At 44.4% G+C, this 72,089-nt stretch overlaps 3 protein-coding genes across 5 annotated transcripts in view; 1 reads left to right on the forward strand and 2 right to left on the reverse strand.

Moving 5' to 3' along the window:
- Positions 1-4,360: 4,360 nt before the first annotated feature.
- On the reverse strand, positions 4,361-45,145 carry TNN (tenascin N). The gene is given in 16 exon segments (XM_032778467.2): positions 4,361-4,550; positions 6,036-6,199; positions 7,267-7,434; positions 8,548-8,644; positions 10,646-10,797; positions 11,808-11,940; positions 12,593-12,723; positions 24,272-24,535; positions 26,017-26,280; positions 28,645-28,908; positions 29,752-30,015; positions 32,478-32,567; positions 33,748-33,930; positions 36,048-36,311; positions 43,329-43,700; positions 44,731-45,145. Coding segments are annotated over 16 exon segments (3,372 nt in total). The 3' UTR covers positions 4,361-4,403.
- Positions 45,146-64,019: 18,874 nt separating this feature from the next.
- Positions 64,020-68,797, forward strand: MRPS14 (mitochondrial ribosomal protein S14). Its single transcript, XM_032778471.2, has 3 exons — positions 64,020-64,104; positions 65,608-65,766; positions 68,242-68,797. The coding sequence occupies exons 1-3, from the start codon at positions 64,042-64,044 to the stop codon at positions 68,422-68,424; spliced, it is 405 nt and encodes a 134-aa protein (XP_032634362.1). The 5' UTR covers positions 64,020-64,041; the 3' UTR covers positions 68,425-68,797.
- Positions 68,798-71,258: 2,461 nt separating this feature from the next.
- CACYBP (calcyclin binding protein) overlaps positions 71,259-72,089 on the reverse strand; it is a 25,642-nt gene continuing 24,811 nt past the window's right edge. For all 3 annotated transcript variants that reach the window (XM_032778474.2, XM_032778475.2, XM_075067934.1), the window contains exon 6: positions 71,259-71,590. In XM_032778474.2, the coding sequence (XP_032634365.1) occupies positions 71,431-71,590 (160 nt within the window). In that variant the 3' untranslated portion in view covers positions 71,259-71,430. The remainder of the gene's footprint in view (positions 71,591-72,089) is intronic.

Here is a 72,089-nt window from a genome sequence, read left to right on the forward strand (position 1 = left end):
GAGAAACACACCTTCCTCTGGCAATTGCCACCTCCCTTCCACAAAAGGTAGATCCACAATAGTCGGCGCTTCTGGGTGAACTGGAGTCCCTGTCTTAGAATGGCATCCAATCATGATTTAAAGACTCTAAGAGAATTTACCACATGCCTTGGGAAGCTGTTCCAATGACCCTCAAATAGGCCCTAAGGGTATGTCTACACCATGATAAAAAACCTGTGGCTGGCCTGGGTCAGCTGACTCAGGCTTGTGGGACTATAAAATTGCAGTGTAGATGTTTTGGGGCTCAGGTTTGAGACTGAGGGAGGACTCAAAGCCTGGGCTCAAGCCAGAAGGTCTACACTGCAATTTTTAGCCCTGTAAGCCTGGGTCAGCTGACCCATGCCCTGAGGGGTTTTGTCACAGTGTGGATATACTCTGATAGTTGTAGAATATCAGGGTTGGAAGGTCATCTAGTCCAACCCCCTGCTCAAAAGAGGACCAATCCCCCGACAGACTTTTACCTTAGTTCCCTAAATGCCCCCCTCAAGGATTGAACTCACAACCCTAGGTTTAGCAGACCAATGCTCAAACCACTGAGCTATCCCTCCCCACTTCTTGGATCATTTCACAGCCTTCAGACATTAAGCCAGTGATTAGCCCACACACATTCCTCATCCCCTTCTAAGAACAGATACCAGAGGCCCAAGCCAACCGCAATGGTTTAAAAATCACGACTCAGACCCCCCAAACACAATTTTGTGTTTATTGTGATTATATTGTGGCTTTGGCATGGCTTTTGATATTTGAAACCCTCCCTCTGCCCATTCCCAGTGTGTGAGACAATTCATGTTGCCCATTCTCCCTGACTCATTAAGGTGAGTTGTCCCCTGCTGCAGGAGCTCTCACTCCCACATCTGTCCCTCCCCAGCCCAGCAACTAATTCTGCCCCCCAGCCCCAAATGAATCCCATCCCCACATTAGTTGTGGTCCCCGTCCCCCAGTGCTGCCCCCCAACCTCACCTTTGTTCCTCCTGTAGACTCTGGGCTTCTTCACCCCCCCACATTCCAAACTGGGCGTGGGGCTACCCCAGGGCCCCCTCACCGCCTTCCCAGGCTGGGTGTTGTGGGGAGGGGCAGAAGAACTATCCTCTCTAGCTTGGCGGGGGGATGGGGGAGGAAAGAAAAGGGGCCCAAAAGTGGGTGTGTGTCAGGGCCCAAGCAAAATAAAGGCACCTTAGGATAAATGAGAATCATATCCCTTGTGGTCTCATTTACACCAGAGCAAAGTAGGTGTGAAAGGCGCCCGGTAGGGCAAGATTTTTGTTTAGAAGTGTCTTTATTGGTCATGTTTAAGGGGTTCTGTGTGGTCTGTGAATGATTCATGAGTCCTAGGCATTCTGTCTATTTAAGAACCACTTCAATTCAGCATTATGAACTAGAAAGAGACACCGATACACAGGATGCTCATGTTCCAGCTGGCACAGCTGATTAACCCTTTGGGGTAGTGATTGAATGTGACTGGCTCCCACCAGTCTTGGGGAACTGGTTCTTACCCCCGTTGGCTGCATCGTGTGCTCCGGGATCTGAGCTTTTCTTCACAAGCAAATGATGTCACCCTTAAGGCTGTGAAGAAAAACTTCACCTTGTGAACTGGTTGTAAACCCATGCAGTGCTGCTTATCTTAATCTGCTGGAAACACCAGGTCAAAGAATCGCGTGAACCTACCCTTGTTCATGTCAATGTGCTAATTCTGGGGCCTAATGATGTCCATTTAAATGTCACCATTGTAATTATTTCAGCGCTGATGAAAAGGATGCAAGGAAAGAGAGGGACAGTCAGGCCAGGTTTACACTACAGACCTATATTGGTATAACTACGAAGCACAAGGGTGTGAAAAATCCACAGCCTTGAGCAGTACAGTTAAACTGACTTAGCGCTGTTCACACGGGAGCTTTTGTCAACAGGAGAGTTTCTCCCATCAACACAGCTACCACCTCTCAGAAAGGAGGATTAACTACACTGACGGGAGACCCCTCCTATCAGCACAAGAGTGTCTTCACTTAAGTGCTACAGCGGCACAGCTGCACTAGTGCTGTGTGTGAAGACAAGCCTCTTACTGTGAAAATTCTTCAGAGTCACCTGTGAGTGACATCTTATTTTGGCATCGTGAGCAGACAGAGCTTAGGATAGTTCAACCACCTTTTTCTGCCCCTCCACCTCTTTACAAAGCCTGCATAGGAGCTTGTGAACATGAATATACTTACTCCCTCCTAGGCATTTGTTTTGGCTGGAAGACACCAGCTTTCCAAAGGTTACAATTAAATTATACCGAAGGATTTTACCATAAAAAGACATGGAGCTGGAATTAGAGGACCCAGGACAACAGAGTTTAAACCAGCATGCTCACGATGCCACAATAAGATGTCACAGACATTGGGTCATAGTTTACTAGCCTTTTCCATACAATTGTCAAATAAATTATTTTCTCTCTTTTCTTCCTATATATTATTTAAGTAATAATGCAATATGCAAAATATCTCTGTAATGCTGTGACTAAAAACTCTGCTGCCCATACAAAAAAACAGTATCTATCTCTCCAGCTTAATCTCAAATTACGTAACAGGCCTGACAATCTGACAACCCAGATTGTCAGGCCCGAAGGGGGGACTATAAAAGTCACTGGTAGCCCCACTTAACAGCTTACAAGCAGCCAGTAAAAAAAAGCAAAAGCTTCACAAACACAGTACCCTAAACTTTTGAACTGTCTCCCCTTATCAGTTTTAAAGCAGTTAAAGCTGGTTCTTAGCTGGTTTTTGCTAAGCAAATTGCAAAAATGCAGGGTTTGTTAACCACCAATCAAATGCTAGCACAACCAAAGTCTGTGTATAAATGTTTATAAAAAATTCTTAATTTTTATATTAAATAAAGTTTTTTTGTACCAAAGTACAAAGCTCTCCTTTTTTCTGCAAAATAAAGCATTTTTCCTTATCCCTGTCAGGCTGTTATTGGCTCTCAGCTAGGCAGACCCAATATTTCAGTAACAACTTTACCAACAGTTTAACAGAAAGCATTTCATGATGCTCAACGCCTGTACTGGTGGGACTGTACCTTTAAGAGTAGAGAACATTCTCCATCCAGCACTGAGAGGTGAAGGAAGAAGAGACAGGTATTGCATAGACCAAGGAGAGAGGGGGATGAGTGAAGAGATTTCTCTCCTGTGAAGAATTAACTGTTGTATTCAAAATAATATTTAGTACTTAATTATCTTCAAAGCACTTTGCCAGCATTAACTAAGTAACATGCAAAACACCCCTCTGAGGTAGGTTGGTGACTATTATTCTTCCCATCTTGCAGATCAGAACACTGAGGCAGAGGGATTAAATGAGTTGTCCGAGGTCACCAAGAGAATCCTATTCAGAGAACTCAGGTGCTCTCAGCTATTCTGATGTTGATGCCATCTGACAACAAATCCCCTATTGGTACATATTCCTCATTCCAGTCCTCAGGAGTGAGCAACAAATAAACCTGAACTCAGGGGCCTCATAACCAGTGGCTTTAAAGTGACACTGTTAGGTTTAATTTAGATGGGAAATGTAGGTTTTTATAAAAAAGCTTATATAAAAACTTAAAACTAAGTGAAATGTTCCCATGTTGTTTTTAAAATTCCAAAAGAAGCAGTGTTTGAAAACCAGATCTTTCCCCACAGCGTAGACAACCCAAGGGCTGTGGCATTGTGCTAGCACATGAGGATCTGAAAGAGAAAGTGACTAGAGGCTGATTATTAATAAAAGTGAAGCGCAATGTTCCCTTTTCATCATCCAAGCTGGCAACCTGGAGAAGAAAAACACAGAGCAAAAACAGAAGCGAGTAAACTAGACTCTTAAAATTATCAACCCACGCGGTTATTTCCAACATAGATGAGGGTGCATTTTGACTTGACAAGATGATGCATTTTAATTTCACAATGCCCCATTGAGGCCTGAGAAGTTACAGTAGTAGCTGGTAGCAATATCTAGTAGTGAAGGGCATTTGCAAGTATGGGGGTCAGCAACTTGGGTTGTGGGAAGCAGCAGCATGAGTTTAAAGCTTGCTTGTAAGGTTCATAATGATCAGGGAAAATAGGTCACCTGTGTGCATTGGACCAGTCAGGTCTTTGTCGAGTTCAGCCAATCAGGATAGCTGTAAATGTTAATATTTGCCATCAGTCCCCTCCCACTCTGTGACTGGTGACTTTTGTCAGTTGCCTCCAAACGCTTAAAGTAGGCTGGGTTGTGAACCCAGAGAGCTCTGAGCAGGGGCTGAAGTAGGCTGGGCATTGGTTACATAAGTATTGGAACAAGCTGTTCAAGTCCTTACACTTCGTTACAAAACAATGGAATTCCATTGTCAGGAATTGACAGGCTCGGCCCTGCTTGGAGGCCATTTTAGGCCCTGGTCGTCTTCCTCTTCCCTGCCTGAGACCCTTTTTTCCTCCCCAGGATTGGTTCATTGCTGGATGATTGAGGACGGATCTTCATTTCAGTGTAAGGGATGGAGAACAAATGGCCTTTCCATGGCGCCCAGTTGACCCCCTGGAAAGAGAACAGGGAATTCCCTTTATTAAGCATGTAAACCCTGGGGAGGGGGTGGACTAGAATACTAGAATACAAAAGTCAGATATTGGGAGGGTTGTTATTTATTTGGATTTCTACCATAATAAGAAGAGGGAGTCACTACCAGCCTTCTGGACTCCCCTAACACAAGTTAATATATATTAAGTTGGGCACCCACCAGGATTGAACCCCCTACATGCATAACACATACAGAGACCTGTGTAAATAGAAGTATTTTGTGTCATGTCTGAAATAGTCCCAGTCTGTTGGTGTCAGGGCAAGTTTCTGAGAGGGAGCCCATTTCTGAGCTGAGGTTCCCCTTGTGGAGCGTGTTATACTGCCAACCACCACCCCCTTTGAAAATTAGGAAGTTCCAATTCAAATGTTCCTGCCCATTGGCAACTGTAGCAGCATGGCATAAGAGAGAGGTGGTTTCTCAAGGTGTATCTACACTGCAGCTGGGAGGTGTGAGTCCCAGGCCCCAGACAGACAGACTCACGCTAGCTCTGCTTGAGCTAGCAAGCTAAAAATAGCAGTGGGGGCGTTGCAGCACCGGTAGATGCTGAGGCTGGCCCCCAGAGTCCAAGCCCGCCTGCTCCCGCCCCTGCCCCCTGTCCAATCTCAGGTGCCTAGTCCAAGCCACTGCCCATGCCACAACACCCACCCTGCTTCAGTGTAGACATACCCTCAAGTAGCAAGGTCCCATGCCATCTGTGGCTTTATAGGTTAAAAGTGCCACTTTGAAGTCAATCCTGAAACCAATGAGCAGCCAGTGCAGAACATGGGGCAGCAGTGACATGTGTTGACACCACCTAATTAGGTGGGCCCCTGGCCTGAGCATCACGTACACAGTGCTTTTCATATGCAACTTGTCTGAGATAATGCCCCAGCCTTTTACCTCTAGAGACAAGGGTTCAAATCCTGGCTTAGAATACGAGAGAGGTTCCACTACTCATGCTGTCCTTGCTCTCTGGATAAACACAGGATTCCAGTCTCCCATGGCTGTCAATCCAGCACCACTAAATTCACTGTTCAGTACTGTGATCAGCAAGCTAGTGTCAGTGTGTCTGCAGCTGTGTTTCAAATGATGGAACTGGAACCACTTAGTGTGCATGTGTCTGTCTGTCTCATAGACCCTATACCGAGTATTATAAATGGACACTCGTTTAGTTCAAGCAGTAGGCTGTGCTGTCTGGGCTAAATTCTGCAAGTTCCATCCCTGCAGTCACTCTGAAGTTACAGGTGGCCATGGTGGGTACGCTAGTAACAACTGTGAGGTTCCTGTGCTGCCATGGGTTGATTACAATACACCTTTTTAAAGGAAAGAAGTATGCCTGGTCTGTAACCATTGGATGAGTCTGGACAGCCCTTCCTGACTGAGGCACCATCTGAGCTGTCCAGCGTCACCCATGTCCCTGAAGCTAGTGAGAAGAAGCACACATGCTGCAGAACCCTGGCACTTGCCTCACTGTGCTTGTTTTCTCCATATTTGCCATTGAGGTTAGCTAAGTGGCAGTTCTTGTACCACCAGGCACCACGGTGCGACCTCGCACAGTTGCTCAGAGCCACATCATTGTCCCTGTCCCAGGTGGTGAATTTCCAGCCATTGTGGTAAGTCAGCGCATCCCCTAAAAGAGGGGAGAAGGAGATGTTAGGCACAGCAATCTGGGGATGCCACTATCAGACTGTTGGGGCAGGAAGGTGCTAGGAAGGTGCAGTTCCACAAAGTTGGAGATCCCCAGAGGGTGAGAGTGAGGGTTGGAAGGGATGAGGCAGGGTAGGTGGTAAATGGGACAGGTGAGAAGATTGGAAGCCAAGGGCACAGGCATCATCATGGCAAGGAATACCTGTAGTACAGATGGCAAAGGCCATTATGTCATCAGGATGGGAAGTAATGCTGGGTGAACTCCCAAACAGTCTGAATTCCAATTCAGTTGAGGATCAGGTTGCCGTTTCTCCCCACATAACCCTCCTTCTTCTCCCCAACTCCCAATGTTGTCTTCTTTGATTGGGAATGCCCAACAGCCCCTCCAATGTCTTCACAGGCTCATCTGCTGGAACCACTCCCTACTCTGGATTCTTCAGCAGGTGGCCTGCTGACAGGGGCAGCTCCAGGCACCAGCACAGCAAGCGTGTGCCTGGGGCAGCAAGCCATGGTGGGCAGTCTGGCAGTCGCTATGAGGGTGGCAGTGAGGCAGTTTTCGGCGGCATATCTGCAGGAGGTCTGCCAGTCCGCGGCTTCAGTGGCAATTCGGCAGCGGGTACGCCGAAGGCACGGGACCAGCAGATCACCCGCAGAAACACCACTGAATCTACCTGATTGCCATGCTTGAGGTGGCAAAACACATAGAGACGCCCCTGCCTGCTGGGCCTGCTCCCCCAATTCAGTCTGAGGACAGTTCTATGGGCCTCCTCCCTCTTCTCTGCCTCTTTATCCAGTGGCAGGTTAGCCATACCTAGTCCCCCCCACTTCTCAGGAGATGGCTTGGCGAGCCCACTCCCGAGGTCCAGCCAGAAATACCAATGTATATTTCTCTCCTCAGAGAAGCACCAGGAAGCAACCTGGCTTATGAGACTTCTAATGCATCCCAGTCTATTCCAACCCACATGCTGATGGGGAAACAAGTGTCCCAGATTCTAGTGCTTGCTTCCATTATGTGAGACCGAAGAAGCAAGGATACAAAGCATTCCTTACCGACAGTGCCTTGGTAATTCCCCACAGAGAGCCTGTACTTATCCTTGCTTGAAGCCACCTGGAAAAAGTCATAGACAGCATAGGCAGAGTCATTGGAGGTTCGCAAATCCACCCGGATCTCATATTGGATGGGAGTACTGCTAGTGAGATTGTGCAGCTTGTCAAGACCTGGGAGAAGAATCCAAGGTAATTATTCTATAGAGCAGAGGTCAGCAACCTTATAGAAGTAGTGTGCCGAGTCTTCATTTATTCACTCTAATTTAAGATGTTGCGTGCCAGTAATACATTTTAATGTTTTTAGAAGGTCTCTTTCTATAAGTCTACAATATATAACTAAACTATTTTGTATGTAAAGTAAATAAGGTTTTTAAAATGTTTAAGAAGCTTCATTTAAAATTAAATTAAAATGCAGAGCCCCCCGGACCGGTGGCCAGGACCCAGGCAGTGTGAGTGCCACTGAAAATCAGGTCATCTGCCACCTTTGACACGTGTGCCATAGGTTGCCTACCCCTGCTATAGAGGAAAAACCAGTATCAAAATTCATTCACTTCCTCTGTTCCAAGGTTTCTTCTTGCCACATTTGTGGTTAAATCAGTGGTTTGCTCCTTCTCATCCCACCTTCTCCCCCTACTTGATCCCGAAGTTACATCATACTGATAAGGATGAGTTTGCACCATTGCACGTGGCTTCATGGCAGCAGAGAGTGACATCAGAAACACAGGAATCTGATGTCACTGCTAGATCAAGGAGAATACTCCAGACACTGAAGGAACATTTACTATCTCTAAACAAATCTAAAGACCCTCAACTACTGTCATATCTAGGTGCTGAATTCACCAATCTAAGCACAGTCAGCTGAAACAGCAAGAAAGGAGACACAGAAAATGACTTGCCAAGTACAGTACTTTTTGTTCCTATTCTTCATGTTTCAGCAAATGCCATGTTCTCCTTTAAATCAGTGCACTAGTATCTTGTGACTCCTCTCCTGGTACAGGATCACAAAACCCCTGAACTGAGCCTTTTCTGAGGTATGGAAAACATTGGTTCACGCTGAGTGAAAGCCCGATGAAGTTCAGTAGGCACTGGATTTGATTAATTTGCCTATGCACTTCCAAGCAAGAGCAGAAGCAGACAAGCCCAGGGCTGTCCCTATAGTATTTCCACCCTGACTGTAGACCTGAGAAGTCTACATATTTCAGATAAACATCAAAATGCCAGCCAGCCTCTACAAAGCCTGTCTTTAACTGTCCACCCTTCATCTGTCACATACAGATACAGTACCAAGCCAAAATTCCCCCAGGGGATCTCCAAAGCCTTCGACGTAATTCCTCCAGCGCTTGTAGAAATCCAGCTGCCCTGTGTTCCGCCTCTGAAACACCTGTAAAACAAGCACTGTGGCATGCGTCATGAGGATAATTTACCCAATTGTTCATTTTCTGAGTGTGGAATATTCACTAGCAGATGGCAATTTCCTCTCATTTATCCATGATTCCAAACTGTCCACAGAGAAGGGGCGTTAATGAGTGTTCAGAATTCAAGCTGTTGGAAAAATGGGATTGGCCAGGTGATTTCACATGCTTTTTTTTTTAATGTTCCCTGATTAGTAAAGCACACAAGCTCTTCCAATGCATACACTTGTGACTGTAAATTTAAATTTTGCTTTTCACAAATGTTTGCCCTATTATAACTCAAATCACATTCATGTTTGTGGATAGTGAGGATAAAAGGAACACAAACCTCCTAAATGTGGTATAAACGCCTACATAAACAGGAACTAGCTATACAGCAGGACCAACAAGAACTTTTTTTTTTACATGTGAATGAATATTCATGGAAAAGTGTTTGCATTATTCAGCCTTCACTAAAACAAAAAAAAGAGAGAGATGAAGATAATCTTACTCTTATGGAGAATAGGGTCACTGCACAGAGACACACTCCCAGAATCAAATAGTTTTATGCTCCTGCCCAGGGCCGGCTCCAGGCACCAGCTTAGCAAGCAGGTCCTTGGGGCGGCCACTCCGGAGAGGGGCGGCACGTCCAGGTATTCAGCAGCAATTCGGCGGAGGGTCTCTCGCTCCTGCTCGGAGCAAAGGATCTCCTGCTGAATTGCCGCAGATCGCAATGGCGGCTTTTTTTTTTTTTTTTTGGCTGTTTGGGGCGGCAAAACCCCTGGGGTCGGCCCTGCTCCTGCCCTTAGGTCATGATTTCTGTTATGTGGCCAGCAGTCCACTAGGAACTGGACTCAAGACTGCTTGTTCATTTTACATGAGCCACCATGCAGTTATCAGGTGGTAAGGAAATTCAGTCATTAACACCTTTGGCCTGACTGGAATAAAGGATCAACCAGTGAAATACTTTGTATCTCAATGAACCTGACCCAGTCCCCAACCACCACACCTGTGATTGGTGTTTGCCCCACATCAGTTCCAAAAAGGTTAAGGAAGCTGAGAAAGGGCCCGATAGTGAGATAGGCCACATGAGGGGATTAGGCTGGAGAAGCAACTCCTGATTGGAAGATGGAGCTCAGCTGAGCAGGTGGGGGGCTGGGCTGGGTTAATACAAAGCCAGGAAGCTGGCAACAGAAATGGCTGCAGTGAGGAAGTCTGCATCTACCTTCTGTGTATTAGAGAGGGAAGGAGGGAAATCAGGGAAAGAGTGGGACCCAGCCCCTTAGGGAAGGGTGTACCCGGGAGAGAAAAGGGTGGAGAAGAAAGCCTACTGGAGGCAGAGTAGGAAGCACTCCAGAGAGAAAGCAACAAGGTTGAACGCTGAGCAGACTTTGGCTGCATGTTGCGGGGGCCCTTGACTGGGACCTGAAGTAGTGGGTGGCCCCGGGTTCCCCTACCTGCCACTGACAGAGCAGGCCTAGTGAGACTTCATACCCCAGAAGGGAAAACCACATAATGATCTGGCCAGACGGCTGAGTCCTGAAGACAAAGCTGCAGTTCCTGAGCAAGAGGTGGGCTGCAGAGTGAGGGAGAGAACAAGGGAGAGAGAGACCACAAAAGGAGGAGCTGGACCTGGAAGAGAGCTAATCCCCAGAACAGCCAGGAGGAGACGCCACCTGCAGTGAGTAGAGCATGCCATGACACCACAACTGGCATCCTCACTGGCAGTCTCAGCAGAGGCCAAGGACTGAACAGGCATACACGCAACTATCCCCTGGCCCCTAAAGATGGTACTTCCCAGGCAAGAGTTGAGAAACACTGATGTGGAGCTGCAGAGTCGGAGGAGGGATACTTCCAGTGTTGCTGCCTATGCTATGCCTGTGCTGGCCATAAACAGAAGATTTCATTCTCCAGGGATGTCAGCACAGTGTTAGAGTCACTTGATTTTTTTAAAAAGTAAACAGATGTGCAAAGACCCCAGCACCACTCACTATCCATCCGCCTCCGTCGGTGGTCATGTCGCAGTACACCTGCATGGGCCTGCCAGCATCACCATTCAGATAGATAGTATACATGCCACTGGTAGCATTCCCATTTTGCTGGGTCTGGCTGCAGTCAGCAGGATATGGGTAGAGGAAGGCAACTGTGGGAACAAGACAGGGAAAAACTCACGTAGCAAGTCTGAAAAGGAAGCTGGAGAGGCGTTCCCAATTGTGTCTCCTAAAAAGAATGTGGTTTGAACAGGGGCACAGGAACAATGACAGCCTTAGACTTATGGGATCATATAGAGTCTTGCACCATATGCACACCCACAGGCACCTGTCCGCTGGAGCACAAACCTGGATGCCCTGGGTCCTGCCATGGCCAGTAAAGACTGCCCTCCACCTAAGCTGCATATTAGCTTTACCTGCTGTCTACCTGGCCCAGGAATAGGGTCACTGGAAGCTGCAGGAGGCAGCCTGGTCCTTGAGAGGGTCTCAGGGAAAGGGATTTTTCTGGAGATGGTGAAGTCATAGATGTGTAGTAAGTACTGGTTCTCAGTGTAGAGGGAGCTCACTAACCTCTCCCCACTTGCACCATTTATCCACAATGGACAATGCCTTTGTGACCTTCCCCAGGAGGACAAACTCCTGTATCACATTGGCATGAAAGGCACCTTAACAGGATACCTTTTTGATGCAAGTTTCCTGGACTCAGTTAGTGAATTTGGGCACCTCTTGAATGCCACAAGCAGTGCTTGCAAGATATGAGTTGCCCCCATGCTACTGGGATGATGCAAGCAGATCCAGAGTTGGTGATCGACTTCCCTACCTCCAATCAGCTTTTCAGAATCAGTCTATCTACTATACTCAACTGATAGGCTCTGCAGCAACACCATCCAGACAGATCTGAATCTCCATATAAGCCATCCCACTGTGTCACCTCATGCTGTTCCCCCACTGCATCTCCAACCCACCATGCAGCCAGGCCCAGGGCACTGGACTGGAAGTCAGGAGATCTGTGTTCTATTCCCAACTCACTGACTTACTGAAAGACCTTTGACAAGTCATTTAATCTTTCTGGACCTCTGTAAAGTGGAACCATCACCACTCACCCTTAACTGCAAAATGCTACAGATGAGATGTTCTAAGTATTATTAGTGCCAAGTCCTACCTGTCAAGAAGGTGTTGGCTGCCTTTCTGCTCCGGCGGTCTCCCTTAAAGGCCACCACGTAGACTGCATACCTCACTCCTTGTCCCAGGCCTTCCAGTATGAACCTTTGCTCATTAGGACCCAGTTGCACTTCCTACCAAAAAAGGAAAAGATAGATTAAAGATCTGCCCAGCCCCATAGTCTGCATCATCTATTCCCAGCCATACTGCTTCCATTCTCTCCATGCTTTTGGAGGTGAGCAGGGCACAGTCAGAAGAATGCTGGTAGCAGGGTGTATCCTGTAAATACAGGGCCATCTGCATATTAGTGGGTAGGTTGAGGATTCCCTGCCCCTGGAATGAGGATTTGGGGGAAAGAGTGAACTTGCACAGACCCTACAGACAACTGGATCCCCAGGGAATAGACTGTATGTACATTTGTGAATGAGATACCTCACATGCAAGGTGCCCTCTGACATGTACAAACACATTGGAAAAGCAAAGTTAAAAACACATCCCAGCCCCCAACATCAAGGCCAGTTACGATGGAACTCTTCTGTTGTGTGAAGGATCTGCCAACCCACAACACCCAGCAGCAGTCACAGTGGTATGTGCCACCCAGTAGGGCACCAGCTCCTCCCAACAAGTGTAATTAAGATGGAATATTCCACTCTCCGAGGCACCTTCCCACTTAAAGGTTGTGCATGTATTCTTGATAATGGGATCTGATTGGCTAAACCCAACATCCCATGTGCACTTTAAACTGGGGCAGTTTGTAACAAGAAGGAATTGAAGAGCTCACAGTACCTTGCTGGTGCCATCTGGAGCCTGGTAGGTCAGAGTGTAGCCACTGATCTGTGCAGCAGGCGGTGTCCAGGTAACTACTCCACTGGACTGTGTCACGTCTGATACACGGAGGTTCTTGGGAGGGTCAATTTCTATTTCAAACAAAAAGCAGAGAACAGAATCAAACTCTCTGATTGTACAAGTACCTCTGAGAAGAAGCAACCCATACAGTGAATCTTCAGCATAGGGCATGGAGGTATAGAGCTTTTAGTTTCCAGTATTATTAACTGGGACTCTGCAACTACAGAAACTATATTTCATGGTTAACAAGGAGGAATGTGTGAAGTACGTTAGCAATGTGTTGAGGCCCAGAACTGAGACAGTAAAAAACTGCTGCAGATCAGGCTTCAGATGCACTGGCACGGGAGCTGAAATGGAAATAGCATGGGGTGTTGCAGGTCAAATATGAGGTGGCACCCTGGACTGAAATAGCATAGGGTAATACCGAGTGAAGACGGGATCGCATTAGCAGAGTTGGGAGGGCATCCAGAGCCGGAAAAGCTGATGATCTGAATTTGTGTTCACTGGCAGAACTACATGGGATAAGCTCACACAATATGTGCCTGCACCTGGAGGCAAAACCAAGCTCATCTTCAGCCAGCGTTACCTGTCCCACATGTTTATCATCACCAAAATACACCCCCCTTTCCTTAAAAACAAGCTAACCAGCCTGAAAGCTAATATGTATTTCTCACTTCTAAAGACTGAGGAGTTAAGGGTCGGTGTAAGGGACTGGGGCGTAGGTGCTCTGGCCTAGCTGTCATGGCTGAGCGGGTGGCCACCAGTCAAAGATGGCCATAAGGCAGAATCAGCAAGCAGGGATCAAAGTAATCACTAGAGCCAAGATTGATAAGGAAGGGTCAGGGTCAGAGTCAACCCAGGGTCAGAGACCCGAGACTGGATGTAGCTATCAGGCTGGAATCAGGTGGCAAGAGTCAGGCTGGGGCTGGAGGCCCGAGCTCAGAGATCATTACAAGACTGAATCAGGAGACCAGAGTAAGGCTCAAAGTCAGGCTGGGGTCAGAGACTGGAGATCAGAAAGCGAGGTGAGGTGTGGAGTCACAGCAGGCCAGAGATCAGTATCATTGTCCAGACAACTTCCTGGGGCATCCTCTAGGATTAAATAGTCAACATGGGCCAATCAGAAGGCCGCAAGGTGAAGGTGCTCGTGCTCTGGATACTTTGGGTGGTACTTCCGGCAGTGCCTAATCTCCACAGTGCCCCTTGAATGTGGCTCTGTGTAGCCACCTCCTGGGGTGATGTGAAAACGGGCTCCACAAACCCAGATTCTAGTCCCACAGATCCTTATAGTCATGGTGCAGACATATGAATTAAGGTGGGCCTTCTCTTTCTCCAGAGGTAAACACTGCAACACACTTGGGGTTCTCCTCCCCAAACCTGGGGGGTTTGCATTAGCAATCTATAACCACATAAGCCATCCATGGCAAAGTGGCATCCTTTGCAGGCACCGGAAACATTTTATTTTAATATGTTTGCTTACTTTAACAATTAACAAGTACAAAATAACCCACATCTCTATGGTTCTGGTCTCTGGTATTTTGTGTGATCCAGTCCGCCTCCACTAACAGCAAAGACTAAGCCATACATTCAAATATCTGTTTGATTGTTTCCTGAGTGTGAAGAGCAGGCTGGCTTTATTTTTAACCAATACCTTTTCACAGCAATCATAAATAGCCTCTGATATTGTTCTATACTGGCCATACAAGCATAAAGGGTATGAGGCATCCTTTATGACCAGGGTGGTTTCTGACACTTGTTCCATAGAATGATCCCCTCCTAGCTCCTGAGAGAATGTTTCAATAAGGCAGCCGCTGAAGAATCTGTCCCAGTTTTCACACAATGCTTGGTGCATTCTGGGATAGGGCTCTTTGGAAACCTGTCATTAACTTCACAAAGACCTTCATCCATTCGGTCCCCTCTGCTTCAATCTGAGAGTGTCAGGTGGGCAGTGCTGGTATTCAGGAAAGAGCACTAACTATTGACATGGGAGCCTATGCACACGCACACACAAACACACACACACACACTTGCTTACGTAAGGCAGAACTATTGACACAGAACCCTATGCACACATGTATACACATACACCCTCAGGTATGGCAGAATTATTGACACAGGAACCTATGCACGCACGCATATGCACACATACACACACACACATGTATGGCAGAGCGTCATGAAGCTTGCAGAAATATTCAGCTCAATTCCCTGCTCCACAACAGGCTTCTTGTGTAACCTGGGGCAAGTCACTTACTCTCTGTGCCTCGGTTCCCCATCCATCAATGGAGCTGCCCTCCCTCACAGGATCTTGTGAGGATAGATAAATCCATTAAAGACTGTGAAGCACTCAGATACTAGAGTAATGGGGGCCATATAAGTACCTAAGTTTGACAGATGGAAAGAGTGGAGTAACAGTGGCTTGAACACAGGATTGGGAGGCAGAAACACCTTCATTCTCTTATGTTTAGAGAGTTTTTGTTTCGTTAAATAGAAACGGAGAGAAGATATCTGCACAGACAAAGATCCCTTATCAGGTGAGAGAGGAGGGAACTAGTACATCAAAGCACACATAAGGAACTATTAACGGTGAATGAAACACTATATATTTAATTAATGGGAATAACAGCTCATTGAAGTAACTATTTACAGAACTCCTGAGGTTAAGAAAAAAATCCATTTTTATTATGCATGGAAGCAGAAATTCTCTCAGATTAGTTCTGTGGAAGCTTGGACACTAGAGGGAAGTATTGGAATCCACTGTCCTATTCCAGTGATACTGCTGTCAGCATTACCTGTGCTCTCCCAATCCACAGTGCTACTGTTACGGGTCTGAGCTGCAGGAGGCTGTTACAACTTGGACACCAACAAAAAAACTGCCTCTTGGCCTAAAAACTTTCCATAAAGGTCTCTGCTACAAGCGTATTATTTTAATCATTGGGAATACACAGCTGTTGTCTTGAGTAAGAGTTTAAAGGTACTAGCAGAGCAGGTCGAAAATTTTCTGGCATTGGAAAAAAATGCCATTTTGTTAAAATTGACATGTTTTGCGAGAATGTATCAATTTTGACGAAATTTTATTTAGGAAAAAATTCAAAATGTTTTGATTTTTCATTTTGAATTTTTTAAAACAAATGTGCAGCACTGGGGGAAAGCTGACACGTGGTATGTCCTAGTAAGGAGAAGAAGATGGAAGATGATAAAATACAGGAAGGATCGGATGAGAAACAGTCAAATGGAAAAAAGTCCCATTCAATTACATCATGTAATGACAGCTAAAAAGTGACAAGTTTTTAAAGTGCTTATATATCAGTGCTAGGATTCTAAATAATAAGATGGGTGAACTAGAGTGCTTCATATTAAATGAAGATATTGATATAATAGGCATCACAGAAATTTGGTGGAATGAGGATAATCAATGGGACACAGTAATACCAGGATACAAAATATATCAGAAGGACAGAACAGGACATGCTGGTGGGGGAGTGGTACTATATGTGAAAGAAAGCGTAGAATCAAATCAAGTAAAGATCTTAAATGAACCAAACTGTACTATAGATATGGATAGTAATTCCATGCTCTAATAATAAGAATATACCAGTAGGGATATATCACCGACCACCTGACCAGGACGGTGATGGTGACTGTGGAATGCCCAGGGAGATTAGATAGGCTATTAAAATAAAAAACTCAGTAATAATGGGGGATTTCTACTATCCCCTGGGTATAGCTCAGGACAGAATTCATAGATAAAGTTTCCTGACACCTTAAATGACTGCTTCTTGGAGTAGCTAGTCTTGGAACCCACAAGAGGAAAGGCAATTCTTGATTTAGTCCTAAGTGGAGCACAAGATCTGGTCCAAGAGGTGAATCTAGTTGGACCGCTTGGTAATAGTGACCATAATATAATTACATTTAACATCCTTGTGGTGGGGAAAACACCACAGCAGCCCAACATTGTAGCATTTAATTTCAGAAAAGGGGACTATACAAAAACGAGGAGGTTAGTTAAACAGAAATTAAAAGGTACAGTGCAAAAAGTGAAATCCCTGCCAGCTGCATGGAAACTTTTTAAAGACACCATAATAAAGGCTCAACTTAAATGTATACCCCAAATTAAAAAACATAGTAAGAAAACAAAAGAAGTGCCACCGTGACTAAACAATAAAGTAAAAGAAGCAGTGAGAGGCAAAAAGGTATCCTTTAAAAAGTGGAAGTTAAATCCTAGTGAGGAAAATAGAAAGGAGCATAAACTCTGGCAAATGAACTGTAAAAATATAATTAAGAAGGCCAAAAAGAATTTAAAGAACAGCTAGCCAGAGACTCAAAAACAGCAAAAAATAATTTAAGTACCTCAGAAGCAGGAAGTCTGCTAAACAACCAGTGGGGCCACTGGATGATTGAGATGCTAAAGGAGCACTCAAGGACGATAAGGCCATTGCTGAAAAACTAAATGAATTCTTTGCATTGGTCTTCATGGCTGAGGATGTGATGGAGATTCCCAAACCTGAGCTATTCTTTTTAGGTGACAAATCTGAGGAAATGTCCCAGATTGAGGTGTCATTAGAGGAGATTTGGAACAAATTGATAAAATTAAACAGTAATAAGTCACCAGGACTAGATGGTATTCACCCAAGAATTCTGAAGGAACTCAAATGTGAAATTGAAGAACTACTAACTGTAGTCTGTAACCTATCATGTAAATCAGCTTCTGTACCAAATGACTGGAGGATAGCTAATGTGATGCCAATTTTTAAAAAGAGCTCTAGAGGTGATCCTGGCAATTACAGGCCAGTAAGCCTGACTTCAGTATTGGGCAAACTGGTGGAAACTAGGCTGGGTGGAGAAGAGATAGCTCAGTGGTTTGAGCATTGGCCTGCTAAACCCAGGGTTGCGATTTCAATCCTTGAGGGGGCCATTTAGGGATCTGGGGCAACAATCTGTCTGGAGATTAATCCTGCTTTGAGCAGGGGGTTGGACTAGATGACCTCCTGAGGCCCCTTCCAACCCTGATATTCTATGATTCTACAGTAAAGAACAAAATTGTCAGACACATAGATGAACATAATTTCCTGGGGAAGAGTCAACATGGTCTTTGTAAAGGGAAATCATTTCTCAATCTACTAGAATTCTTTGAGGGGGTCAACAAGCATGTGGACAAGGGGGATCCAGTGGATATCCTGTACTTAGATTTTCAGAAAGCCTTTGACAAGGTCCCTCACCAAAGGCTCTGAAGCAAAGTAAGCTGTCATGGGATAAAAAGGAAGGTCCTCTCATGGATTGGTAACTGGTTAAAAGATAGGAAACAAAGGGTAGGTGTGATGGGTTGGACACCTCCTCCCCCTATCCAGGATGTCACCTGATGTACTGGGGTTTCACTGAGCCCTCCTGCTCCACTAGCCTGGGTTCCCTCTCCCTGTTTTGCTGAATCAGGCTTTCTGGCCTCTGACAGCACACAAACACAGTTGTAATTGTTACTTAATCAATATTCCTAACTTTAGATACAGACACGATACTTGCATACAAATTGGATAATCAGATTCAGTAAATCATACTCTTTCCAATGATACCTTATAAGAGCTATCTTGCGTAAAATATATATCTTAGTTATGCCATATTTATATTATAAGCATATTTCTATAAAGAATATGGAGCATCACATCACAGTAGGAATTAATGGCCACTTTTCAGAATGATGAGAAGTAAATAGTAGTGTCCCCAGGGGTCTGTACTGGGACCAGTACTATTCAACATATTCATAAATGATCTGGAAAAAGGGGTAAACAGTGAGGTGGCAAAATTTGCAGATGATACAAAATTGCTCAAGATAGTTAAGTCCCAGGCAGACTGTGAAGAGCTACAAAAGGATCTCTCAAAACTGGGTGACTGGGGAACAAAATGGCAGATGAAATCCAATGTTGATAAATGCAAAGTAATGCACATTGGAAAACATAATCCCAACTATACATATAAAATGATGGGGTCTAAATTAGCTGTTACCACTCAAGAAAGAGATCCTGGAGTCATTGTGGATACTTCTCTGAAAACTTCCACTCAATGTGCAGTGGCACTCAAAAAACAAACAGAACGTTGAGTATCATTAAGAAAGAGATAGATAATAAAACAGAAAATATCACATTGCTTCTATATAAATCCATGGTATACCCACATCTTGAATACTGTGTGCAGATGTGGTTGCCCTATCTCAGAAAAGATATATGTGAATTGGAAAAGGTTCAGAAATGGGCAACAAAAATTACTAGGGGTATGGAACAGCTTCCGTATGAGGAGAGATTGATAAGACCAGGACTTTTCACATTTAAAGATGATTTTTTGACCCTTTGGGCTCTGCCTTCTGCGAGCTCTTTTCTCCTCTGCTAAGCTCGGCAGCTTCCTCTCATAACTCCGGAGACCTTTTTTAAGTTTTTGTTTCCAGAGGCTGTGGTCCTGAGTATGACCTTCCCAGTTATCCACATCTATGTCCATTTCTTTGAGGTCAAGCTTGCACGCATCCTTGAAACGCAATATTGGGAGTCCTTTAGGTCTTTTTCCAGATGCCAGTTCGTCATAGAAGATGTCCTTTAGGATGCACCCATCATTCATTCGGCACACATACCCAAGCCAAAGGAGGGATCTGTGTTTGAGGAGTGTTTGCATGCTGAGTATGCTGGCCCACTTGAGCACTCCGTGTTGGTGACTATGTTTGTCCAAGAGATTCCAAAGATTTGATGAAGGCAACACATATGAAAGCTGTTGAGCCTCTTTTCCTGATGAGAGTATAAGGTCCATGTCTCGCTCCCAAACAAAAGTGTGCGATAACACACGCACGATACACACAGATCTTTGTGTGTTCTGTCAGTTTGTTGTTTTGTCATACCGTCCTGTTCAGTCTGGACATTGTTGTGGCAGCTTTTCCAATGCGGATGTTGAGTTCTGTTTCAAGTGAAAGGTTGACTACGATAGTGGACCCCAGGCATGTGAATTTGTTCACCACTTCAAGTTCATAGTTCTTGATCTTGATGGATGGTACTTCCTCAACTCCTTCGCACATTATGTTCATCCTTTTTAGGCTTATGGTAAGCCCGAAGTCTTGGCAGGCTTTGGAAAAACTGTCCATAAAGTTTTGAAGATGAGCTTCTGTGTGAGGTGTCACTGTTGTGTCATCAGCAAAGAGAAGATGTTGTATAAGGGCCTCCCAATTCTTGATTTTAGATCCGAGACTTGCAAGATTGAACAGCTTTCCATAAGATCTTGTGTGCCAGTAGATTCCCTCAGTTGAGGAACCTTTCAGTAGCAAGAAGATTCCAAACAGAGTTAGGGCAAGTACATGGCCTTGCTTAACTCCACTATGAATCTGGAAAGCCTCAGAGACTGAGCCATTGTATTGAACAATCCCATACATGTTTTCATGGAAGGATCGAATCATGTTTAAGAGCTTGGTGCGACATCCAATCTTTTCTAGAAGCACAAATAGTCCGCTTCTACTGACAAGGTCAGAAGCCTTTGGGAGATTGATGAAGGCTATGTAAAGGGGCTTTTTTTGTTCTCTGCATTTCTCTTGTAGTTTTCTCAGCAAGAAGATATCATATTGATAGTAGATCTTTCAGCTCTGAAGCTGCACTGTGACTCAGGATAGATTCTGTCTGCAAGGGTCTGGAGTTTATTCAGGACAACTCGGGCAAAGGCTTTTCCCATAATACTAAGAAGGGAAATGCCATGAGGGTTGTTACAGTCGCTCCTGTCATCTTGGTTTTTATAAAGTGACGATGTTGGCATCTCTCATTTCTTGTGGTACTTCACCTCCTTTCCAGCACAGGCAGAGCAACTCATGAAGATGTTGCAGTAGAATAGGTTTTCCGTATTTTATGACCTCTGATGGTATTGCAGCCTTTTCTGGGAGCCTTTCCATTGGGGAGACCATCTATGGCAAGGCTAAGCTCCTCAGCAGTTGGTTTATCATCGAGTTGGTTCATAACAGGCAGGTTTTCAATGGCATTGATGGCTGCGTCTATAACAATATTTTCACAAGAGTAAAGCTCACAGTAGTGTTCTACCCAGCGATCCAGCTACTTGGTGCAGTCGTTGATTGTTTCCCCTGTTGTTGATTTCAATGGAGCTCTCTTCTTTGAAGTTGGACCCAAGGCTTTCTTGATTCCGTCATTCATGTTTCTGATGTTGCCTGCATCAGCTGCTACTTAGATGCTTTTGCATAGGTGCAGCCAACAGTCATTAGCACAGTGTCAAGGAGTTTGTTGTACCTTGTACTCTCAGTGCTTGAAAGGTTTTTTCATTATGGTCTCTTTTGTAGTTGCTTTGGGCTGTGCATTTGGTCTCTATGACTAGTGTCAACTCATTGGAATATGCGTCAAACCAGTCATTGGTCTTGTTTTCCTTCTTCCCAAAGACTCACAGAGCTGCATTGTAGATTGTGTTCTTCAGTTGCTCCCACTTTAGCTGAGCGCTTGTGGCACAATCACTGGAGTCCAGGGCTTGTTGTAGTATGTTCTTGTACTGCTGTGACTTTTCTTGGTCCATTATGGCACTGATGTTAATACGAGGACATCCCTTTACTTTAGATCTGTGTATTTTCTTTGGTTTAAGCCTGACCTTGCTGCACACCAGACAGTGGTCTGTGTCGCAATCAGCACTTTGATAACTGTGGATAATGAGGAAGATGTTAAGGTTGGTATGCCTTGTGATAAGACCCAGTTGGTGCCAGTGACCAGGTCTGGGATGTTTCCAAGACACTTTGTGATGCAGCTTTGTCTGGAAGAATGAGTTTGTTACACAGAGGTGGTAATAGGAACAAAATTCTAGCAGTCTCTGACCATTTCCATTCATCTTACCAGTTCCATGTTGACCAAAACTGGTGGTCCATGCTTCATGATCAGCTCCCATCCTTGCACATATTCGTATTTCGGAATCCTGCTATTCGTAGTATTGGTCCTTGATGTCAGAAGACAAGGACAGTGTTTGGGCATACACACTCACAAGGTTGACTGGGTCCTCGGATGTGAACAAGCATAGTGTCAAAATTCTCTCTGATCCATTTGTAGGTGGCTCAGTCATTCCCAGAAGTGAGTTCTTGATGGCAAATCCCACTCCATGCTCTCGCGTTTCTTCAGCACTTTTCCCCTGCCAGAAAATGTGTAGTCTTTTTCCCTGAGAGATCTGCTTGATGCTAGTCGTGTTTCTTGGAGGGATGCGATATCCATATTGAGTCGCTTCAGCTCATCATTGATCACGGCAATTTTATGTGCATCACTGATCTATTGAAGGTCCTCAAATAATCTGGTTGTCATAGTGCAAACATTTCAGCACCCTATCTTTAAGGATGTTTTCTTTCTTTTACTTGATTTGCCTGGTGTGTTAGTTTCAGTCCACTTGTCAAGTTATAAAACTCTAAGCTCCATGCACCCACTGAAGCAGGCAGACTGTGGTGGGACAACACCCTATTGTCTGGAGGCTGCCCGGTTTTATGGTGAGTTGGAGTTGTCCAGTGAGATACAATGATCTCTTCCACCGTTAGAGACAGCTCCTGGTGCTCAATTCTATGCCAATCGAGGACGAGCTTAGAATATTCTGCCTCCCTTGTTGTGTCGACGCTTGAGGCAAAGCTGGAGTACCTCTCCACAGTGCAAGCCTGGGCAGATGATATGGAGGCCCTGAGTTGCTCATGCATCAGGACCCCCCTTCTCTTGGCATCACCGGTAAAATCAAGAGGAAAGGAAGAATCAATACATCTGGTCCCCGATCAATTGCAGGAGTTTCCGGAAAGATACTAAGATGTCAAGCTTTGGGACTCCACTCCAGATTTTCTGTCCGAATTTATTCTCTTAGACTTTCATTCGCCTGAATTCACCCACAACGCAGGGGGCTTTTCTGTCAGGGATTGCTCCCTTAGCCTTACTCCCTCCCTGGCTACCCACAAGGCAGTGAGTTTGATGAGCCGCAGGTAGTACCATCTACTGTCATTACGATAGCAGGCATAGCCTGACCTGAGTAACTCTGATAAAATATATGGGTCCTGGTTCTCCATTTCTCTGTGCAGTCATTTATACTGTTGCAAAGAGGGTGTAAAATGCTACAAATTTCAAAGAGTATCAGGATAAGTTAGATGTCATTTGTTACAGAAATTGCAACCATATGCAATATCTTCGGGGACCACATTGTATTAAGTTTATGAATGTTTTATGTAGCATTATGGACCAGGGATTGTATGCAACTCCATTAATATAATATATGGAGATATACCTATCTCATAGAACTGGAAGGGACTCCAAAAGGTCATTGAGTCCAGCCCCCTGCGTTCACTAGCAGGACCAGGTACTGATTTTGCCCCAGATCCCTAAGTGGCCCCCTCAAGTATTGAACTCACAACCCTGGATTTAGAAGGCCAATGCTCAAACCACTGGAGGGAGGGTTACCACAGCTCCTCCAAGAACTAAAAAAGTGGGGGGAGATCACTGCCATCCCTGAGATTGCAAACAGCTCCAGAGAAGTATCACCTCCTGGGGTGATTTGCATATACTCATTCATGGCAGTACCAAAGGAGAGACAAGAGAAAAAGGAAGAACTTGGGATTTTAAAGGCTGAGTTTACACAGACTCAGGGCATGTCTACACTACAGAGACTACGGCGGCAATAGCTACAGCACTGTAGCTATGCTAGCACAGTCCCATAGTATAGGTGCAACCTATACCGATGGCAGGAATTTTTACATCGCTGTGGGAACATCATCTTCCCAAGCAATTGCAGCTAAGATAATGGAAATATTCTTCCATTAGCCCAGCTGTGTCTACACTGGGGCTTAGGTCAGCACAGCTACCATACTCAGGGGTGTGGATTTTTCACACTCCTGAGCAACATAGCTGTGTCAACCTAAATTTTAAGTGTAGACCAAGCCTTAGGGTCTTTCTTTGGATTCAGCAATCAGGTAGGACCTGTGGTTCTAAGGCAGCCACAACCCTCACTGAAGGGTTGGAAGGACGTAGGGCTACCAGGGTCCTATAGGACTGATGGACAATTTCTGTTACATTTAGTGTGGATTTAGAATCTGTTTTGTTTTACCTTTTTTCTGCGATGCTTTTGTCTTTGAATAAATATGTTTACTTTGGATGAGTTGTGTGGTCACTGGTAAAAACCGGGTTGTTGTCCTTGGAAAGAAACTAAAGAGCAGGGGCTTGACATCTGTCAGGCCTGCCTAGGATAATCACAGTAAAGAGCGGGGTTTGCAGCCTAAAACTCCAAGTTGGAAAGGAGTGGGACATGGTGCCCTGCCCAGAGAGAAGTAAAGGCTAGAGACCTCAGACTTCAGGGGCATTGCTGGAGAGGACCACAGAGGAAGTGAGTTAAAAGTGCAGTTACCCTTGAAACTGCAAGCTCTCAGGGTGCATATAGCTCTTGCCTCCTCTAGTTCTGCTCTCTGTGCCATTGCTAACAGCTCATAGTTATACAGTTATCTTCATGATCGTTTGGCCACTGCAGAATTTCAAGTAGCTAATACCTGACTGGCAAAGTTACTTTTATACAGAGTGATACAAAAAGAGAGCATGAAACACCAGATAAGAAAGGGATAGAGATGTCTCCATCTAACTTCCTTTCACTCCTGTCCCCCATTACCTGTCACAGCTTTCGTGTTTGCTCTCTTGCTCTGCTGGCCTCCCTTCTCAGCCCAGATGTAGATGATGTACTCCATGCCTGGCTTCAGATCCGTTAGAGTTGTGATGCTCTTGTCTTTCCTCACGGCTATCTCTCTGGTGTCTCCATCAGCTGAGGTGTAGCTCACCATGTATCTGTCTATGGGTGCCTGGACTCTGTTCCAGGAGATGGTGGTTGTGTCCTCTGTCACTCGGTCGGTTACCAGGTTAATTGGGCTGTCAATGTCTGAGTAAAAGTGTGGATTATTAGAACATTATTAACAGATTCTAAACTGTCTCCTTGAAGCTTGTTTCTTTTGCTCTCTAAACTTTATTTTCATGCCCTTAGAACTTTAGTCAGGTAAAAGATAATATGTACATAGGTTTCAGTATTCATGTCTCAATGGCTAAACATCACTCTTGCTACTGGGATTTTAGGACTGAAATATTGGGACAACTGAAAGTCAGAACTGAGATGCATTGGCAGATGCCCCAGCAGGGGTATTGCAAGTGATGCTGCAAGTAAAATGCAATGGCTGAACTCCCTGAGAAAGTCAGGAGTGGAATTTTTGGCTAGGGGCTGCAGGTCAGGAATGAGGCCCAACAGCAGAGCCTTTGGGAGGAGGGACAGAACTAAATTAGTAGATGTCCTACAGACTACAGTTGGGGTACAGTGCCAGAGGTGTGAGGGAGAAATGCGCATAGCATTTACCCATGCTACATCTCACTTCTGCCAGATCTATTTCCTCTCACAGGAGAACCAGTTTCTGAGAGCTTGGAGATGCCTACAAGCACATAGCTATGTGGCAAAAAGTCATATGTTCTATACTGTGTGTAACAAACTAGGGGGAGTACACATTCACAGCTAATCCAGTGTGAAGCCAGTCTGGTTGTAATATCACCTTGCAGAAATTCCCCTTGTCATAAACAGATAGTTAAGGGTTAATGCCTCTTTTACCTGTAAAGGGTTAAGAAGTTCAGTAAACCTGGCTGACACCTGACCAGAGGACCAATAAGAGGACAAGATACTTTCAAATCTTGGTGGAGGGAAGTCTTTGTTTGTGCTTTTTGTTTTGGGTGTTGTTCACTCTTGGGACTAAGAGGGACCAGACGTCAATCCAGGCTCTCCAAATCTTTCTGAGTCAGTCTCTCATCTTTCAAAATTGTAAGTAACAGCCAGGCAAGGTGGATTAGTTTATTTTGTTTTTCTCAACTTGTAAATGTCCTTTTTGCTGAGAGATTTTACCTCTGTTGCTGTACTTTGAACCTAAGGCTAGAGGGGGGGGGGTTCCTCTGGGCTATATAAATTCCGATCCTGTAAAGTTTTCATCCTGATTTTTTACAGAGATGATTTTTTTTACTTTCCTTCTTTAATTAAAAGCTGTTCTTTAAAACCTGAATTGATTTTCCTTGTTTTAAGATCCAAGGGATGGATCTGGATCACCAGGGATTGGTGGGGGGAAAGGAGGGGGGATGGTTATTTCTCCTTGTTTTAAATCCAAGGGGTTTGGATCTGAGGTTCACCAGGAACTGGGGAAGCATCTCAAGGCTGCCCAGGGAGAGGAAGGTTTGGGAGGGGACAAGGAGTGATCCAGACACTGGAATTTCTGGATGGTGGCAGAGTTACCAGATCTAAGCTAGTAATTAAGCTTAGAAGTGTCCGTGCAGGTCCCCACATTTGTACCCTAAAGTTCAGAGTGGAGAAGGAATCTTGACACCCCTGGTTACCTGTTACAGCTTTAGTGTTTGTCCTTTTGCTCTGGTGGCCTCCCTTCTCAGCCCAGATGTAGATGATGTACTCCAGGCCTGGCGTCAGACCCATCAGAGTGGTGGTGCTCTGGTCTTTCCCCACGTCTATCTCTCTGGTGTCCCCATCAACTGAGGTGTAGCTCACCATATATCTGTCTATGGGAGCCTGGACCCTGTTCCAGGAGATGGTGGCTGTGTCCTAGGTCACTTGATTGGTCACCAGATTTGTTGGGCTGTCAATTTCTGAGAGTAAAAGCCTTGATTATTACAATGTAATTGACTGATTCTCAAGTGACTCCCCTAGGGTACCATGTCTTCCAGACTCAAACCTTTAAGTACCCTTAGATATTATGTGAGATAGAGGAAAACAGAAAGGGGCTTGTCAGCCCTATCACTCCCATCTCACTGGGTAAACACTGCACTCACTATCAGTGCTTCAGGACTCATGACTGGAGGACTCAGAACTTGGCAGAACTTTTAGGGGGTCCCAGCCTGGAGTAATAAGCTTGTTGTGGGTCAAGATTTAGATACATTAGCAGAGCTGTGCTTACTCCAGGACTAAAAGCAGGAGATGCCACAGGGGAAGATTGTGGTGCACTGGCAGAGCCCTGTGGGGGAAGTTTGCATAGAACCTATGTCAGGAATGTGCAAACTACGGCCTGCGGGCCGTGTCCAGTCCATCAGAACTTTAAATCTAGTCCTCGAGCTCCTGCCAGGGAGCAGGGTCGGGGGCCTGCCCTGCTCTGGTGCTCCAGCTGGGTAGTGGGTTCAGGGGCTTTCTGTGTAGCTCCCGGAAACAGCGGCATGTCCCTCCTCCGGCTCTGGCTCCTACGCATAGGGGCAGCCAGGGGGCTTAGTAGTAGAAGGATTTTATATTTGTATTTTATATAATTTAGAATTAAGGATAAAGAATAGTAATGTAGCATGTATTAAACGTATTGGTGTATGATCTGATCAAATCCTGCCAGCCACCCTTTTTGAATAACAGAAAGGAATGGCCTAATGGGCCAATGGATAGAGATACATCAGCCAGAATCTGCGTCTGGACTGATTTCAAGGCAATGACAGACCTTTGAGGGTCACCAATTTGTTGTAGGTTTAGCATTTTAAAATAAGTAAAAGAATGCAGTGATTGTTTTTCTTTTGCATTGCAATTTGATGTTCCTGTTCAAAATGTTCTGTGTAAATTAATTCTGTTTTGTGTGTGGATGAGGAATGTATGTGTTAAGAGAAGTGTGAAGGCCATTGCTGAACTAGATGTACGAGGGAGGAACCGGAGACAGATGCAAGGGCGCCGGGAGGCTGTAACATGCCCCTACTGAAATGTCAGAGGAGGGCGGATTGATGACTCTAAAGATGAGACAGGCACCTATCAATGGGGACAAGTTGGCTGTGATAAAGAATGAGAAGGACAATTTAAGAAAACACGCACTTGTCAAACAACAATTGATTACAGCATAACAGAGCAAAACTCATTGGTCCCAATCAAGGAAAATCACTATATAAACAGGGTGCCTTGCCCTGAAACTTTGGGTTCGTCCAGCCAAGACTTCCCCGGATCCTCATGTCGCAACCAACGGAATTCGGCTCCTCCCTACCGGTGATCAGCCTAGCTGACCACTAGATTGATCTGGACTGGTCATTATAACATCTACTGGCGGGACAGTGTATGTGTGTGTGGTGCATGATTGAATGCATATACTAATTGTATCTTCAATAAATGCGGCATATTGCCTTTTCCCCTGAAAAAGATCCCATGTGCTTCTTATAAGTAAAACAGCTCCACATGCTTCCCCTACCCCAAGCACCGCCCTCCCACAGCTCCCATTGGCTGGGAACCGTGGCCAATGGGAGCTGTAGGGGTGGGACCTGCAGATGGAGCAGTGTGCCGAGCTGGCTGGTGAGCGCCATTCCTCCACGAAGGAGCCGGAGAGGGGCATGCTGCTGCTTCTGGGAGCTGCGGGGGTGGCACCTGCGGACAAGTCAGCATGCAGAGCTGACTGGCCGCACCCTCCACGTAGGAGCTGGAGGGGGGCATGCTGCTGCTTCCGGGAGCTGCTTGAGATAAGCGCCACCCAGAGCCTGCACCCCCGAGACACACCCCCTGTCCCAATCCTCTGCCCCAGCCCTGATCCCCCCTCCTTCCCTCTGGACCCCTCAATCCTAGCTCAGAGCACCCTCCTGCATCTCAAATCCCTCATCCCCAGCCCCATCCCAGAGTCCGCTCTCCCAGATGGAGTCCTCACCTGCCCCTGCACCCCAACCCCCAATTTTATGAGCATTCATGGCCTGTCATACAATTTCCATACCCAGATGTGGCCCTCAGGCCAAAAAGTTTTCCCAACCCTGACCTGTATGCATATGGAACCAGTCAAGCACTCCATTAAAGTCAATGAGATTTTGAAATTGGGAAAATGGGAGTCGGTGTAAATCCTAAATCTCAATCTTGGAATGGCTTGCAGCATGTTTGGCCACATGACAAATTGTTTTATAATGTACACTGTGCAATAAGCTGGAAGAAAACAGAACAAAACACAGCTAATCTTCAGGAAGCAGTTTGTGATATGCAATTAGCTAGTATCACATCCCAAAGATTCCCCTGATTACCTGTCACAGCTTTAGCATTTGCCCTCTTGCTCTGCTGGCCTCCCTTCTCAGCCCAGATGTAGATGATGTACTCCAGGCCTGGCTTCAGACCCATCAGGGTGGTGGTGCTATGGTCTTTCCCCACGGCTCTCTCTCTAGTGTCCCCATCAGCTGAGGTGTAGCTCACCATGTATCTGTCAATGGGAGCCTGGACCTCATTCCAGGAGATGGTGGCTGTGTCCTCTGTCACTCGGTCCATCACCAGGTTTGTTGGGCTGTCAATTTCTTTTAGAGAAGGTTTAACGGTGGAAAGATGCAGTGAGGATTCTCCCCAACACTTCATTAGGAGATACCCATCAGTCCTTCCCCACTTTTCATGGTCTTTCCCCCTTCCACAGCTGTGAAGATGATACTGTTTCTTAAGCCAACAGCAAAGCTCCTACATGAGTTAGCACACAGGGAAAAGCCCTCATAGGGACTGGTTGCTACCCTCCATCTACCCTGAGTGCAACTGTATCAGTTCTGTTAAAAAGAAACAAAACAAAAAAAACATCCCACCAGCACCAGATGTGCTAAACCTCAGCGCAGTAAGCAGCCACCAAACCACAGGGAGAGCAGCCCTTATACCAGTTCTCCCTCAATGTCTTACTCTCAGGCTAGTTCTTGGAAAGGTCAGAATGGTGACCTAGGGAAGGTTTCTGAGCTTGTTTATGGCATTCTGAAGGCAAGTCATTAACTCCATGTTTAGTCGGCTAAGAAGCCTTGATGATGGCTGTTTTACTAATTGAATTACCTCCATTGTACTGATACTAATGAGTAGCATCTGTGAATAGGGATCTCTACCAGCACTTGTGATTAGAATCATAGAATAGAATAGAATCATAGAATATCAGGGTTGAAAGGGACCTCAGAAGGTCATTTAGTCCAAGCCCCTGCTCAATTAAAAGGCTCCATTTTCACAACTAAAGGCCAGTTTAGCCCACCAGTGAGAATTACAATTTACAGGACAGATTCTTGTCTCATTAATACCAGTGTAGATCAGGAGTAACTTCAGTGAAGTCCATGGAGTTGACAAACTGGTGTGAGGTCATGATCAAGCTCCACATTTCTTCCCTTGCCATTAGTTACCTGTCTCAGCTTTAGTAGTGGCTCTCTTGCTCTGCAGACCTTCCTTCTCAGCTCAGATGTAGATCACGTACTCCATGCCTGGCTTCAGACCCATCAGGGTAGTGGTATTCTGGTCTTTCCCCATCGCTATCTCTCTGGTGTCTCCATCAGCTGAGCTGTAGCTCACCATGTATCTGTCAATGGGAGCCTGGACCCTGTTCCAGGAGATGGTAGCTGTGGCCTCTGTCACTCGGTCGGTCTTCAGGTTAGTTGGGCTGTCTATTCCTTTCAAAGAGCATTTGACAGTGCAGTGTTAAAAGACTCCCCAAGCAATATTCCACCTGATCCCAACAGTCACATTCCTTGTCATGTGTAGCATTTCTTTTACTCTACAGTGCTCAGCAAACCCTTTCAAGAGTTTGAAAGCATTTTCCACCACCCAATTTTATTGTCTTCTACTTGGCAAACATCTTCCTGACAATGCAGAGACAAACTCAGCTTTATTTGGTTTACTTTCTGGTTTGGTCAGCAGGAGGGCAGATAGCTTTGAGAATACAATTAGTGAGTTAAATCCTGGTGCAAAGCCAGAAAGCAGGGTTCAGAGTGTATTAGTGGTGGGTCCTACAAATATGGTGGCTTTTAAAAACTAGAAATATATTATCTGTGGACAAAATGGCAGAATTATCTTTTAAATAGCTGTTTTGAATCCAGGCACTCCTTACTAGGCTGATACCATTTCAAAAGAACTGAAATTTGGGGGGAATAATAATACTCAGTACATTTTTCATTTTCAAATTACTTTACCAGCAATAACTCATCCATCCTCACAATAGCACCCTAGAGGCAAGTGTTGTTATCTGCGGATGAGGACAGCAAGAGAGAAGGGCTAAGTGACTTCCCAAAGACACAGGAGTCAATATCAGGAGTTCCTGGTTCCCAGCTTTATACTCAGAGGAATGAACTAGTCCACTTACTAAGTGCCTGACACAGGGACCCTTTAAAGAAGAAATTAGTATTCTCCATTAAAGCATCCCAGTGGCCCCTTGGCCCCTCCGCACACTACCATGGGGAAGGGAGGAGAGAGAATGATCCAGAGATGGCAAGAGAATCATCTTAAAGGAAAAATGGTAGCCTTGAATATTGAATAATTCATAGATGTTCAAGTCAAAAAGGACCCCTGTGATTATCTAGTTTGACCTCCTGAACCACCCAAGCCAAGAAACTTCACTCAGTAATTTCTGGTTGAGCTACAGCATCTCCTTTAGAAAAAGACAGCTAGTTTTGATACAAAAAGTTCAAGTGATGGAGAATCTCCTAGGTGAGTTGCTCCAATGGTTAGCCTCACTTTTGCACCTTAATTCCAGTCTCCATTTGTCTAACTTCAATTTCTAGCCCCTGGATCTTATTGTGTGTTTTGTTAATGCTTTCGGAGACCTAGTTTAAGATCACTTTAACATCTGAGATGTCCTTTATTGGGGAACTGTACCCAGTGCTGGCAATGGAGGATGATCTTCTCCACTCCTTCTCTGGTAGTAACTCTGGAGTGTTGGGAGAGGCTATGCAAACAACTCATGTACTGTGCAGCATCTGTGCAGCTAACCAACCTGGGTGGGTTTCTCTCAAAGGAGTTCTTGTTCCATAAAACCACTACACAGCTAGCACTCCAGGCAGCACCCTTTATGCAGCTGTGTTGCACTTATGTTCTACAAATTCCCTTAAACTTCTATGAATTGGCTGATTTGGTCACACTGAAGAGAACAAGGGAAAATATTAGAGGAATTAATACATTCATGAAAAGCCTTGGGGTTGTGCAGCACTAGAATGGTTCTATGCAAAGCAGAGGGCGTCCAAGTAATAACCGCTAAAAATGAGACAGAATCTACATGTTCACAATGTTTGAAAACACAGGTGACAGATGGAGTCATCATGTTCCAAAGGCAGCAGTGTTTCCCAACCCCACTTCCTTCCAAGGGTAACTGGAATCAGATGTCAAGAGTAAACAAGAGCTCTGATCAAAAGAAAAGTCCAGCAGACTCCGGCCAGGCAGGAGCCAACGAAAGAGACCTCAGCAGTGCCACAACCACCCACCTATGCCATTAACAGAGAAGAGATGTGGGAAGGATGGAATGATGATTCTATTTGGGGATTTGTAGGTTTCCAGTAGTGGGGGAATCCTGGATTTCCATCTCACAGATGAGAAACAAATGCAGTCAGTGAGAACAAGATGGAATTGCCCTGCAGTCTGCATGCAGCATTTGATTACTGGCTGTCAGAGGACCTAGCCAGCTATCTGTTCTCCACACAGTGTGGTGACCAGAGCAACATCCCCCCTATATGCCTTCCTCATGCCTCTGAGAAGAGGACCCAGCCCTCTCTCCTCCTTCCATGCATCCCAATTGCTTCCCCTTGCTGCTTCTCCTCAGCTCCCACCTGTAACCCACAACCTCATCTGGACTGATGGTATTTTGCATAGTAAGTTACAATGCAGTGTTGCTGAGTCTCATGATATTTGGTGTTTGTCTTAAAGCCCCAGCTCCTGCAGTCTGGTGATTACCTGAGAATTTCAGGTTGGGTTTTTTTGTTTGTTTGTTTTTTAAGTTTCTAACTCTCATGTTTGTGGAGAGAAGCTTGAAAACACGAATCAACTTAAAACAAGCATCACCACCTACGGACCTTGTATCCCTTTGTGTCCGTACAGCACTGAGCACAATGGAGCTTGATCCTCCTTGGGACTTCTGGATACATACCAGTGCGGCCATTCACTATAGATGGTTTTCCTTCAATCTCATCTTTCACAGATATGACAATTATCTTATACTCTGTGCCAGGCTTCAGGCCTATAAGAAAACAAAAGAAGCAGTCCCCAACAATTAGGGAATAAAGTACATTAACATTTTCTTAGAAAAATTGCATCTTCTGCTCTCTGATTTTACATTACAGAGGAGTTTGAGTTGTGGGACTGGGATTTGTACTTCTCGTCTGGAGAATATGTGAATTTGATGTTTTGGTTTAGGCTCATCTCTACAGGCCATACTGGTCATAAATTGTGAGGATTTCCATTTTACCCATCCTTAGTGTCCCCAGATCTGAAATGAACAAGTAAATTTTATTTATATGAAGGTAGAATTAAAGTTGAATGAACGTACATTGACATTTACTATCCATACCACATGGGGAGCTTTTCCATGTGATGTTCGGTATCACCCTTCAACCCACTCACACACACAATATCCTCATCATGGCTACCTGTGAAGATGTGAACAAGTGCTGGACTTGGTGCAAAGATGCAAGTAAAGCTGTAGAGCCAGATTCACAGCTGGTGTAAATCACTGAATTCAATGGAGCTATGCCAGTGTACACCAGCTGAGGATCTGCCCCTCATGTTTGGGAATATTGAAGGTGAAACTCCCAGCCAGACAAAAAGTAAATAATACCTCCTCTTTTGCTACAAGAGCAAGCTAAATAAAGTGTTCTGGTCATTCAAAAAGGAGTCTCAGAATCTCTTGTGATTTGAGATCAGATTGAATGGAAATGGTTCCTATCCTGGGGTTCTGCCAGTTAAATTCCAGCTCCGCTCCCTCATCAGCTAACATCTGTGCTGAAGAGAACTCGGTATAGTTTCAAACTAACGTGACAGTGAGATATATTGCAAGAGAAACTCTTGGCTTTCTTCCTTTTAGCTTGGCCACTAGGTGCTAGAGATGGTTAACCTGGCAGACTTTCATCTATGCATTACAAGGTTCATGGATGAAGGCTCATCTGGGTGTTTGTTTGTTTCTGGGTTTTTTTGGGGATGGGGGTGGGGGGACTGGTGCATTGTAGAAGTCTCACAGCAGCAGCCTAGGCATGAAGTGAAAGAGTTCTGCTAACTGTCTGTGTCTGCTCCGAGCATCAGCCACAAAGAAACAAAAGAGATGCTCTTCTCAGGTTATGGTTCAAGAGTCAACCTCTCTCTTGTGTCTGTCTCTCCCCATCTCTCCCTGGCCATGTCCCGTCTGGCTGTACCCAATCACTTACCACTGATGATGTATCTCCTCTTCAGGTCACTGCTTTTAGGCACCACCACTTCATTCTCCTGCCCTTGCGGTGAGCTGAACCTCAGTTTAAAATAGTCCGGCTCTGTTGGGGGGTTCTCCCACTCCACTTCCAGCGAGTCCTCCATCTCCTCTGTCACCCAGGCAGCGCTAACTGCAGATAGAGCTAAGGAAGACAGAGTGGGGAGGGTGATGAGCAAGCAGCACATTATCATTTCAGCAGCACCAAAGCCACCTCTCCTCCATGTGTGCACACAAGACAGGAAGGAGCCAAACTACCTCCACCAGGGGTCTCAGGCCTCAAAACCAGGTACAATTTCTCAGATGAACTGAAGGGTTGTTAACTAGGCAAAATGCAATTATTCTTTCAACAGGACTGACTGTACTCATGGTAAAGCTCTATCCCAGCCATAGAGGACTCCAGCTCCTAGGTGTTCTGTTACAAATAAAATACACACTCCCCATAATCCAACCCTTTACTGGCTTTAACAAGGGCATTGAGGTAGCACAGTGTGAAGCTCTCATCACCTAAGTAGGGTCAGACTAGTTCAGGTATGGCCCAGAGATGCCTGAGGAAAATACAGCTACTGCAGTGAGTGGTGCTGACAATTCAAAACTGGCACTCTGCCCTCTGAGTCCATAATCATAGAATATTACATTGGAAGGGACCTCAGGCAGTCATCTAGTCCACCCCCCTGCTCAAAGCAGGACCAATCTCCAGACAGATTTTTGCCCTAAATGGCCCCCATAATGTTACAACACTCTAGCATGATTGTTAGGAAGTGCTGTGCACCTGGCATTGCCATACGTACAAGTGAAGTCCTGACTACTTGCACTCTTTAAGGATCTTCATCACATGCTGTACAGCCTAAGTAGTACCTCTCATCCCCTAGCCAAATCCCACCTGATAATTACATTCTCCTTCTTTGAAACCCTTCTATGTCCATTCAAATGGATGGTTCTCAGAGAGTAAGGAGCTGCAATTTCTTGGAGAGAGGTTGGCACAAATTAAAAAGCCAATTCCTCTACCCCCAACTGCAGAGTGAGAGCAGAGAGAAGGCTAAGATCAAAAGAGTGGTGTGGAGAAGTATATAGGAGGTATAAATATACAGCATATGAAAAGATGGGTTGCCTTACCAAGTTGGGGGTCAGTGCTAATGAGCCAATTCAATTAAGGTGGAAGTGGGCTATTCAATAGCTATAATTGAATTGGCTCATTAGCACTGACCCCCAACTTGGCAAGGCTACACCCACTTTCATGTGCTGTATATTTATACCTGTCTCAGTATTTTCCACTCCATGCATCTGATGAAGTGGGTTTTAGCCCACAAAAGCTTATGCCCAAATAAATTTGTTAGTCTCTAAGATGCCACAAGGACTCCTTATTGTTTTTGCTGATACAGACTAACACGGCTACCCCTCTGAAACCTAAACTAAGGCAAAAATCCCCAGGGGTTACCCCTGGGTCTGCCCTGAAAGACACATTGAATTGACAGATTACTACATCTCTGTCATCTTTAGGAACCACAGATAGTAACTCATTTGCATGTATATATTTGCTTGCTTTCACCTGTAAATAATTCTCTCATTTCTTTTTCCTAGTTATAAAACTTTAGTTAATTTATTACAGGATTGGCTACAGGCATTGTCTTTGGCATCAGATCTATGATGCAAATTGATCTGGGATAAGAGACTGGTCTCTTGGGACTGGGAACAAACTGAACACTCCATGATTTTTGGTGTAAGTGACCATTTATCACCAAGTCCAGATTTCCTGGATAGCAAGATAGACAGGAGAGTCAAAGGGGACTGTCTGTGACTCCTTGGTAAGACTGTTATAGTGATCCAGGAGTTCACATTTCCTATTAGGTCAGTGAAATCTAATTCTAGAACATACCATCAGTTTGGGGTGTCTGCCCTGAGGCAGGCACTCACGGTCGTGTGCCACTCCAGACAGCATGACAGAGAAACATTTCTGCTTCCTGGAGTCAGAGCGTAAACTGGTCCCAGCACTGTGAACTCCCTTGAATTCAGAAGCAGGGAACAATGGTTGGGACTTTGAGGGGGATGGGAAATTCATCCCAAAAAAACTTTTGGGAAAAACATCTTTAAATGGGAGAAGAAAGGCTTATAGAATGGGCCTTTCCAAAATCTCAAACAGGAAGTCATGTGTAGTGCCATACACCCTCAAAGCCTAGCAGTTTGCTCTCCCTATAGTTTGAACCTGACTTTGAAGACCAGCAAATCCTTTTTTTGAGGAAAGGGACTTTCTAGTGCTCCCACCTGTCCTGGCTTGTAGGTGTTCTGGGTTACTGGAAATCCCCTTCTTCACATAACGAAGTGTGATCTGATACTTTGTGCTGGGGTGAAGGCCTGGGATCTCATAGCTGAGCTGTCCTTTTGGCACTCGGACTTGTACTGCAGAGGCCTCGTGCCCTATTGGATAATAGCTGAGGAGGTAATAATCCGCGTCGAGCACCTGATCCCAGCTGAAGGTCAAAGAATCTTCCGTGGTCTTCAGCAGCTGCACATTCTGAGGTGCAATGACTACAGGAAAAAAGGAGAAGAAATTATAAGACTGATATCTCATCTTGGGGCATAGTCCAAAATCCACCGAAGTCAATGAGAGTTTTTCCATTGACTTCAATGGGTTTTGGATCAGGCCCATATTTTGCATTTGTACAATGAATGAACTGCTGGCGAACAGGTCTATGTAGACAACCCTGGAGGCTGAAGCCCTCTGCTTATCCACAAAGAGGTATAGTTGCAGTGGCCAATGGGAACTGAGAACACTCAGCACTGCAATAAACTAGGTATACTTAGCGCCATGTTGTATCAGATAAGTCAATCATCAAAAAAAATGCCAAGAAACAACCTCCTTAACACTCTCAGTGTCACCCATGGTACCAGATGTGTCTGTCGAGGAAAGACGCTCCTCCTTGCTTGGCTGGACGAGTGCAGTTGACATTTCATTATTCTTGTTCTGTGGCATTAAATAATTCTATACTGATGTTACAAAATCCAGAATAAGTGCAGGACCCTCTAATTGCCTAATCAAAGAGGCTTGTAAGACATAGGATAGACCCAGGAAGATCAAGACTATCCTGTAGATCTGGGAGCAGGAACAGAACTCTAGGAAGAGAAGCACATCTCAGTGTTCCACTGGAGATAGCTGGTAGCAGGTTATCCTCTAAAGCCAGTGCTCTGGTGTTGCAATCTGTGGCCTACATTTTCACTGGCACCCAAAGGAGTAACTCTGCAATAGTACTGCAAAGTTCAACTACAGCTGAGGAATGATTTCATCACAGAATTTGAATGGCAGCAAAAATGGGCCTTAATGCTTCTCATAATATTTGATCGTGAACCTCAGAAAGACTACCTACCTATCTCATCAGCTAAATGACAGAACTCTCCTCACTCTACAATTCCTCAGTCACTTACAAAAAAATGAGTATGTTGGAATGCACGTATGTGTATGTGCATGAGAGAAATAAAAATCCAGAATCTCTAGTTTGGTTGCTTAATAAAGTCAATATTTTTGTGCCTGCTGCTCCCCTTGCATCAATAACAATTCTCTATCCATTGAGCACAGACCCTGTGCCTTCACAGTTTCCACAGAAATCCTGCTCAATATTTGCTGCACCTCAGGTCAAGGAGAACTTTCTCATTAGCAATTTGAGTTCTATCACATCTTGAGCTAAGTAAATCCCACACTTGCTCTCTGACAGTCAATTTACACTGTAAGGACACTCGATCCCACTACGTTTACAGAACGTGACAAGTGATAGCAAATAATGGTGACAGACGTTCAACAGGATCCAGCCTTAATTAACTCAAGTTTTGTGCAGTATATTTTTATATCTTTCTGAAGGATTCAGAAACCTAACCATTCTCATGCTTTTCAGTTAGTAAATTTTTATACACTCTTCTTTATAACTGTAAACTCTATTTTACACAAGGAAGGAGGAAGAAACCACCAGTTCAGATAAAATAAGGCTGGGGTAAACTTTTCAGAAGAGCCTACGCTACTGAGGAGCCTAAGTTCTACTTTTAAGAATGACTTAGGCACTTAGTCAATGCAATAAGACTTAGGTTCCTAAGTCACTTAGGCACTTTTGACAATTTTACCCCAAACCTTTTTGAACCTTTCCCAAAACTTGAATCAAACACCCAATGATTTTTCCAGCATCAAAAAATCTGGATTAACTTTTTAATATATGTAAGGCTTTTTATTTTTATATTTCACATCTTGGAACACTCTGATTTTGTCCAGGACTAAAAGCAGAAATGCCTCCAGGGTATTTCTTGGTGCTATTCCATATCATAGCCAAACCCAGGAAATAGTGAACATCTGCTCAGATGTCCATAACAGATAGGCTCAGATAAGCAACAGCTGAATTTTTGGCGACTGAACTGAACTTCTGAATCTGTTGAGATTGGCCCATCACTATACAAGACTGTCTCAGTTCCTTTTCCTATGCTGGAAAACAAGTGTTATAGTTCATTCCAATGGATTAATGTCCTGGTTTTAAGGGTTTATTTTATTGTACTAAGCCGACCTTTAGATCTTCACTGTTAAAGTTACTTTATTGTAGGTTTAAGATGCTTTAAAGTAAGTTTGGTCTACATGGACCAAGCAAAAGCTGTTAAACACAGTTTAGACTAGCCAGAGCTGGGGTTCCCAATTGCATGATCTTCTTGCCTTTTTCTCCCCCCGCCAAGCAGCCTATTGCTAACTGCTATAAATACTGCTTGCTGTATCTAATACAGTATTTTCCTGGCTTCTTCCCACTAACTTCTTCAGCTCACATTGGTACACACACAAACAAAAAACCCCATATCATCAAGCTGTGAGTTCTGATGATTTTGCAGAAGGAAAGAAAACTCTCTCCTTATCTCTGACTTATTTCAAAGTCCTAAATAATCCTTAAAATTAGTGCATGTGACTTCTTCATTTCTGAAAATGTAAACTGACTTCTGTAGTTGTGACAATCAGGGTCCAGACACCCCAGAGGGAGAACAGAGGGCCTGAACCTCAAATAATAAGCAATTGAATCAACTGGTTGTACACATTATTACTGCACTATAAGAAGTGTATCAAGGAACATCTTTTATGAAGGTTGGTGATACCCTGGTCATTAATATCATTGTGTGATGTACGTGTGGGTTGTGCACAAAGAATTACATATGTGTGCTGGAAATATGTTCTTAAAATGTGTTTCAGAAGCACAGCATAAATCCAGCCTGCCCTAGACAAAGAAATGTGGATTTTCCTGGCTGAGTGGCTTGATTACTGGCAGAGGACAACGAAAGAGTATTTACATAAACAAAGCAATCAGTTTAGTTCGAGACATTTTACTGATCCATCACTTAAGGAACAAAGAACAGCATCCTCTGTGTCTGTGAAAAATGGATCCCCATGGCTTGAAGGGCAGGAGCTGCTGATAACTCGCAAATGAGAAACCTACTTAGGCAAAGACTATAACTTGCTAGAATTAAGTTTAGTCATTAGAAAGCGTGTATGGTTTGGTTTGGTTTGTAACCAGACCGGTTTCTTTTTCTCATCACTTAAACCTCTGTCCTTATTAATAAACTTATCCTTGTTTTATTACAAAACCATATCAGTGCTGCTATATTGAATTAAGTGTGAATTCTCAATTAAATTAAAGCTGGTGTGTGCTCTGTCTCTTTGGAGGGCAGCGAACTTAATCATTTCTGTGAGTGCTCAGTGAGAGGGACTGGACACTGCAGAGATGTCTCTGGGGAATTCAGGAAATGGGGTTCACTGATTGTTACCTGCAAGGTGAGGTTAAGATTGGTGGCGTCTCAGGGAGTTTGCTGGTGAAATAGACAGGCAGGCATGGCAGGGAGCTGAACACAGTCTCAGTTTCAGCAAAGCTCTCTCTTGCTGAGGCAGAGAGGTAACACAGTGCTTTGCAGCTGTGGGTGCCCTGAGGAGAGCATCACAGTCGTGAAGAAAACTAAAGGAAGTTTGATCCCTGCAGAAAACAGATCTTGGCAAATCCAGTGTACACCATAGCCCTTCTGATGGGAATAACATCTTACACTTTTGGTCAAAAGATACATTGCTTCAGCAATCATGAAGCCACTAAACATGATGGTAGTGTAATTTGTCCTACTGGGAAAGGCTCTCTCTTGAAACTAATTGGGCTATTTTCCCAGCAATCTCTCCTCACTTCATCCACAGCTCTAGCCAAAGTCCATCCTTAGAGGCGCTTACACAATTCCTCTTGCCTTTAGTTGAAGCTATGTAACGCAAGGGTAGAATATGGCCCTTCATTGCCCTGGAACATACATGGGATTTGGGTTTACTTGTGGTAAAATAACCCCAAACACACAGGATAGATCTTGTTCTGTATGTAAGTGCAGTTTGGATGGAGCAGGCACTATCTGCACCCTTTGAAGTGAAGGACCCAGCACAGGAAAACAAAGTTGTCTATTAGCCAATTGCATGGAATAGTGACCCAGGTGGCTGCAACATCCCTTTCCCCTTCCTGGTTTTCAGTTCTGCTTCATCAATGGCATGTTTTGATGAGGTGCTGACACAGAAGCACCTGCCATCTCATCCAGAAACAACACAAATTCTGAGATCAGCTAGAGCCATTCACCCAGGCAGATGTGACAAACCAAAGCCCTTTTGGGGCCTGATCAATAAATTGCAGTCATTTGTCCAGGGAAATGGCATGATGAAAACAAGAAAGGTAAACAAGTGTTGCATTTTGGACACTTACTTAGAAACCATTGAAAATCCTCCTCCTTTCCCTCCTCTTTGATAACAAACAAACTTGCACTGTATGTAGTGAAAGGATTCTTTACATAAACAATACTAAGTGCTGACGGAAGTCTGAGAATGGATGGGGTTTGGCTGACTAGATGCCAAGAGTCCATCTTGTGTTCTAATTACTGTTATAAATCTCTCTCCATTAGCCAGTTGCTTCTCAGGAAACAGATTAAGGCTCTATGGCCTAAGCAAGCAGGAAACCAGAAATATGTTTCTAAATTCACTGCTGGGTTGAAAGCTGCCTGTTAGGAATCCTGGCCCCACTGGAAAGTCTCATCGTCTCATTCTTTAAAATCCACTCCACTTTCCACCATTCCTATTGCTTCTGCTCTAACAGAATGATTTTCAAGCAAAGGCAAAAACTTGCTAGAAAAATTTGGTTTTAATCAGGTGCTACATTTATTTAATGAGGAGTACTTGTGGCACCTTAGAGACTATCACATTTATTTGGGCATAAGCTTATGCCCAAATAAATGTGTTAGTCTCTAAGGTGAGACAATACTCCTCGTTCTTTTTGGTGATACAGACTAACACAGCTATCGCTCTGACATTTATTTAAGGTATCCCAAAGTGCTCTATAGAATGATGAGATGATGTTCCAAAAGAGCACAAGTCAGTATCTGAGGTTTAACATCTACTTTCCTCCATAGCTTCTTACTGATCATAAATGAAAAAAAATTAATGAGTGCAAATAATTGTGCACTTTCGGGAGTACATACATTCTAGTTGCTCAGATATGCCAGTAATAATGACAACAAATTATTAAATGTGTCTTGTTGTGTGCAAAGAGATGTAAACATCAGTGAAACTGTACCACAGCAGCACTCAATAGTAATCCTTCAGGAACCAGAAGTCTTTTCTCAGAATATAAAAGTCAGTTTAATGACATTGGAAGAGGAGAGCTTGACAGATGCTGCAGAAATATAAACTGTTTCACAAAGATTTAGGAAAAGTATTTTTCCTTTCTGTGACCTTGCTGATCTAGTCGTAAATTACAATACAAAAATGAATTGTATAGCGGTGTATTAATTTTATAACATATCCATCCTACTACTGGAGCAACAGCAACAACAACAGCATGGGGAGGAGGAAGCCAGGTTGCATTCAGACTCTTCTCCTTGGGAGTCAGGACCAGAACTCCCTTGGGACACCAGAGACAATTCTGGCTGCCACCTTCACAGACCTGGCTGCCTCCCTGACAGCGTTCATTCCTTGCTCATTTCTGTGGACAGAACAGAATGATCATTGACTGAGAGGGAAATAGAGAACCTGGAAAGAAAGACTGGGGGTTGAATCGCGTAAGGTGTTGGTTAAGAGTTTTGGTATAGGGGGAGAATTTTGTCTATAGCACTTTTTTTTTAAACAAGGTGAACCAATGAGCAAATGTAGTTTTTGAGGAGCAAGATCAGAGCTTTAATGCTAACCCAGATCACTTACAATAATCTGCATGTACTCAATTCACCTGCCTCAGAAGGTTGAAGGGCTGAGTTGACATGGCTGGGATATGAACTTGCAGTTATAGGGATTTTAAAGATATTTCAGACTGGATGACTAGGCCACTGAGCCATTTTTATGGGCATTAAGGCTTTTCAAGGATGGGAAGTAGCAATGGTACCAAAGCCTCAAACTGGCAGCTGGGGTTGAGGTGGTTGTCCAGAGTGGGATTCACTCACTACTTGATTAGGGCTCCTATGGCACTTTTTGTGCTAAAAGACCTTGAATGAGACTGAGGCTGAGATTTCAGAGACCTATTGGAATGAGGTGCCCAAATCCTACTGAAAGTCAGTGGGATTTGAGCACCTAATTACCTTAGCCCCTTTGAAAATCTCAGACTGCAGATTTAACTTAATAGATACATCTGGAGAAACAACAGCAACCTGAAACCTTCCCTAGTAGACACCCTCCAGTGAAGGCAGACCTGCACAAGGAAGGGGATTATGGAAACTGTTTTCAGCACTGTCATTCTGCGTAAAACCAGACAAATGCAGGTTAAAGTTAATGACCCAAAGACTAAGGCCATGCACTGAGCCTTGAGTACAGCTACACAAGGACTTTAGCAGACATCCTGCAGCAAGGAGCCCCACCGATAGTGTCTTTAAACTAAGGAGGTTCTGCTCCTGGCCTAGTCCAGTTGGAATCTTTGGGTAGAGAGCAGGGTCAGCTCACTTAGGTCTAATCAGTCAACCCCCACTGCCTGGTGCAGATATAGGACAAGCAATAGCTTCTTGCATGGGAGTTTCCAACAGCAGCAATAGGAGCAAACAACCTAGCTAGATTTAAGATGGAGCTTGATCAGTTTATAAACAGGATTATATGATGACATTGCCTGAGACAGCAGCAGACTGGACGTTATGACTTACAAGGTGCCTTCCAATCCTAAATTCCTAATGGCCTCAGCCTAGAGTAGATTACTGAAGGTTTTGATATACCATTGTTCACAGCTTGTACTGAATCCTCTGGCTTTCTCACAACCAATGCAGACTGCAACAGGCAGGCAGGCAGGCAGACCTGGCTGACTCCCTTGCCTTTATTCCCAGGAGTGATCTATGGGCTTGGTTAGCATTCCTCCCTGGTTATAAGCCTCCATATCCAGTCTTTGGTTATGGGCTGGGGATAGCATCATCTCCAGCTAATGGATATTGGGTGAGGTTAGCTGCAGAAGGACCCAAACAAATGTCACAATGGACAGGAAGGAAGGGGGATACAGGGGACACACCAGGATAAAAGACATAGGGAAGGAATAAAGGGAAGGTGCTTCTCACCCTGGGAGCAGTCAAGCCCAATGAAACCATCATAGCAGTAGCACTCTTCACTATCACAGAAACCATTGCCACTGCAGTCGTTGGGGCATCTCTTCTCACTGCAGTCATCTGCCATGAACTCCTCATAGCACTGACACACACCATTGTTACAGATCCCATTGCCACTGCAGTTCTTAGGGCACAGCTGCTGACTGCAGTCTTCACCAACGTAGGGTTTGCTGCAGATGCATTTGCCATCAACGCAGCGTCCATGGCCATTGCAATTGTTGGGGCAGCTGGGGCGGGAACAATCACTGCCCTCCCAGCCTTTATCACAGTCACATCCACAGATCTCTTGGATGAAAGTTCCATGGCCACTGCAATTCGAGACACCTGTCCAGTTGGGGACCCAGAGCCGACATCAGCAGGTAGCATGAAGGAGAGAAAGAGGCAGACAAAACAGCATTAGAAATAGAGTCGTAGACAGATATAGAGAAGGTCTATTCAAAACCATTGGTAGGAAAGAGAAACTAAATGGACTGATTATAGCTGCACCCACTAGTGTCATATGAGACTATCACCTGAGCATTCTTCTTTGTTTTGGACAGTTAGCTATCAAAGAAAAACAAATAAACAAATTCTCAACATTTTCCTTTAAAATGAAAAATTCTGGGACTGGAAACAAAACAAAAAACCTAGGAATTCTACAACCACACCTCCTGCTGATGTGGAATTCCAGAATGTCACCTCTCCCAAGCTCGAGAACTCCAGGCCCTGACTTCTCAGACACTCCAGAATTCCTCTCAAAGCTGAAAGATACATGTTAGCACATTTTGGGAACATCAGCTTTCCCCACCAAGCCCAGGAACCTGAACCCCGCCTCACCTTGGAGATTCCAGAGTTCCACTCCCTCAAGACCAGGAAATCAAGTTATCTTGGATCTGTAGGAGTTTAATCCAAGCCCAACCACATCCAGAAACCCCAGAATTCCACACCCCATTGCTGATTCTGAGCTCCTTGCCATTGTGAGGACCCTTGAAATCACCCCTACCCCTGTCCATCACCGCTGGGGAGCACAGCAAACCAAGCACTCCATCACCTCATAAACACTAGAATTCCTGAGCTTCCCCAAAAGCCCAGTGAAGTCAATGGGAGTCTTACTATTGGCTTCAATGGACTTTGGATGTCTCTGTGTCAGGAACTCCAGGATTCCCCACCTCAAACTCAGGAAACTGATTGCTCCCATTAAACCCTCTTTTCATATGCCTCAAACTTCCATGCCCCAGTGTAAAAAACCTGGGCTCCAGCCTGACCAGGACTTTTCCAGTAGGGAATAGCACAGCACAGAGAGGAGCATACAATTAAAGCTACTGGAAATAGAGAACACACTGCAAAAAAAAATAAATTACAGTATGTTGCACACCTTGGACTCCCCCACAGCACCTCTGTATACTGCAGGCCTCCTTGAGTACCATCATTTCTTTCTCCATCTTTTCTATCCTTTCCCGCAGATCTTTGATGTGTCCCAAAGCTTCACAGTCACCTCTCGGTGTCTGAACTTGGATTTTGTGCCTAAATATGATATTCTGCTCCTCCTCTTCGTCCGCATCCCCAGCAGCAAGCAGCACATGACTGTCGTCTTTGAGCGGCAATGGGTCTGCCTCCACCTTGATCTGGGATGATTTGGGTAGGTCAATCTTGTATGAGTGGCTGAAGGAGATTTTCTGACCATTGCTGGTACAGTTGTGAAGTTCAGTGGGGAGCTGAACAACAGCAGTTTGGAGAGCAAGGTACAGTAACATCCCCTGAGGGAAAGTAAGCCAACTCCAGACACTCATCTTGTAGTTCTTCAGAGGGAAGGCTGATCCTATAAAAACAGTGAAGCTGGTTTCAAGGAGAAAAAAAAAGATGAAAAAAATGCTACCATAAAACCATAAGAAACCCTGGTCTGCTATGATGCTATCTGGTGCTGTAAGCTCACAAGTTCATCAGTGACAGGTTGATCAGTATTTGGATAAGACATATACAAAGAATACCTAGGGCGATAAGTTTCAGAGTGGTAGCCATGTTAGTCTGTATCAGCAAAAACAACAAGGAGTCCTTGTGGCACCTTAGAGACTACAAGGACTCCTCATTGTTTTTAAGGTGTTACAGAAAATGGCAATTGTGTTGACTCAATAGGCGACACTCTTCCTTAGGAGTCAGTACTGAATTAGAGTCCTGACCCAGCGTTAGCAGGCACTGTGCTCTGCAAGATGACATCTTTCAGATGACACTTAAAACCATAGTCCTGATTATCATGATTAACTACCTCTTGCAATTTTAGTACAAGTAAAGGTGTTGGCCCTACCTGACATTAGGCCTAACTAAATTCCCCTGCAGTTTAAATGGATATAGTATGTGTCTCTCACTTATTACATTAAGCTGCTGTACACTGTTGCAGTGTGCTGTTAAATATAGTTCACCCCAGAGATTGCTGCATTTCAGTGGTGGATGGAGTAAACCCTATACAGTGAAACATGCTTTAAGGCAGTCATTCAAGAGACTGACAAAAATCAGCTCCTTAACAGAGATGATTTTCCAGTAAAGTCAGTAGCAGAATTGTTCTTGGAACATTCAGGATAATATCTTGGGGCAGCCTCTTATGAAAAGAGGTTGGCTAATACAGGGGGTGTCTTGCATAGGTTTCACTGCATATAGTTTACATAGATGTTTGTTAACTGGAAAATATTGTGGTATCCTTTGGGACGAACTGCACCATATAAATGTACAATATTTTTATTTATCGTACAGAGAATTTGGTGCTGGTGTAAGGTACCAGGCTCATAACTTGGGAGGCTGAATAGTTCTCTCCACACAACAAGTTCAGTGCAGACAATGCCAGGGCAAGACTTTCACATACTGCCCTGTCTGTGTGCCTGCACCCTGACCTGGAAGTCCCTCTTCTAAGAGAGAGAGGAGGCACAGCTTCCATGCTGGGCATGCAGGCAAGGGCACTAACTGTGATGAGGACACTTGTACATTATGAACTGGATTCAGACATCAGTTCATTTCATATGGGTCACTGAATGACTATCAACTGCTCATGATTTTGGTTACCATCAGCCTGGGTGATATTTGAACCAGGAAACTGGGATTGTTTAGTCTGCAGAAGAGAAGAATGAGGCGGGATTTGATAGCTGCTTTCAACTACCTGAAAGGGGGTTCCAAAGAGGATGGATCTAGACTGTTCTCAGTGGTAGCAGATGACAGAACAAGGAGCANCTAGACTGTTCTCAGTGGTAGCAGATGACAGAACAAGGAGCAATGGTCTCAAGTTGCAGTGGGGGAGGTTTAGGTTGTATATTAGGAAAAACTTTTTCACTAGGAGGGTGATGAAGCACTGGAATGGGTTACCTAGGGAGGTGGTGGAATCTCCTTCCTTAGAGGTTTTTAAGGTCAGGCTTGACAGCCTGGCTGGGATGATTTAGTTGGGGATGAGCAGGGGGTTGGACTAAATGACCTCCTGAGGTCCCTTCCAACCCTGATAACTTATGATTCTATGATCTAAAGGTTTAAGGCCTCGTATTACCAATTCCTTAGCTATTCAGTCTATCATGCCAAAGACTCCTTTCCAGTCTAAATCATGTTATTGGCCACTGTGAAATAAAGAATGGGACTCAATTTCTGCATGCCCTTGGAAAATTAATTCTGCTTCTTCTAAGATGTTGCACATTTTGACCCTGGCATTGTCTGGAACCTGGGGAAGTCAAGGTGTTACCCCACATTATATTTTAAATTACTGTATGATGACATGGTGCCATCCTGAGTTTTGAGGTCTCGTTAAGGATTTGAAGTGCTTGATTTAACTGGATGTCAGATTTGCTTTATAGTCACTGCAAAAGTTAATCCAGGAACCACACCAGATCACCTCATTGTTAGATTGATTAATAACAGGTCTGACAAACTAACTGATGCCAATGGGAAAGATAGTCCCTGGCAGGTTTAATCATGGTGGCACTTGTAGATAAGAGTGAAGATTGTTATAGAAACATACACACACGTACCAGGGACAAACCTACTTTTCATGTCCCAAATTCTGCCAAGGAAAATGGATGAGATCTCCCCATGACATTACAGGTCCTCACTTTGACTATCCAGAGCCTGAAATCATGGCATATGGAGTTGTCCTTTAGAGCCTCCTTGGCTTATAAACTAAGCAGGGTTCAGGAAGAGTGCCCTACTTATTCAGAAGCTTGAGGCTCTGGCTCCTAAAATCAAAACCAAAAAAAAAACCAAAAAAACCCCCCCAACCCAATAACAAATGTATGTAGGGCCAAATGCTCAACACCTTACTCAGCACATGCTCAGGCAGAACACTCACCGAAATTAATAGGAGTTTTGCCAGGGGAAAGAGTGAGTGAAATAGCATAAGGACTTCAGGATTCAGTCCATGAGCCTTTATTATGTATAAAGAAAATTTAAAAATGAGAAACAACCTGTAGCTTTTTCCTTCCAGCAGTTCTCAAACTCTATCTAATTTTTCATCTCTTAGCACATCATTCTGCTGACACAGGACTTTTCCATCCTTGTTCTGAGGTTTTGCAACCACCTGTTAGCCAAGGAAGGTGCAGCTTTTAATCCACCTCTCCCATCCCCAATCATCTGCTATTCTATTTCCAAACCTCCACTTTCTTAGGCAAAGAGTCACAGAAATTAACTACTTTCATCTCTCTTTAGCCTTCTGAAACATATCAAGTAATAAGGGTTGTCCTTGTCTTAAGGCTTTGAACCAACATAGTACTTGAGATCCACAGAATCTCACCATAGGCCACAGACAGAGTGTCCAGAACCTTGTTTTACAGGGTTTATTTTCAAAGCCCTGGAAATGAAAAACCCACACACAGATACACACACACACAAAGCCCTTTTTCATCGCTGGGTATTCTGTGTTGTAACGTGATGTCTCTACTAATTAGACTCTCTTGAGCACCGCAAATTGATCTCAGATTTTCCTGGGCAAGCAGATCACTCAAGAGAAAAACTCCTGAACATAGCACTTCTGTCAAGTGTAATGAAAGAGGATAACAGTACTTCTGGCTTCAACATCATGTAATAAAGAGATTTTTCCTTGCTGTTTAAGAAAAAGAGAGTGGATGTAACCAATCCTTCATTGAGGACATTATGTCATATGTATAAGATCATGTAACTGGAACTAATAGGGTGAAACTGAGCAAAAGAAAGGTTTAGGAAAAAAATTTCCTGGCATTCAATCTAACAGTCAGATCTATTAGACTATGGAATAGTCTCCTAAGAAAAGTGGTGGAAGATACATTGCTTCTGACATTTAAACCTCAACTTAGTAAAACACTAGATAAGATGACACTGTAGAGAACAGACAGTATTCTCATGGGAAGGATAAGATGATCTAATCCTGTAGGTCTTTTCCATTCCTAATGTCTATGCCTGTGTATTTTAGTGTACTGAATTTTGCAATTTGCTGATCTGGACAACAGTATTTCTTCAAGTTAACTGGCTGTTGTATATATTATTTGTACTGCAGTGCCCCAGCTCCTTTGTGCTAGACACCGTACAAGCATACAACAAAACAGGTCCTTGCCCCATGGAATTGACTATCTAAGCAAACATTTAAAAGGTACCATAGTTTTAACATCTACTGTGAGTGCTTTCATAGGATTTAAACCCACAACGTCTTATACAAGGCTGATGTACCTAAACCACAAAGCCACTTGATAGGCTGTTAACAAGGTAGCTGTACTTTCCTAACCATTTTAGATTGAAAGCTCTTCAGGGAAGGGACTAAATGTACAATATGTTTGTACAGTGCCTATCACAATGGGGCCCAAATAGCTTTAGGCCTGTAGTTGCTAGCACAATACAAACATTAGATAAAAGTCACTGATCCAGCTGGATGGTTCCTAACACTGACTCAGATGTCTGCATCTTCTCCAAAAGTAGCAAACTCCTCAAACTAGAACATTTTTGGGTTTTAATTAATTATTTAATTTAAAAAAGAATTTGGCAACTTTCAGTGCCTCCGAGAGCAAGAGTTTATTAATTGATCCAGATATAGTGTCAGCAGAATCTGGACAAACTGCCTCCCCAGCTCACATCATGCGCTGGCAACCCTAACGAAATGAAAGAATAATTAAGTCTCATTTAACTAGTTCTTAAACCATACCCATAAGGATCAGTACTCCTGGGTTCTATTCCTATTTCTGTCACTGACTCACTTTGTGACCTGGAAGGAAATGACATAACTTCTCTATACTCTGTAAAATATAACACACTTTGTCTTGGAATAGTGCTTGACATACTAATTGTACCCCAAAACTCTCCATAAATTAAATACTAGATTTTAAAATAAAATAAATTGTGGTCGAAGAGAGACATTTTCAGATGAAAATAGATGCACAGTCAGGAAAGTGGAGAGATGCACGAAGGTTTTTCCAGATGGCAGGAAACGCAAAGGAGAAGGATCTTGGACCAATAATGGTGATATTGTAATAGGAGGCGGGGAGAATGCTGGCGCTAGGAAAGTGGGATGAACAGAAAGGGGACGGGAGCAAAAAAGAGCCAGCTGCTTGGCTGGTGTAAATTGTCATGGCCTGATGGACTTAGCTGGAACTATAATGATCTACACCAGCAGAGGATCAGGCCTAAAGTCTATGCAGCAAATCTATGAAGGGTTTTTAAAACAAAGTGGTTAATTTTCAACCAGATCCTGAAGTGGAAGGAAAACAGGGGTGTTGTTTGAAGATGTAGGTGATATGGCTTCATGTCTTTTTATAGGTGAGAAGATAGTGAGCAGCGTTCTGTACATGCATGAGTTAGTTAAAGCATGGGAACACTGCAGGGACGGAAGCTACTATAATCAAGGCAGGGGATGAAGTAACCACAGATGTTGATTTCAACAGAGGTGGGATTGAGAGGGACATATGCAGGTGTAATAAGCCTCTGTCCCAAATCTGGACCTTAGCGTCCAAAATCTGGGTGCTTAGCATGAACCTCCAAGCTTAATTACCAGCTTGGATCTTAAATCTCAGCTGCACCTAATCAGGATTCTGAGTACCTGAATAACTCTCTGGTCTCCCCAAACCTTTCCCTGGGGGACCCCCAAGACTCAGATGCCCTGAGCCTCCAATAAAGGGAAATACCCACTTCCCTTTCCTGTCTTTACTTCCCTCCCAGATTTTCCCCCCTGGGGATACTAGGAGATTTCCCGCTTCAATCTTGAACAAAAACAGAGAGGACGATTTACCTTCCCCCTCCTTCTTTCTCCCTCCGCAGTCTTTCCTGAGAGAGACAGTACTCCTGGCACAGAGATTCCTATCCCTTGCCTTAACTAGGAAAAGAAATCCAACAAGTTTAAAAAGAAAGCTTTAATAAAAAAGAAAGAAAAAACACATGACATGATCACTGCATCAAGATGACATAACACAGGCCTATGCTTAAAAGAAAATATGAATAATCAGCCTTATTCAAAAGATATCCAATTTAAACATTCCAGCAACTCCACATGTAAATACAAAATCACAATATAAACCTATTGCTTTTCTTTTGTACTCACAACTTGGGAACAGAAGGGTAAGAAAGAAGCTTGGAGATGAAAAAAAAAGCTCTTCCCTCATAGCCGAGAGAAAACAAACAGGCAGAACAAAGACAAAACACGCCCAGAAGTTCCCTCCCTCACTTTGAAAAATCCGGTTTCCTGATTGGTCCTCTGGTCAGGTGTTTGGCTCCCTTTGTTAACCCTTTACAGGTAAAAGAAACATTAACCCTTAGCTATCTGTTTATGACAGCAGGGACAATGCTGCTACGTTGGAGATAGGGAGTTTCACAGACAACATAGGAAGCCTGGGAGAAGGAGAGTCCAGAGTGAAGGGTAACTCCAAAATTGCAGACAGTGGAGTCAAATATGAGGTCTCTATTCAGGAGCGTATTTGACTCCACAATCTGCAATTTTGGAGTTACCCTTCACTCTGGACTCTCCTTCTCCCAGGCTTCCTATGTTGTCTGTGAATCTCCCTATCTCCAAGAAGTGAGCTGTAGCTCACGAAAGCTCATGCTGAAATAAATTTGTTAGTCTCTAAGGTGCCACAAGTACGCCTGTTCTTTTTTCAAGGAAATGGAGTAATTTTTGAGGATGGTCTTTTTCCCCAAAGGAAGTACATCTGTCTTTTGAGACATTTAGCTAAAGGAAGTTGAGACACAGTAGTCAAGACAGGCAGTGAGATGGTGAATATGTGCACATTGTAAAAGTTAGCAGTGTTAGCTCAAATTAAAGGCAGAGGAAAAATGGCCATGAAATAAGAGAAAGAGCAGAGGTCTGAGAATTGAACCTTGTGGGACTCCATAGTGCTGTGCTATTCCCAAAGAAGAGCAGTTTCTGTGATAAGGCCAGAATGAAAGTGCCAAGGATATTGCGGTTATTGGAGAGGTGAGAGAAGGCTGCTTCTAAACCTCTTTGCTGAGAAAGGGAAGGTCACAGACAGGTCTGAACATCAAGGTCAAGGGACATTTCTTGAGGAAGTTGGTGGGGATTGGCTCCTTGAAGAGGCTGTTTTCTGGGCTAACTAAGGGGAAGTGGCCAAACATTTTCCATGTATGTTGCAACCAATATTGTGCAAAGCAGTGATTCCATGCCTGGCTAACTGAACCTGGGAACATCGGGGCTGGGTTCAGGAGACTCAAATGCTGTCAAGTATGAGTAACCACCATTAGCTCCACCTTGGTGTCCATAACACATACATTGGCTATAAAATTATTTGCTGTATTAAGACCCTACGAGTTCAATAGCTCTGAAGTAGGGTGATGTGCAATAGCAGCTTGCAGATAGGAAAGGGGTGCATCCTCAGTGGTACATGGAAAATCCTGTTCCCAGTTATGCTGGAGTAGATCTGAAGTAATGCCATTGCAATCAGTTAAATTGTTCCCAATTTATCGCTTGGCTACACTTGAGAGTTACAGCGCATTAAAGGAGCCCCAGGCGCACTACCTCACTCCCCGTCCACACTGGCAAGGCACATAGAGCGCTCTGACTCCACGGCTAGAGCGCTCCTGGTACTCCAACTCCACGAGTGGAACAACACTTGATCTGCCCTCGCTGGAGCAGCCCAGCGTCAGTGTGAAAGAGGTTGTGCATTACTGGGCTCTGATCAGCCCCTGGAAACATCCCATAATCCCCTTAAGTCAAGTGGCGACTCTTGTCATTGTTTTGGATGTGCCCTTTGAAAGCTCCGATTGACAGCCAGCATGCTTATCTGCTCTGAGACAAAACAACCATTCCTGTGGAATGCTATGTGAGAGAGAGAGAGGCGGGGGAGAGGGGGAGGTCTGCTGCTGTCTGAACTTACAAGACAGCATGCTGACATGCTCTCAGCCCTCCAAAAACCCACTCTCTCCCCCCACATACACACAACACACTCCCTGTCACACTCCACCCCATCCCTCATTGAAAAGCACATTGCAGCCACTTGCATGCTGGGATACCATAATGCAATGCAGCCGTTGCAAGAGCTGCTAATGTGACCATACTAGTGCGCTGTCAGCTGTCAGTGTGGACAGACTACAGCGCTTTCCCTACTGTGCTGTATGAAGGCTGGTTTAACACAAAGCGCTCTACATCTGCAAGTGCAGCCATGCCCTTAGTGTAAATGAGAGCAGAATCTGGCCCATTTTGCTATTGATATTGCCACCTTGTACCAATGAAAAGTGCTTAAATAGACACCAGCAACAGTGAAAAGCAGAACTCATTCATGACGGTTTTCTATATTCACAAAATACCCAATATCCACTGTGCCCAAGTTTCACAGAATCTAGAAATGGAAAATATCTGTTCAGTTCTCTAATATTCTAGTCCATCGCCCAGCCATTTGCTTCCTATTATACATTTACTCGTTTTATCCAATCTAGTGGGGCTCTCAACTTGTCTCTTCAATCCACATGGCTACTTATTTTACAGAGTTTCCATAAACTTCATTTAGTGTAAATAACTGAATTTCTCATCTTGACTTTCTGCACTGAGACTGTGCTGCTATTTCCAACACCATTTCCTGTAGAAAGCTGCTCCTAACAATTTTATTTTCTGGTGTGGGATGATGTTTTGAATATGAGTTGTGTGTGCGTGCGCGTTTAATTCTGATCTTAGTGAAACAAAAAAAACACATCTTGGGCTCAAAAAGGACTGGATTATTGTAGCTACAATATGAGCTGACCACATTCTGCTTTGAATACAACTGAATCCAACTTGGTTACCCTGTTTCTTTGAGTGAGTCTATTGCCTTTTTCAAGGACATCACTCACTAACTGACTCTTTACCTAAGTCTACAAAAGTTTGGGATGATTTCAGTGATTAGAAAACAGAATGGAAACCAGTCAGGTAAATCTTTGGGCTTATCTATCTTTTTTTTTCTTCTCATGTGTTTTCTCTTCTACAAACTCTACATTTTTATATGTACCTGGCTTCCTAACTAGTGTGAATGAAAGATTTATGCCTGAATCCCCTCGAAGGCTTTGAAAATCTCTGCATCTTTGCTTTTTTAAAATTTATTTATTTTCCAATTGAGTTGTTTAATATAATAAGGTTTTTGTAGCAAGGGTGTAACACTAGCTACGAGGCTTCTTTTTATTATCTATATTAGTTACCAATCAGATATTTACATTATTCATTCAGTGTGTGGGTGGGGTTTTTACCTGTGATTGTTATTTTATTACAGTAAACCTCTCTCTTTAAGAGAAGAGAATTTTTTAAAATGCTGTATAAGTCACAATTTTTGTAATTATTATAATTGATCACTTCGGTCTATTTTTTTAATTTTGCTTTGCTAGTGAATGTCATCTTTTTGACATAAACAGTATAATAAATAAAATATTTATTACGGAAAATAGTCTATTTAATCTGACCTGATGATAAAAAGCGTCAAATAATTTGGCCCTATGGAGTTTGTGAAATGACCTGCACTGTAAGGCATGAAAGAGGCTTTTGAGCAGGTAGATAATTTATATATCAAGCATTTTGTTATTAGTTAGTGCTGCAGCCGTAATTTGTAAATATGGATAAACAACCTTAGTATGAACCCATGAAGAGAGGAAAAGCCTTTTAAAACAAATAAAAATCATAGAAATTAGTGTCTGAAATAGAAAGTGTAAAGAACACAACAGATTCTGAAATAACCAGTCTAGGAGTGAAATCCTGACTCCACTGAAGTCAATGGCAACTCCCATTGACTTCAATGGAGACAGCATTTCACTCTAGATATTTGTTTCTTTGAAGGAAAACATTCTGAGAAAGTTAAACCTTTTAACTTGGAACATACATATTAACTGAAACACCATTTTCTGTGAAATATGTATTCCAATAACATTTACCTGCCACACAGGTGTGTTGTGAGGCTTATTTCATTAGAGTTTGTAAAGTGCTTTGAGGTCTTTAGGTGAAAGGTGCTATAAAAGGGGAAAGAATGATTATTCATGCTTCATCGAGGCCTAAGAGTATTCCCATTTCTTGTCCTAAAGGAAACTGTAGAAAAATGTTCCCCTTACCTCTGGGATATTCTTCAGCTGTCTGATAAGCAGCAGGGTCCTTCTGTTTTGGCTGCCACCTGCAATAGGAAACTGGAGCAAGCTAAAGGTTGGCAACTGCTCTTCTCTTCCCAGCTCAGCTTCTGATGCCTCTTTTCCCCTCTGGAAGTTTAAATCTCCTTCAGACTAGATGAAAGGAGCCAATAGAGACACTTGGGTGTTTCCCTTCTGAGCTTTTCATAAGAAATAAAGAAGGTTTGAAAGATGGTGAAAAATTCTTCACTGTCTCACCCTCACATTCTATCAGACCCTATCCCTTTACGTTTAGATTTTGACTAAAAACTAGCAGATGTTTATATTTTTGCAAAAACAGGAGCAGAGATCTCAGAATTGTTGTGAAGTCCCATATATGGAGAAGCACTTCTAAAGCATTATTTTGCTGAGGCCTGGGTGTATTCAACACAAAAAAAGGAAAAGTATAGTACACTTCAAAACCAGTTAAGATTAAATCACAACATTGGGGCTCGAAATCTTGTCTCTTTCACAAACCGAAGCTGATCCAATAAAGATATTACTTCATTCACTTTACCTATCACATCGTCTGCAAAACTCAAGTACTTAAAAGAAAGCAAATAAAAAGTTAAGGATACCACTTCTTTTAAATCATCCACATAATAAAATTATATACTTACAACAAGGCAAATCCTAAATTAGAGTAAATTGGCACAGTTCCATAGAACCTGAGCCATTATTCTTATGAAGTACTAGAGCTGACTGAATATAAACACCCATTTTCATGAACATTTTCAGAATGTTGAAGCTCTTTTCATTTCAGAAGATTTGAAATGGACCTTTTAAAAACAGATTTTAATAAATGATACAAATTTTTTCCAAAAACCTGATTTTTGTTATACTAAATATTTCTATTTCCATTTCAATGTTTTCTACAATTTCTAATGTATCAAGAACAGACACATTTTTCACAGGAAACGTCAACAATGTTGCCATTTTTTTTGCAAATATTTAATACCTTTTAAATAAAAATCTAACTTTGTATCGACATAATTATTGAAAACATTATTGAAATGGTTCTCAAATGAAGCCTGAAGCCCACACAGATTTTGTCAGGGACATAACCCAGCCTCCAAGACTTTTGGCATTTTCTTGGGTGGAGTTTGGCAACTGTTAGGCACTAGGGAAAACCCACAAACTAATGACAAGCTTGATAATGGCAGAGGCCTTTTGAATGTATGATACTACACCACTGAAAGAGTGGGGGTTCATAATGGGGAGCAAGGGAAAGAGGGCTCTAACACAAGCATGAAAGATTTCTGCTGCATACATGTGGCGCCATTTTGGGGGGCCAGGGAAAGTTATACCACTTTCCTTCCAGTATTCCAGATTGAACCCTATCGTAACCAGACGCTGCCTTGGGTACTTTTATTTTTGAGGCTTGGAACTCTGGATTTACTTCTTGCCTTCTTTATTCATTATCACTTGATCTTTTGCCTACAAGGAACTGATTCAGAGGAGGCAGCAGGGTCCAATAATCTAAGCACAGGATTCCGAGCCAAGAGCAGCTGCATTCTGGCCTCTTTTTGATTCTGACATACTGTGTGGCCTTGTGCAAGTAAATTAATCTCTCTCAATATGTTTCCCAGTTCGTGACATGGTGACAATGGCCCAGATCCTCCAGTATTGTGCAGTACTTTATGCCTCCCCACTAGGGAAGCGAGGCCCAGCACAGCTGGCCTGGCCAATTCTCCACTAGCCTAGTGTGTATGCCACCATCTTTTTCTATTGCTGGCACAGGGGGCAAAATGAGGAGAAAGGGGCCATGCCCAGGTTGTTTCAGGGCCCTGCTGATTCCCATCTACCACACAGGCTTCTTAGAACCAATCGCAGCTGGAGCAATTTAGAGTGCAGGCTGTCCCTAACTTACAGTAGGGGACCATCCTGGCTCAGAATGGGGTCACGATCTGACCCAATCACACTTACCTGCCTCATGAGGATGTTGAGGATTCCAGCGCTCTGCAACACAAGGCACTATGCAAATACTAAGTATCATAGGCATGCATCGATCACTTCTTCTCTCATCTGCTGGGATCTGATATAGAGTATGATGCACTTTATTACACTGAGCATATTTTTCCAAACACTCCCTATGACTGCAAGTCAAGGTGTCACATCTGAGCTGTTGGCGTAAATAACTCTCACCAATAATGGACTGCTAGACGCGGGCGGGGGGAAACGTTCTGGAAACTTTGTCAGCTAAGGCGAACTGAATTCAAAGTCATATTTTAAAGAGATTCTGGACATTGTCTGAAACCACTTGAACATAACAGTTTATGCTAAAGGACATCCTGAAGATCCATATTAAACGAACTATTGGCTCTCCTGGTTTAAAGAACTCGGATATGCCATATTTGTATTTGCTTTTTCCAAATGGTTGCTGCAACAGGAGAGCAGAAAGGACTCCAAGAGAATTCCAGGAAAAGGTAAAACTGTGCTTTTTGATAGGCACGATGGATACCAACTTGATCTGAGAACTCCAGCGGGCTATGCCCACATAGGCAGAGAACATCAGAATCACAATCCATCAGACTGCTTCAAGAGCAGTATTTGCCCCACGATGTTATGCTCTATATCCATGACAAACTATATTAATTTCAAACTGTTGGAGAAAATAAAACAATAATGTTCGGGGCAGAGTCTCTCCTGTGCTGAGATCTGCCCAGGGCAGAGGAAGAGGAGTGGGACTATCAGAGATCCAGCTACAGTTCTCAGGTTTCAGAGTAGCAGCCATGTTAGTCTGTATCTGCAAGGGGTATTTGTGGCACCTTAGAGACTAACAAATTTATTTGAGCATAAGCTTTCTTGGGCTACAGCCCACTTCATCGGATGCATATACTGGAACATACAGCAAGAAGATATTTATATATACAGGGAACATGAAAAGATGGAACTAGCCATACCAACTGTAAGAGGTGACAGTTCCCTGATTCTTTCCCCTGAGCGGCTCCAGCTCTAGCATGGGGGCTTTTGTAACTTTCACTAGCTGGCAATCAGGGCCAGCTTTAGGAAGAGCGGGGCCCAATTCGAACAGTTTCGACGGGGCCCCGGCAGAGATCACTTTAAAAAAAAACCACACATATAAAAAAACACATGGGGCTTGTACTCACCGGGTGGTGCTTCGAGTCTTTGGTGGCATTTCGGCGGCAGGTTCTTCACTCACTCTAGGTCTTCGGCAGCACTGAAGGACCTGCCACCAAAGACCCAGAGAAAGCAAAGGACCCGCCCCCGAAGACCTGGAGGGAGCTAAGGACCTGCTGCCGAAGTGCTGCTGAAGACCCGGAGCGCCGCCAGATGAGTAAAAATTAAATAGGTGCCTCTAGCCAGGTAAGGGATTCTCACTGGGCGCAGGGCCCTCTTAGGCATGGGGCCCGATTCGGGGGAATTGGTGGAATAGGCCTAAAGCCGGCCCTGCCCAGCTAAGAATTGCTGGAGCACAGCAGTATGGCTTCAGACATGCCCCCTCCTGCCCCGCCTTGGCCCCATTGCATCTTGTGAGCGATATAAAGGGGCTAGATTGGGGAGGAGAATTTGATTCTGAGGTTTGTGAGCAGATAATTTGCTTTTTAATAAGAAATATTTTTAAATCACTAATTTAGTAAAGTCAGAGGGCAATATACAGTACTTGGGAATTATGGAACCTTCCCCACACTGTTATAGCCAATTCGTCAGGAATGCATACAGGATAGCAAATATCCTGCATGATTCCTACATGCCCTGCCAGTTGTGCAATCATCATTCTGTTGATTCAGCAGCGTTCGCAGCATGTGTGCATTAGACTGTACATATCTACACAGTACTTGTATTAAGTGAATTGACAAATACTATTTCTTTTGTTGTTTACAGTGCAAATATTCATAATAAAAATAAATATTAAGTGAACACTGTACACTTTGTATTCTGTGTTGTAATTGAAATCAATATATTTGAAAATGTAGAAAACATCCCAAAATATTTAAATAAATGGTATTCTATGATTGTTTAAAAGTGCGATTAATCACAATTCATTTTTTTTAAATAGCTTCACAGCCCTACTTTATACCTTTAATCTGGCATCAGTCTCCTTATATATCCCCCTCCCCAGGATCATACTCATTATACACAGCACCTCCCACACTCACCTCTGTCCATTTTCCATCTGAACTCACTAGCTCCCCCTGCAGCTGCTCAAAGATAAAAGCAGGTCAAATGCTACAAAAAACAATGCACAATTACTGATTTTTTTTTTAAACAAAATCTCTTTGGCTACGTCTGTATCCCTTTTTGCATTTGCATTTCATAAATATTCTAGCAAATGAGCTCACTGGCCAGCAGATTTTCAGAAACAGAAAATTAAAGCAAATACGCGAGAATATCTGTGAAAAGCAAATTTTTCATTCTTCTTGCAAGCACCAGAAACTTGATTTTAAGCATTCCATTCAGCCCTTCAGGTGTGTGTGTGTGTGCTCAGATGCACATACTTAGGTGCTCAGATGCACATAGCTTGAGTTTTTAGTATCAGATACTCACAACAAACTGCTAATAAATGAGTTACAGACCAAGAGCCTGGCTATCCTGTATTTTCAGAGCTTTGTGCTCCTCAGGTACTGGGAGATTCCCTCAGTGTAGGGGAATCTTCATTTGATATAAGAACAGCTGTAGTGTCTCCTATACCAAACCTCGATTACCCTCTTAGATCAGCATTCTCACTGCTTTACTCTGCAAGCAGTGCAAAGGGGCCAGCGTCTGGGCCAGGATTTAGCCCAGAGCCTTACATCTCTGGTTTGCTGGTCCTCAGCCATATCAGGTGAGTAGTGACTGAAAATTGCTACCACATTATGGCACTTTGGTTGCCTATGTGATGTGAGTTAGTGGTCTCAGTCCAGTGCCTAGAGGACAGATGTCCACATGACAGAAACCATCTACCACAAGTATCACTGAGGTTGGCAGAGAGACCAAGGATATAATAGGCTCTGGAGACAACTATCCTCTCAACTATAAAATCAGTCCCTTCAGGACATGGACACAGTTGATGTTCTTTGGCAGTAGTCAGGGTTCATTATGTTACTGATTCTTCTGTGCATAAAGAGACTTCAATCCCCAGGACTCAAGCTGCAAGAAACTGTGCTTCCACCATAACACATTAGAACCCCTCTGCCTCGGCTCAGACTGTCACATGGACAAAAGGCAGCACCTCAGGCCTGTGAAAGGAGATAATTTCAAAGGCAAGACTTTTTGGATGCTCCAGCCAGTAGATATGAATTGTTAATTTCATCAAGAGGTTGAATTCAAAGTGAAGAGCCCAACATAAGTTTCACCTGAAGTCACAACTTTGTTTACTGCAGCAAAAAGTTATTTTAACGCACCTTGATTGAGATTCCACACAGTGCAAAAGGCAGTTTGAGGCACTATCGTATAGGAAGAAACACACTGCACATGCAGAATTTCCCAGTCATTTTTCATTGGTGAGAGGATCATGATTGTTCTTTTGCCTGTAAACCACACGTACTTAATCAAAATTTGTGAGCTGAGGTGGTGTGAAATCTTGCCACTGTAAATTAGTTACTAAAAATCAAGAATCAGACCTATGAAAAGCCAGGCAGATGAAGAGGCAGCTTGAGAGACGGAAGGAGACAGATGAGAAAAACAGATTGATAGATAAACCAAATGTGTAGTAATTATGGACATGCAGCACAGACATAGTTAAATGGAAAGTGACCACATTGTGTGGTGTATTGCTTAATCACATTGCATCATATTTTCCTGTTGGAACTCCATCCCCATCATTTGTACAAGCTCTCCCCTCCCAACATCAGATCCTTGTGGTCTGTACAAAGGCTTAGCCTGAGGTTTTGCAAAGGCTACTAACTTAATCTAATGAGGGAGGTATTTATTAAGACTGACATTAGCATGCGGATGAAGTTCCTACACAGTGTAACCATCGAAAATGATTTGGGTCCCCCCCCAGCACTTTACAGTGGAGTTTCACTACAAAAGGAAAGGCATATGGGACAAAAGTTCCACTCCCTTTACTCCAAGAGTGGTGGCAAGAGTTCTCATCAGTCCTGCAGTGGCAGCTGGTTGCCAGCAGCCTCAGTAATGATGGACTCTGAAAGTAGTATCTTCACTCACATTGGGAAGTAGCTATAGCAAGTCTAACCCAGCTGTTCTTTGCTCCCTGTGTATAAAAGCAGCTGCAACAAGATCAGGAGTTAGAGATTCCTCTCCCTTCCCCAGCACAGTGCCAACTTTCCTCCACTTTGGCCTTGTCTATATTGGGAATTTGCCCCAATTCCAGATGCACACCCTGGTGTGCATCTTTATGTTCTCTACAAAGAGCCAAGGAACACTGGATCCTGTGGCACCTTATAGACTAGCAGACGTTTTGGAACATGAGCTTTCGTGAGTTAATACCCACTTCGTCAGATGCACGTAGTGGAAATTTCCAGGGGCAGGTATATATATGCAAACAAGCTACAGATAACAAGGTTAGTTCAATCAGGGAGGATGAGGCCCTGTTATCATGCTAGTAACACACGATATAAGAACGAGGAATAGAGGCTGAAGGTGGTGTGAAATCTGCCACTAATTAGTTCTAAAAATCAAGTAGTCACTAGAAAACGCAGGCAGATGAAGAGGCAGCTTGAGAGACCGGAAGGAGACAGATGAGAAAACAATGATGATACCATGTGTAGTAATTAAGGACATGCAGCAACGGGAGAGCAATTGTGTGGTTATGCTTAATCACATTGATCATATTTCCTGTTGGAACTCCATCCCCATCATTTGTACAAGCTCTCCGCCTCCCAGAACATCAGATCCGTGTGGTCAGTAAAAGGCTTAGCCTGAGGTTGCCATAAGGCAACTAACTTAATCTAATGAGGGAGGTATTATTCTTAAGACTGACATTAGCATGCGGATGAAGTTCCTCACAGTGTAACCATCGAAAATGATTTGGGTCCCCCCCAGCACTAACAGTGGAGTTTCACCTACAAAAGGAAAGGCAATATGGGACAAAAGTTCCACCCCTTTACCTCCAAGGAGTGGTGGCAAGAGTTCTCATAAGTCCTCGCAGGGCAAAACTGGTTGCCAGCCAGCCGCTCGAGTAATGATAGCGACTGCGAAAGTCACGGTAGGCTTCACTCGACACCTTGGGGAATAGCTATACCGCAAGTCTAACCCAGCTGGTCTTTGCTCCCTGTTGTATAAAAGCAGCTGCAACACAAGATCAGGAGTTCAGAGAATCCTCTACCCTTCCCCAGCCACAGTGCAACCTTTCCACCATTTGGCTTAGTCTATATGGGAATTGCCCGCAATATCCAGATGCACACCCCTGGTGTGCATCCTTTATGTCTCTACAAAGAGCCAAGGAACACTGGATCCTCGTGGCACCCTCTATAGACTAGGAGACGTTTGGGAGAGGATGAGGTTAAACCGGCCACGTTCGTCGATCGGCAGGTGGGGAGCGTGAAATGCGACTACAGATGGACAGGTTCCTTTTGGGTAGGGGTTTCTAGCAGTTGAGGAGACCCAAGGGGAGAAGACTGGTTTGCTAGTCTGGCAAGAGGAGGTTTACATGTGACAGAGCTGATGAGTCAAAATTTGCAGATGAACGAAGCACCAGCAGTTTTCTCTTTGAAGAATCTTGTCCTGAAGGTTTTTTTGCGTGCAGGATGGAGAGGAAGATCTGCTATAGCGTGGCCAGGGAAGTAGAAAGTGTTCTCCTACAGGTTTTTGTATATTGCCATTTCTAATATCTGATTTGTGTCCATTTATCCTTTTCCGTAGAGATTGTCCAGTTTGGCCGATGTACATGTAAACCTCGATGCCAGCTCTGCCCACATATCTACACCAGCGACACCATCACAGGACCTAACCAGATCAGCCATACCATCACCAGTTCATTCACCTGCATGTCCACCAATGTAATATACGCCATCATATGCCAGCAATGCCCCTCTGCTATGTACATCGGCCAAACTGGATAATGGCTTGCCAACTACAAAACCAGTTTCTCCTCCCTTGGTTTTCACACCTCAACTGCTAGAACAGGGCCTCATCCTCCCTGATTGAACTAACCTTGTTATCTGTAGCTTGTTTGCGTATATATACCTGCCCCTGGAAATTTCCACTACATGTATCCGACTAAGTGGGTATTCACCCACGAAAGCTCATGCTCCAAAACGTCTGCTAGTCTATAAGGTGTCACAGGATTCTTTGCTGCTTTTACAGATCCAGACTAACACAGCTACCCCTCTGATATAAGGAACATCGGGCCATCCATGTCTAAAGCTTGTGTATGGCATTCATGGTGGCAATACTGCTGCCCATGGGTGTGGGGGAAGTCTCAGCACATTGAGGAAGTAAAGCAGGAGTGACCCCATAATGACGCAGTGTAGATCTGAGCAGAGAATGGGGGAGCCTGGTATGCTATATAGCTAGCTAGATTAGCCAGAGGAGCCCAGCTGTTCACATAGGTCTAACGGTTAATTTGTCACAGACACCTCTGGGCTTCATCTCTTTAGTTGAGCCCATTGTGTGAGGCATCACCCAGGGGGCAGGGCCTATTTCCGCCTTTGTTCATAACAGCACTGAGCATGCTGGCAGAGACTGACAAACTCAAAGGGTGCCACTCGGGGCTGTGAACTCCAGGCTTCATGGGGAGTCAGGACAGGATCGGCCACTCCTGGCCAGGAGCTTTCACCTCCTGTGGATTTCACTCTGTTACACAGGTCAGCAGCTTCATCCTGTGGGCCTGAAACAGGAGCAGTGCCAGGGGTTGGGCTGCAGAAGGGAAATGAACAATGTGTCCTATCATCCGAACCACGGCTCTGCCTGGTTCCACCAAACCTCTTCCTCCCCACAAACCCCCTTAAATCCCTTTCCCCCAAGCCCATCCTCCCTCCAACCCCCCTTCCCTCATCCCTAAACCTCCCTTCCTCCACCAACCCTCCCAAAGCCTTTCTTTCCCCAACCACCCCTCCCCCAAATCCTCCCCCAACAACCCATCCCCCCAAACTCTCCTTTGTCCCCCAGAGCCTTTCCTCCCCAGCTCCCCTTCCTCCCCCAACCACCCCTCCGCCTCCTACAAACCCCAGCCCGCCCCTCACTCTCCCCCTGCGCTGCCCCGCCCCCCGGCCCGGCGCGTGGCTGTAAGCGCATGCGCCAGGCGGGGAAGATGGCGGCCTCCATGTTGGGCTGGGCGCTGCGGGCCGCTCGGCAGGTCAGGCCTGGGTCGGGGACTCTGCGGGGTTCGCGCTGGGGCTGGTAACTTCCCTGGGCCGGGCCCCGGTCAGTGTCCCGCCACCGACTGACCGCTGAGCCCAATCTCTGTGCCTGCCCCGGCTCCGATCCGTGCTCCTCGGTGTCCCCTGCCCGTCCGCATTGGTCCCCTCGGTCCCTACCCAGCGTCCCGCTCCCCGCCCTCGGGATTCCGCTCCCCGCCCTCGGGATTCCCGCCCGCTCCCCGCGCGCCCGCTCCCCGCCCTCGGGATTCCCGCCCGCTCCCCGCGCTCCCGCTCCCCGCCCTCGGGATTCCCGCCCGCTCCCCGGTTCCTCGCCCTCGGGATTCCCCTCCCCCCGCTCCCCACCCTCGGGATTGCTCCCCAGGCAGCCTTTGTGCCTTTGCCTGGTGCCATCTCTCTGCGGCTCTGTCTGGTGGCCCATGTCCCTCCCCGGGGTTGGTCTGCAGCTATCAGTGCAGCGCACCGCGTTCGCTCGCCCCTGGGTGAATTGTGGTATTCCCGTCTTTTCACGTTGTTTAATTTAGGAGGGAAGGATTGGTGGCTTATCTGGAGAAGCATTTTACAGAGTGTGCCACTTGGCTTTAGAGAGAGGCAGTGTTGTCTAGGATAGTGGCTCTCAGCATTTCCAGACTACTGCAGGTGAAGAACCAGCAGCAGAAGAGATTCAGCTGCGAAAAAATCCTGTTTTCATGGATAGATCCCTAGTGATAAACACTCTTCCCTTGTTTTTTTTTAGCAGCTAGAAATAGAAAAGGCCCTTTAGGCTGTTTGATATGTATGTCTCACTCACACGATATATCTTCTATCAAGACTGTATAGGCCATTAAAACTAGATTTTGTTCTGCGGGTTCTAGGAGGTGCTAACAGCCCTTTTATTTATGATTATAATGATTTGTATTCCAGTAATTCCTACAGGCTTTAACCAAGATCAAAGTCCCCTTGTGTTATGTGCTAGTAGGGCATTTTATTAAGACTAGGGATTGTGTATTTAAATCTTGACAATCATAAGACTCCATTGTATGCTGTGTAAGAAACACACCTGTGCTGGGATGTATGATCGTGCAGGCCTTGTCTGTGCTACAGAATTTTGTGTCTGAACATAGCTGTCAACAACCATGTTAACACTTGAAACTACATACAGTTTGTCCTGGTCTGCGCTGACTGTTAAACATGACAAATTGCAGTTGTCAACAGTTGTGTCCTTAGAGATGATAGAATTTCATGACTGAGGCCAGGCCAACAAGAAAGCTAGCTGGTGTGATTAATCCTATAGCTCAGCAAAATTCTCTGGATGGGTGAAGAGGGTGACTGTTGCTAGTACTGTCAGGCCTGAAGACCAGAGGAGTCAGAGAAAGCAGTGACTGAATCCAAATGAGGTGGAGTCTAGAAAGAGTAAATTGGAATAAGCAATATTTGGAGTTGGGTGAGTGATAAAATACTGGAAGCTGCAGATTTAACCTTTATATTTTCCCCTTTGTCAGATATTCCCCTTGCCCTGTAGAGGGCAAGTGCGGGGTTACTACGTGGACTGGAGAATGCTGCGTGATGTAAAGAGACGGAAGATGGCTTATGAATATGCAGATGAGAGGTTGCGAATCAACGCTCTCCGAAAAAACAACATCTTGCCTAAAGAACTGCAGGTAAAGTCAAGTCCACTTGTACTTTCCTGCAGGACCATAACTCTTTAGGTAGAAGGTATGTGCACCCACACTGCTGCTGCAGCAGCATTCTCTGAGCATCACAAGCTACTTTGTATGAATCTAATTGTGCAGCCAATGCCAGGCATCAGATTCTGAGGGGTCAGTCTACAATACCTGCATCCATTTTGTTCACAAGCTCACTTCAATCATGTAGCTATCTACTTAGTATTAATACTCAGCTCCAGAGCCTTGTCCCTTTTGGGTGATTCTCAAGAGAAATAAAATCTCTTGGGTGGAACTCCTTTGCCACTGCTAAAATCAGAAGTCGGAGGGTATTAGAACAGAAGTGGTTATGTCCTGCAGGGGTATAGTGAACAGCTTAATTGTTCCTATGGATGTTCCTACAGTCTTGTTTTTCCTTCTGTAACTGTCACTAATGGATGAGTTTGAGGGCCATTTCCCCTTTAGGTATGGGAGGTTCACTATGTAATTCAGTGGTGCGCATACTTTTCCAGTCACGCCCCCACTTACCATTAATGGAATCTGTCTCTGCCTCCCTCCTCCGTTACTGCACAGCCAAGGCTTCCTCAGCTGCAGGCTGCTTCTACCTTGCAGACATGCTGCACTGCTAGGGCAGGGCCAGTATCTGCCCCTCTGCCCCCGCCCCTCTTGGATTTTCAGCCATGGGGTGGAGCCAGCACTCTGTGCAGAGGATGCCGGGAGCAGAAATTGGCACAGCACACTGATCCACAGGCTAGGTGGCCCACTGAGGTACTTGGGGATGGAGATGCTCCCTCCCTGCCCCCAAGGGGGCTGGCACAAGCTGTCTGGCATTGCCACTCAGTCCTGAACATTCCTCCATGCCCCACTAGGGGGGTGTGCCCCATAGTTTTGCTCACCAGAGGTTTAGTTTCTAAAGAAATCCTGTACATCCAGGCTGATTTCTGCTCCCACACTACTTTAAAATCTTGGGGCATGATCCTGCAAAGACTTACCTATATGCTTAATCTCAAATATTTAAGTAGTCCCATTGATTTCAACACTATTGTGCACTGTTAAAATTAGACTTTTAGAAGTCTTTCCAGGATCAGGACCTTTAGATTTAATTTCTGGATTTTTATTGTCTAGTCACCACTACCTCAGCCAATCCATCTGAAAACCGTAATACAGCCAGCAGGTGTCACCAGGGCTATAGAAATTGCTAGAGGGGGGATGGAAGGAGAAAGGTAAGTGCTGCTGATCTGACTCTTAAGTTAAAACATTCTGCTGGAAGTAGGTTTTTCCCCTAGCTGAGCCATCAGTTTTCTTATTCCTAGTTCCAGTATTTACAACAGGAGATGCTTCTTGTTCTCTCAGTCCCTCACTGGTTTGAGTTAGCAAGACTTCCCCTCAGAACTCTGTCTTCAGCAGTTGTTTGTCTGGAATCTTTACTTACATTCTAAAATAAAGCTAGCAATCTTCTTTATAGACTTACCAGGAAATAATACACCCGAGCTGCTGCTGTGAGGGGTGATCATGGGAATAAGTTAGGATTCTGCTCTGGCTGGTTTGTTAAAGGGGTGCAGAAAGGGTTGATTTGTGGTAGAGAACCTTCTGACTTCACTGGGTGAGTGAGTGCTCTAGTATTTTCTGGCTGGTTGCTCATATAACTAGCATATAAACTCATTTCCTCAGAAATTATTCAGACCAAAGGAACAATTGATACCTCATGGGGAACATTCTCACTGTGTCCTGTTTTCAGTCTCTCTACATTTTCTGTGGAGTTTCCTTTACAGGGATAGCTTTACCTACCCTTTTGAATGAGATATAGCATGAATTGTACTCACTGCTATGAGCTGGCCTTTACATGCCATATTCACCTACCAACATTAAGGTAGCATCAGCCTGTGGTGGACATCTTATATAAAAACAAGGATTGCTATTGGTTTATTTGCTTATGCTATTCTCCAGCTGGTGGTGGTCATCTTTCAGAGTCACAGCTAGCTACTGTAGTAGTGAATGTGACTTCAGGTGGGGAAATGAACTGTTCTGTATAAAATTCCCTTGTCATTCTGGTGCCCCTACTAGTCTTCAGAAGTAGGGAAGAAGAGCATGGAAAACAAGATCTATGCTGTTGCTTTCCACAACATGGTACTTGGGCTCTAACGAAACACTTAAACAACAGACTCGATACGTGCCTTTCAGAAACTCTTTGAGTAGCATCAGAAAGGCATCAGTTAATTCTGAGCAACTCCACTGTACAAATCAGACTTGTCTATCTGTTGTAGCTGTGATGTGGAAAATATAACAACTTCTTACAGCCTCCAAAAGCTGGTGCTACAAGCTCCATATTGAAAAATGGCAGTTTACATTTAATTTGCTAATTTAAAGGACACTAACTACCCCCTTCACTAAACTGCCTTAGAAAACCTAACCCTGGGCAGAATACAGGATAGCAACTTCTGTGTGTGTAATTGCCCCTTCCTTTGGCTCCAGGAAATAGCTGATAAAGAGATTGCTGCCCTGCCACGTGACAGCTGCCCTGTGAGGATCCGGAATAGATGTGTCCTGACATCCCGTCCACGAGGCGTGAAGCGGCGCTGGAGGCTTAGTCGAATTGTTTTCCGCCACCTGGCTGACCACAGTCAGATGTCTGGGATACAGAGAGCTATGTGGTAAATCACCACCAGGACTTGTTTGCTCAGTCAAAAAGAGGCAAACTGGGCCTAGTTCAGGCATTCCTGTAACTGAAAAAGCAAGACTGTCCTTTTTGTTTAAAGTCCTGCATAAACGTAACAAACAAGTAGGGGGAGGGGGTAGAGAGGATGCAAACAGCAGTCATTGCAGTTCTGTTACTGGGATACCACTGTGAGGGGACTACTGCAAATCTGATGGCGAAGAGATGTGAGTAGGGGCGAGTAAGAATGCGCCAAGCCAGGCTGTGCTAAAGGCAGTTTCATTTTGCCATGAAGAGTTGCTACCCTGTTATAAAACCAAGCTAGGATTTGTAATTAAAAGGAACATTTAAATTAAAAACACATTACAGTACAGACTTGTTCAGTGATTCCTGTTCACTCTTTACATTCAGACTGCAATGACTTCTTTTGCACAGTTGTCTGGTCAAAAGTGTCATTATAAACAAGGAATCACACAATGTAGCAGGTAAGTATTCTGCAGTGAATATGAAGACAAGCTCCAGCTACTGTGCCCAAATAGCTGAATGTATGCCCACCCTCAGTTTAAGTATTTAGACACTACACCCATTCACTTTATCTATATGTTATGGGCAGGGCAGGCATAGCAGTGGACAAACATCCCATCTAGCTGCTACCCTCATATGTCCCAGGTTCAGCATGTCCCTAGCCCCACTTCCATGTTACAATTGTTCTGGTAGTAACCCACTTGATGAGCAAACCCCACAAGATTTTTGGGCACTGCAGGGATCTTTAGCTTGGGTACTTGGAGCGTTACTGCAGGGCAAATGAGGAAGCCAAAAAACATCCATGGGGGAGTGGGGGGAGAGAAGCAAACAGCGTAACCATGAAAGTTATTTATTGCCAGGTAATAACCATAGGGGAGCCAAACAAATAAGAGTTATAATATTAAATCTAACTTAAATTTGATTATAAAGGTCAGGTTTAGAAAACTATAACTGCTCACCCAAGTCAGGGTCAGAAGGAGAGAGAGAGATGGGTTCTCAGCACTCTGTGAAGCTTGAATCGACTGGGGGTTCCAGGTGGTGGTGGTAGCTGAGTGTCCTACTGGAGACAGGCAGAGCCTCCCAGCACATGCAGTCAAGAGAAGATGAAGTCCCAATGGAACTGATGCTGATTTTGGATCCAGGCATCAGAACACTTGAGCACAAGTAGGGGTTTTTGTAGGGAAACAACACACTAAATTTGTTTATTGGTGAACTGATGGCTCAAGGGAGTACACCAAAGTTTTGTTCAGGCTAGACAATAGGACCTGATCATTCCTGGCTATGGGTGGTGGTCCTTGGAGGGAGCTCACAATGGAGTTAGGGAGCTTTACTATGTTGGATACCAATGAAGGATTTATTACTAGAATTGGTCTGATAACTACTGAGCGGGATGTGGGCAGGCAGCTTCATTAACATCTAGAGCAGAGATCCCCCCCCCCCCCCCCATGTGGTGCTTCCCTGCTTTTCTGGTCCCAGAGTTGGAATCTCTCTTCTCTATTCTGTATGCTAACAGCAATGCCTCCCTATCCCATCTTTGATGCAAATAAGGCTAAGGGAAGTTCTTTAAGCGTGGCACCCTTGTCCTGGGGTTTAGGTGTGTCCCCTACTGCCTTTTCATTCCTTTTTGTAAGTCCTTCTGATCAGCTTTGGTTCAAGCAAAGGCTGTGGGGTGGGGAAGGTCTTTCGTGAGACAGACTGGGTACTGTGCCCTGGTTCCCCAAGCACACAGAGGTGACATAACACCCCCACATTCAAGGAGATGTGCACAGGATCCCTGCCCCCTTCCTATTCTGTGATGCCTTCCCTATCCCTCACATTGCTGGGAGGAGCATGTGTTCAATCCTACCTTTTACCCATATTCTGCCAGTTGCCAAGCCTGCAGAGGCTCCTTTTTTATAGCAACAATGGTTGAGCAGCTTCCTACTGCTAATACGGGAAGCTACAATGAATTCCAATTAACCAACATGGGGGCTAAGACTTAGTGCTGTTGACCTGTAGGCTCCTACCCATCTCAAAGTAGGGTGGGAGGAAGTCAACAGTTCTACTGTGCTCTAGTAGACAGCACCACCTTTTTTAAAGAAAGGGGGTCATGCCTATAGCAACTTATTAATTCATTAGTTTGGTACAGAACCTTCCTGTCAATGATCAAGCACTTTACAAAGGGTCGAGAGTAGTTACGCTTCTACCTTGTGCTAGTCCAAAGGTTCTTGCATCTTTCCTTTCTATGGCTACTAACTGCACAGCTGTTACTCAGCAGTGGCTCCTGCGTTTTGGGGAGGTGGTTGGAAAAATGGGTGGATTGCCTGCCACAGGCAGATGCTGGGTAAGCTTGTCACATTCAGCTTTTTCTGGGTGCACTTAAGCAAATCTCTTGACTAGCAACAGGTGTCTGCTCAGCATGCTTTCTACAGGGTTCTTGCCATTGCCCTTTTGTAAAGAACGGCAGGCAAGAGCTACTTTCCAGCACAGTAAGCTAGTAACTAGAGTCGAAGATGCAGATTCCATACCTATAATTAAGCTGGCTTCAGCAATTTAGACATGTCTGTCCTTTTGAGGTTTGTTTGTTAGTTTCTCCTGCTTCCTGCATGTAGAAAGTCACTTGAGCTGGGTTAATACATTTAGGGCTAGGAACCAAATAGCCAAAGGCAGCCAAGTGACATTTAGGATTTTTCTTCTTTTTACATTTGCATAATTATCAGCTTTACAGACATTTTGGATGAGCAGAATAAAAAGCTCTTAAGGGGAAGGGGAGGGAAGAGACACACATACTTCCTACTCATCAGGGAAGAGGAAACCACTTGATGGAAAGAAATGCTTTATAAGTGTATTTTATTTAAATATTTCCTCCAACCTGAAATGGAAAACAGGTAAGTGTCTTTGCTTGGAAGAAGGTTGTGTAAACAATGCACTTCTACAACTGATCTCTGCAGCACAGCAAAAGTCCCATATGGAAGATCCATGTCAAGGCAGCCTTTGGAGTAGTTTCACATATCTAATGGCATATCCCCTTTGCCTTGTTTCTCTCTGCTTTCAACCCAGGCCTTGTTAATGGTTCTTTTCATTTCATCATCTCCCTCTGCATACATCTTTTTCAGAAGGTTCATCAGCCCCTCACCAGGGTCTGAGGTGTCATAAGAGGCTTTTCTGTAAGACAGGTAGATATGCATGAAACAAGCTTATCACTGTATTATCATAATACCCAGGAGCCTCAGTCATTTGTAACAATTCTCTGCCAAACTTTTAAATGTTTTAACAATTCTTACACAAAAAAAAATGGCATTATGTAGAATTTTGCCTTGGGTTTTGGGAAAGGGTATTATGGAGTCTCAAGCTGAGTCCTCTGAGCTTGGCATCTTCAAAAAGAGAAAGAGGGCATTGTCTAGACTAAGTGGAAAACAAAAAGAAACATTATGTTGGAACTGTCCCACCCCCGCTGCCATGTGCTGCTCCTGCCCTCTGCCTTGGAGCTGCTCCCAGGAGCCTCCTGCTTGCTGTTCAGGGAGGGAAGGAGGAAGAGGGGGGCATCCCCCACCCCCCTCTCCATACAGAGCCGGGTGGGGACACATGCTGGCCGCAGCTGCTGTCTCAACTTCCTGAGAGTGGTGTCAGCGTACTTAAAGGGGCAATGCGCATCTCTCTCACA

This window comes from Chelonoidis abingdonii, chromosome 7 (genome assembly GCF_003597395.2).
Source record: "Chelonoidis abingdonii isolate Lonesome George chromosome 7, CheloAbing_2.0, whole genome shotgun sequence".
In the NCBI taxonomy this organism is placed as follows: Eukaryota; Metazoa; Chordata; order Testudines; family Testudinidae; genus Chelonoidis; species Chelonoidis abingdonii.

Bases quoted from the DNA above. Each gene is read 5' to 3' on its own strand.
- MRPS14 (XM_032778471.2), top strand. From the start codon at position 64,042: ATGCGCCAGGCGGGGAAGATGGCGGCCTCCATGTTGGGCTGGGCGCTG. The intron at 64,105-65,607 runs GTCAGGCCTGGG...CCCCTTTGTCAG, and splicing joins CGCTGCGGGCCGCTCGGCAG to ATATTCCCCTTGCCCTGTAG. The intron at 65,767-68,241 runs GTAAAGTCAAGT...CTTTGGCTCCAG, and splicing joins TCTTGCCTAAAGAACTGCAG to GAAATAGCTGATAAAGAGAT.